Source organism: Salvelinus fontinalis, chromosome 30 (genome assembly GCF_029448725.1).
Source record: "Salvelinus fontinalis isolate EN_2023a chromosome 30, ASM2944872v1, whole genome shotgun sequence".
NCBI lineage: Eukaryota > Metazoa > Chordata > Actinopteri > Salmoniformes > Salmonidae > Salvelinus > Salvelinus fontinalis.
The window spans coordinates 31,185,333-31,246,280 of NC_074694.1; the positions used below are offsets into that span (position 1 = coordinate 31,185,333).

At 43.9% G+C, this 60,948-nt stretch overlaps 2 protein-coding genes and 1 non-coding gene across 7 annotated transcripts; 1 reads left to right on the forward strand and 2 right to left on the reverse strand.

Moving 5' to 3' along the window:
- Positions 1–32,041: 32,041 nt before the first annotated feature.
- LOC129829028 (forkhead box protein K2-like) lies at positions 32,042–43,039 on the forward strand. 2 transcript variants are annotated; one of them, XM_055890450.1, is made up of 9 exons: positions 32,042–32,504; positions 34,916–35,110; positions 37,335–37,485; positions 38,182–38,328; positions 38,664–38,857; positions 40,514–40,716; positions 40,809–41,069; positions 41,193–41,390; positions 41,545–43,039. In XM_055890450.1, the coding sequence occupies exons 1-9, from the start codon at positions 32,224–32,226 to the stop codon at positions 41,754–41,756; spliced, it is 1,842 nt and encodes a 613-aa protein (XP_055746425.1). In that variant the 5' UTR covers positions 32,042–32,223; the 3' UTR covers positions 41,757–43,039. The 2 variants fall into 2 exon arrangements, with proteins under 2 accessions (XP_055746425.1, XP_055746426.1); XM_055890451.1 differs by having other exon boundaries at positions 41,548–43,039.
- On the reverse strand, positions 35,953–36,029 carry trnaa-ugc (transfer RNA alanine (anticodon UGC)). Its single transcript has one exon. It is a non-coding gene; the product is annotated as a tRNA-Ala (tRNA).
- A 1,064-nt stretch (positions 43,040–44,103) lies between the features above and the next one.
- On the reverse strand, positions 44,104–60,721 carry LOC129829029 (WD repeat domain phosphoinositide-interacting protein 3). 4 transcript variants are annotated; one of them, XM_055890455.1, is made up of 11 exons: positions 60,646–60,721; positions 56,858–56,932; positions 56,593–56,622; positions 55,894–55,995; positions 55,563–55,650; positions 52,817–52,911; positions 52,252–52,442; positions 52,025–52,110; positions 50,394–50,495; positions 49,930–50,051; positions 44,104–48,052 (listed from the first exon to the last, which is right to left on the reverse strand). In XM_055890455.1, exons 2-11 carry the CDS (start codon positions 56,913–56,915, stop codon positions 47,946–47,948), a joined length of 981 nt encoding a protein of 326 aa, XP_055746430.1. In that variant the 5' UTR covers positions 56,916–56,932; positions 60,646–60,721; the 3' UTR covers positions 44,104–47,945. The 4 variants fall into 4 exon arrangements, with proteins under 4 accessions (XP_055746430.1, XP_055746428.1, XP_055746431.1 ...); XM_055890453.1 differs by lacking the exon at positions 60,646–60,721 and adding an exon at positions 59,398–59,601; XM_055890456.1 differs by lacking the exon at positions 56,593–56,622 and having other exon boundaries at positions 60,646–60,665.
- Between the last annotated feature and the right edge of the window lie 227 nt (positions 60,722–60,948).

A 60,948-nucleotide genomic window follows, 5' to 3' on the forward strand; every position in this document is an offset into this window, starting at 1 on the left:
TCAACTCACTCACCGAAAGAGAGCCGTTACAGAATCACCCACCAAACCCAGATCAAGCAGCGGGTTAACGGACAGCAACGACAGCAGCAGTGGGAAAAGGAGGATTGGACATGGGAAGAGATCCTGGACGGTAAAGGACCCTGGGCAGAGCCAGTGGAGTGTCGCCGCCCCAAAGCGGAGCTGGAGGCATCGAAAGCGGAGAGGCGACGTTATGAGGAGGCAGCACGGAAGCAAGGCTGGAAGCCCGCAAGTACTACCCTAAAATTTCTTGGGGGGAGGCTAAGAGGTAGTGGGCCGAGGGCAGGTAGGAGACCTGCGCCCACTTCCCAGGCTAACCGTGGAGAGCGGGAGTACGGGCAGATGCCGTGTTACGCAGTAGAGCGCACGGTGTCTCCTGTACGGGTGCATAGCCCAGTGCGGGTTATTCCACCTCCCCACACTGGTAGGGCTAGATTGGGCATTGAGCCAAATGTCATGAGGCCGGCCCTACATATCTGGCCACCAGTACGTCTCCTTGGGCCGGCTTACATGGCACCAGCCTTACGCATGGTGTCCCCGGTTCGCCAACACAGCCCAGTGCGGGTTATTCCACCTCCCCGCACTGGACGGGCTACGGGGAGCATGCAACCAGGTAAGGTTGGGCAGGCTCAGTGCTCAAGGGAGCCAATACGCCTGCACGGTCCGGTATTTCCGGCGCTACCTCCTCGCCCCAGCCCAGTACCACCAGTGCCTACACCACGCACTAAGCCATCTGTGCGTCTCCAGAGCCCTGTATGCACTGTTCCTTCTCCCCGCACTCGCCCTGAGGTGCGTGCCCTCAGCCCGGTACCTCCAGTTCCGGTACCACGCACCAGGCCTATAGTGCGCTTCGAGAGGTCAGTGTGCCCTGTTCCTGCTCCCCGCACTAGCCTTGAAGTGCGTGCCGTCATCCCGGTACCTCCAGTTCCGGCACCACGCACCAGGCCTACTGTGCGCCTCAGCAGGGCAGAGTCGGCCGTCTGCCCAACGCCTTCTGCACTGCCTGTCTGCCCAGCGCCGTCTGAGCCATCTGTCTGTCCAGCGCCGTCTGAGCCATCTGTCTGCCCAGCGCCGTCTGAGCCATCTGTCTGCCCAGCGCCGTCTGAGCCATCTGTCTGCCCAGCGCCGTCTGAGCCATCTGTCTGCCCAGCGCCGTCTGAGCCATCTGTCTGCCCAGCGCCGTCTGAGCCATCTGTCTGCCCAGCGCCGTCTGAGCCATCTGTCTGCCCAGCGCCGTCTGAGCCATCCGTCTGCACAGCGCCTTCTGAGCCATCCGTCTGCACAGCGCCTTCTGAGCCATCCGTCTGCACAGCGCCTTCTGAGCCATCCGTCTGCCACGAGCCATTAGAGCCGCCCGTCTGTCCCGAGCCATTAGAGCCGTCCGTCAGTCAGGAGCTGCCAGAGCCGCCAGCCAGTCAGGAGCTGCCAGAGCCGCCAGCCAGTCAGGAGCTGCCAGAGCCGCCAGCCAGTCAGGAGCTGCCAGAGCCGCCAGCCAGTCAGGAGCTGCCCTACAGTCAGGAGCTGCCCTACAGTCAGGAGCTGCCTTACAGTCATGAGCTGTCTTACAGTCATGAGCTGCCCTACAGTCATGAGCTGCCCTACAGTCATGAGCTGCCCTACAGTCATGAGCTGCCCTACAGTCATGAGCTGCCCTACAGTCATGAGCTGCCCCACAGTCATGAGCTGCCCCACAGTCATGAGCTGCCCCACAGTCATGAGCTGCCCCACAGTCATGAGCTGCCCCACAGTCAGGAGCTGTCCCTCAGCCCGGACCTGCCAGAGTCCCTCAGCCCGGACCTGCCAGAGTCCCTCAGCCCGGACCTGCCAGAGTCCCTCAGCCCGGACCTGCCAGAGTCCCTCAGCCCGGACCTGCCAGAGTCCCTCAGCCAGGACCTGCCGCCCCTTATCCCGGTGCTGCCCCTTATCCCGGTGCTGCCCCTTATCCCGGTGCTGCCCCTTCATTTAGGTGGTTTTAGTTGGAGGGTGGTCATTGGGAGGGGAATACAGAAGCGGGGAGTGACTATGGTGGTGTGGGGACAGCGTCCGGAGCCTGAGCCACCACCGTGGTCAGATGCCCACCCAGACCCTCCCCTGGACTTTGTGCTGGTGCGCCCGGCGTTCAAACCTTGAGGGGGGGGGGTTCTGTCACGTTCCTGACCTGTTTTCTGTTGTTTTGTATGTGTGTGATGGTCAGGGCGTGAGTTTTGGGTGGGCAGTCTATGTTTTCCGTTTCTATGTTGGTTTTGGGTTGCCTGGTATGGCTCTTAATTAGAGGCAGGTGTTTTGCGTTTTCCTCTAATTGAGAGTCATATTAAGGTAGGAGATTCTCACTGTTTGTTTGTGGGTGATTGTCGCTGTGTCTGTGTATTTTGCACCACACGGTACTGTCTCGTCTCATTCGTTCGGTCGTTCCTGTTTATTGTGTTCCTCGCTTCATGTAAGTTCAATAGTTTAGGTCTGTCTAGTTCGTTTTGTTATTTTGTAAATCATTCAAGTGTATTTTGTTTCGTGTTTTTCCGTCTTGTCATTAAAACATTATGTATTCATCACCCGCTGCGCCTTGGTCAACTCACTCACCGAAAGAGAGCCGTTACAAATCCTGACATCAGCCTTTGAGCTGTGGCCACATTCTGACAAACTGCATAACACATTTATTCTGTAACTTGTATCCATCATTCTATTATCTAATCAAAGAGTAACTTCAGAAAGTTAGCAAATCCCTCTGCACCTCTAAAAGGTGGCAGGCCAGAAATGAACTGAGCTGAATAGAAGAAGAGAAGAGACAGTGAAGTGGTGGAGTCTACGATGGGTCTACAAACACACATACGCACACACTTTTAAGGGTGGTCTGCCTGCTTAAGCGTTCTGGGACGTTCATGCGTGTCGAGACTGCTGAACCTCTGGGAAATCAGGGGCCGGGAAACCGCCAGCCTACCGGAAACATCCCGGACTTCTAACACTTCTAACATCTGACATCCTACTGAAATGTGAAGTTGCCAAACCACCTGCCGCATCCAAGCTTCATGTAACCCTGATGAGAGAGACAGGACAGAGAGTGCTGAAACGGGCCTCATTTGTTACGGTTTTAGATCTCAATTCTCTCTCTCGGCTCTCTTGCCAACTTTTTCATTGAGCTATAGCTCTGGATGTGTCCGAGGGTGGCTATAATGAGAACAAAACCCTAGATATTATTGATCTATGCCTTCAATTACCTTCCCACGCTCAATTATTTAATAAGACTTCTATCTATCGCTCCCTCTCTCTCTAGAAGTTGTTCAAAGAGAAAAGAAGAAGGTTAAACTCCAAACTCACTCACTCAGATTGATCTAAAGCGGAGTTTTGCAAGACAAAGTAGCTACGTGCCAAAGCACTTTAGGTTTGATTTGCATACTATATTCTATGAAATAATACACTTAAATAATTTTTTGAAAATGGTTAAGTGTTGCACTGCTGCGGCAGTCTTGTTACATAAAATCTGTAGATAATGGAATGGACAGCACTCCATAGGATAATCTGGAGTAATGAATGTATCGTCCCGCATTTGTGTACAGATATATGTTTATACTTTGGGAGTGATGTCCATTTCATTCTCCGCAATGCATACAATGTAATGTTTTGTAAATCACTCTATTGGGTTTAAGAGTATATCCTACCTATCCCAGCCATCATATCTCTGTGTTGAATAGGTTAACCAGTCGCTTTAACTATACATACCCACCACTTCAAAGACCACTAATAACACCAGTCTCTTCTAATATCCTCACATTCTAAACATAGTAGTCAATTCCAATTAAAAGTAGTAGCCGTAACAATCCGTTTCACAAATCCCTTGTCGCAGAGCTAGTTTATGGAAATGTGAAACCTTGTTATGCCTGAACACCGGAAATCTCCTCCTGCCTTATCTCCTAATGATAGGACAGAGTGTGAGTCGTCACTGGGCTTGAGCCTCTTGCCTCCCTTCGTCTCAGCCTCGCTGGGGGATAAGACTAATCTGTATTCAGTGGAAGATGGAGAGTCAGCCTGTTCACTCTGACTGCAGGTATCTACCAGGTAGTCTATAGAAAATCCTCTTTATAAGAGAATATACTGGGCAGGCAGGAACCCTGCAATGCAGTGTACCGTATGAATGCAGGGGCGTAACTTGGTGGGCAGTTTAGATATGTGTCCAGAAGCTGCCAACACTTTGGAGGGTATCAGGTATCACCCTCACTTTGAGTTGAGACTTGGGGTGAGCTTGTTGTCTTCCTAACCCCTTAATGTTTATGCAATGCAGTGTGTTGAAAGACAGAAATCTCAACCCAGATCACACCTCAAAGTGCATAATGGTCTGGCTCATGAACACAGTCTTTGTGAACACACTTCATCCCTAACACACAGTTTGAAAGGATGTTATCGCCCTCCTTCAAGCTTTGCTCTGAATAACACAAAACACACGCACGCACACACACACACACACACACACACACACACACGCCACTTACTTGACAACCCAGGCGTTATACATGCAGTGAGTGAGTTCCTGCAGCAGGGTTCGTGGCGTGGGCCTGTTGCAAAGGGGTTTGGTGCCCTCTAGCAGCCGAACGGAGAAACAACAGCTCAACGTTTCCATTCGGTAAAAATTCTAAATGTAAAGATAAAAAAGATTAATGATTATTGCTGCAGACCAATTACTCAGTATTAGCTTTGAACTTCCTAGCAGAAGCACATACACTATTTATATCAATTGGAGAAATGATGGTCCCCTTTTAAACAAACACTTGAATGAAGCCTTCATAAACCCTTTTTATTTTATTTTATTTAACCTTTATTTAACTAGACAAGTCAGTAAAGAACAAATTCTTATTTACAATGACGGCCTACACTGGCCAAACCTGGACAACGCTGGGCCAATTGTGCGCCGCCCTATGGGACTCCCAATCACGGCCGATTGTGATACAGCCTGGATTCCAACCAGGGTGTCTGTAGTGACGCCTCTAGCACTGAGATGAGGTCCTTAGACCACTGCGCCACTCGGGAGCCATATCCAGATTCGTGCTTTGGACTGCCAGATGGTGAAGCATCTTATAAGAACTTTATAGCGGCCATAAACCAGACTGGTCTCATAGACTAGACACTCAAATTAGTATGATATGTTAGGTTTTGTATTGCGTGACCGTCTAGCAACCCAAACGTTGCATCTTCCAATCTGATTACAACTTTAGCATTTTAGTTAATTAGCAACTTTGTAACTACTTACTACTTTTTAGCGACTTTGCAACTACTTAGCATGTTAGCTAACCCTTCCCCTAACCCTCCACCTAACTTCTAACATTAACTTCGAATGCATAACCTAGCTAGCGTTAGCCTGCTAGCTTGGAATTCGTAACATATCATAGGTTTAACAAATTTGAATCATATTGTACATTTAGCTACTTTGTAACATATTGTACAAATTTGCTAACATGTGTTGCTAACATGTGTATAAAATCAAGCACACCGCCATGTAATCTCCATAGACAAACATTGGCAGGAGAATGGCCTCACTGAAGAGCTCAGTGACTTTCAACGTTATACCGTCATAGGATGCCACCTTTCCAACAAGTCAGTTTGTCAAAATTTCTGCCCTGCTAGAGCTGCCCTGGTCAACTGTAAGTGCTGTTATTGTGAAGTGGAAACATCTAGAAGTAACAACGGCTCAGCCGCGAAGTGTTCGGCCACACAAGCTCACAGAATGGGACCACCGATTGCTGAAGTGCGTAGAGAGTAAAAATCATCTGTCCTCGGTTGCAACACTCACTACCAAGTTCCGAACTGCCTCTGGAAGCAACGTCAGTACAATAACTATTCCTTGGGAGCTTCATAAAATGGGTTTCCATGGCCGAGCAGACGCACACAAGCCTAAGATCACCATACGCAATGCCAAGAGCCGGCTGGAGGGGTGTAAAGCTGCTATTGGACTGGAGCAGTGGAAATGCGTTCTCTTGAGTGATGAATCATGCTTCACCATCTGGCAGTCTGACGGACTAATCTGGGTTTGGCAGATGCCAGGTGAACACTACCTGCTGGAATACATAGTGCCAACTGAAAAGTTTAGTGGAGGAGGAATAATGATCTGAGGTTGTTTTTCATGGTTCTGGCTAGGCCCAGTGAAGGGAAATCTTAACGCTACAGCATACAATGACATTCTAGACGATTCTATGCTTCTAACTTTGTGGCAACAGTTTGGGGAAGGTCCTTTCCTGTTTCAGCATGACAATGCCCCCATGCACAAAGTGAGGTCCATTGAGAAATGGTTTGTCGAGATCGGTGTGGAAGAACGTGACTGGTCTGCACAGCCCTGACCTCAACTCGACCGAACACCTTTGCGATGAATTGGAACGCTGACTGCGAGCCAGGCCTAAGCGCCCAATATAAGAACCCAACCTCACTAATGCTCTTGTGGCTGCACAGTAATGTTCCAACATCTAGTGGAAAGCCTTGCCAGAAGAGTGGAGGCTGTTATAGCAGCAAAGGGGAAGGGGGGGCAACTCCATATTAATGCCCATGATTTTGGAATGAGATGTTTAACGAGCAGGTGTCCACATACTTTTGGTCATGGAGTGTATCATACTAAATGGGGTGTCTCAAATTAACGCAAAGAATAAAATGAAATGCTCTGAGGCCACGTTGCATAAACGGGTGTTTCGCTATTGATGGTCGGGAATGGCTCAGGCTGAATAGTTTTGGCTCGATGTGGCCAGAAACTGGTGTCTTTGATGGGCGTCACAGAATATGTTTTGGGAGCAACTGCTCTATAGTTTCTTCTAAATTGGTGCTTGATGGTTCTCTCCAGAGAAATCTAGCCACTGCAGTAGTAGTACGGCTCTCCAGGAGGGTTGGTCAACCTTGCTTTTACCAATTAAAACAAGCAATCATAGCATTTAAAACATGAGAATCATATTCAACCTTTGATCAACCCACCCACCAAATACTGCCTGTGTGATGATAGCCTACAATGTGACTCTATGCTCTTGTTCAACATACTGTATGTCTGTTAATCTCAAAACAAAAAAGAAGCTGCAAGATAGATATTCCTCCCAAAGCCAGCATGGGTTTCTGAGACAATTCTCAGGTTCCAACCAACATAAACACTTGAAGTGTGACATGACCTGGGTGGGTGTGGAGGAATGCTAAAAATCCAGCGCATTTTGTAACACATCATATTTGTGTATTTATTTGTTTGTTTCATTACTCGCTGTTTTTACAAATGACACTGATCTAACATCAGTTTTGCGTTTCTCTCACAAATGATAAAGGCTATAAATGTGGTGTTCTGTAAAGTGGTCCCAGATCTGTGCATAAGGGAAAATTAACCTGAGCGGTATCTGAGTGGTATACCAAAGATAGGGGATGGCCTTAAAAGCCTCTAGTTTACATTGACGTCACAGGAAGACGGCTCTCTGAGCGCACAGGTGTTCTCCACAGGTGATGGCGAGGGAATTAAAATGGTGCTTCATGAAAAACAAGTTAAACTCTTCACTGAAGTCATTTGACCTCATCACAGCTTAGGCATGGCTCAAAACTGCCTGGGGAACTGTGCGCCGTTATTTTTCCTAGCCATCGCTTTTGACGTCGGCGGTTTGACATTGCTTTTAGTCGGTATTTTCGCGGATCTAAAGTTGGACGGTCATTTCTACGGTGATTTCCTCATCTACACGGGTACACTCATCATCTTCTTAAGTCTGGGTTGGTGGATTTTGTGGTACACGGGAAACATAAAGGTTTACTCCGAGGACTCTGAGAAAAGCACCCTGGAAAACTTTGCGCACTGGGCGACAAAGTTTTCGGAGCGGCTCTCGAAGAGCGGGATAAAAACTCTGGAAGCCGGGGAGAAGTGCATGGTGAATAGGAAGGAATCGGTCAACAGAAAAGTGCCTGTTCACGCTCCATCACGAATTACGTGGGAACACAGCATCAGCGTGACAGGACACGACAATGGAGGATACGACCAAAGTTTTGACAACCCGCCGACGGAGAAAACGGTCGAGTTGGGGATTCTGAAGAACAGTGAAGTGTTATTGCAAAGCATCGTGGATAGCAAAGCAGAGAGGCTTCTCTGACAGAGCTGGTAGGTGTTTCTCAAAAGCAATAACAACTAATTTACCAGTGGCTCTATTTAGGTGAACATCCGCTATAATTTTTGGCTCATTCTATTGTTAGATCAGATTTTCCCACCCGGCTCCATTTCCTCAACCTATAATCTCCTCCACGACATCTCAATCTGTTGTAGGTCATGCCTCAATTAGTGATTGACAAATATTGTCATAATATTTACTTTTATCACACTCATAATTTCTAACTAGCCAAAATCTGACACAAACAGTAGATAATCTTCCCTATTGGATCATGTCAATTGTTTTGGGACTTTAAAGCTGTCAATTTGGCTCTGGGTGGAAACTCTATCCTCCCAATAGTCCAGCAGATAGGTGAAATCATTGTTCCACTGTACGATACAAGGATCGAACTTGGTACACTAATTCCAGATGCCTTGAGGAACATTTTAAAGATTGGAGGAAGCCTGGGAAGCCTGCCTGTCAGTCAACCAGGGTGGACATTCTAATAAAATGGCTGCCAACCGGGTTTCCTTTCAGAAGAAAATAGGGTTAAGTCATTCCAAACAACATAAACATGACTAACATTATCTACCCACTAAATAAACCCCACAGATAATATAGATAAAAATTCTGATCGTAAAGTATTATTGAGACCTTTTTAATAGAGGTTGTATTGAGGTCATTTTGACCCTAGTCCAGTGGCTACGTGGGGGAAAGATTTGTTAATATATAGACACATCCAATTTGTTTTAATCAAATCAACTATATGCATTGAGCTTGTCTGACGGTTTATGCACACTGTTTGATCAAATCATTCAGACATACATGAGTAGAGGGAGTCCGATTGCAATTGATTTGATTGTGCCGGGCCGGCTCAAACTTGTGGCACTGTGTTTAAACATAAAATGGCAGCGAGTGACTGTGTGACTAGCATCCATTGGCTCTCTCTCCTCTCTGCTGCAGCGGCCACCACAGAACATCAGCAGTGTTTATCGCGCCGTCCCTGTTGCTGAAGCTGCAACATAATTACAGCCATTTCTGACTGAAAAGTTCTGTTACCGATATCCCTCATTTTGTTTAGGAAATTCTTCAAAGTAGCCACCCTTTGGCCTTCTCTCAACCACCTTCATGAGGTCGTCACCTGGCACCATCCCTACGGTGACGCATGTTGGTGGCAGCATCATGCTGTAGGGTAGTCAGGATCAAGGGGAAAATGTATGTAAATGTGATACTTATGTTATTTTATGTTGAATACATTTGCAAATATTTCCAAAAACCTGTTTTTGCTTTGTCATTATGGGGTATTGTGTGTAGATTGATGAGCGGGAAAAAAACAATCAATTTTATAATAAGGCTGTAACATAACACTTTGGGGGGAAAGTCAAGGGGTCTTTCCAAATGCACTGTAAATGTAACATAATAAAAATGAGGATGTATGTTCAGGAATCAGTAATTTTGGTAGATATTTCACAATTTTTCTACAAAATACACTGCTCAAAAAAATTAAGGGAACACTTAAACAACACAATGTAACTCCAAGTCAATCACACTTCTGTGAAATCAAACTGTCCACTTAGGAAGCAACACTGATTAACAATACATTTCACATGCTGTTGTGCAAATGGAATAGACAACAGGTGGAAATTATAGGCAATTAGCAAGACACCCCCAATAAAGGAGTGCTTCTGCAGGTGGTGACCACAGACCACTTCTCAGTTCCTATGCTTCCTGGCTGATGTTTTGGTCACTTTTGAATGCTGGCGGTGCTTTCACTCTAGTGGTAGCATGAGACTGAGTCTACAACCCACACAAGTGGCTCAGGTAGTGCAGCTCATCCAGGATGGGTCATCAATGCGAGCTGTGGCAAGAAGGTTTGCTGTGTCTGTCAGCGTAGTGTCCAGAGCATGGAGGCACTACCAGGAGACAGGCCAGTACATCAGGAGACGTGGAGGGGGCCGTAGGAGGGAAACAACTCAGCAGCAGGACCGCTACCTCCGCCTTTGTGCAAGGAGGAGCACTGCCAGAGCCCTGCAAAATGACCTCCAGCAGGCCACAAATGTGCATGTGTCAGCATATGGTCTCACAAGGGCTCTGAGGATCTCATCTCGGTACCTAATGGCAGTCAGGCTACCTCTGGCGAGCACATGGAGGGCTGTGCGGCCCCACAAAGAAATGCCACCCCACACCATGACTGACCCACCGCCAAACCGGTCATGCTGGAGGATGTTGCAGGCAGCAGAACGTTCTCCACGGCGTCTCCAGACTCTGTCACGTCTGTCACATGTGCTCATGTGCTCAGTGTGAACCTGCTTTCATCTGTGAAGAGCACAGGGCGCCAGTGGCGAACTTGCCAATCTTGGTGTTCTCTGGCAAATGCCAAACGTCCTGCACGGTGTTGGGCTGTAAGCACAACCCCCACCTGTGGACGTAGGGCCCTCATTCCACCCTCATGGAGTCTGTTTCTGACCGTTTGAGCAGACACATGCACATTTGTGGCCTGCTGGAGGTCATTTTGCAGGGCTCTGGCAGTGCTCCTCCTTGCACAAAGGCGGAGGTAGCGGTCCTGCTGCTGGGTTGTTGCCCTCCTACAGCCTCCTCCACGTCTCCTGATGTACTGGCCTGTCTCCTGGTAGTGCCTCCATGCTCTGGACACTACGCTGACAGACACAGCAAACCTTCTTGCCACAGCTCGCATTGATGTGCAATCCTGGATGAGCTGCACTACCTGAGCCACTTGTGTGAGTTGTAGACTCCGTCTCATGCTACCACTAGAGTGAGAGCACCGCCAGCATTCAAAAGTGACCAAAACATCAGCCGGGAAGTATAGGAACTGAGAAGTGGTCTGTGGTCACCACCTGCAGAATCACTCCTTTATTGGGGGTGTCTTGCTAATTGCCTATAATTTTTACCTTTTGTCTATTCCATTTGCACAACAGCATGGGAAATTTATTGTCAATCAGTGTTGCTTCCTAAGTGGACAGTTTGATTTCACAGAAGTGTGATTGACTTGGAGTTACATTGTATTGTTTAAGTGTTCCCTTTTATTTTTTTGAGCAGTGTATTTTTAAAGGATACATACAGTATATATGGCTTACTGGGCCATTTATATTGTGTTCTCCAGACCACCTCAAACATGTTTGGGCTGTATGTACCAATTATTTATGGAGATATGTCCAAGTGAATCTAGTCCAATTATGGACCCATGCAGCTGGTCGGTGGCCATATTGGAAATGACTTCCAGTGGGGGTAATGGGCAAAATAAATATATATATATCCAGAACTACTTATTTAGACATGCCCCAGCTGTGTGAAATGTGGTTGCTCTATCACAAAGTCCACAATTGTTCCCATAGCCACTGGACTATGGTCAAAATGACCTTAATATGACCCCCAATCAATCAAATGTAAGAAGGGCTTTAGAAATACATCAGCTGATGTCGCAAAGTGCTGTACAGAAACCCAGCCTAAAACCCCAAACAGCAAGCGATGCAGGTGTAGAAGCACGGCTTGGGTGCACATACAGTATGTGACGTAGTACGCCATTTTCGGGGACCACCATTGGCTCGTGAGCGCTACTTTCAGAACTACTGGCTAAAAGTATACAAATGTACCAGGGAATCTCTTTTAATGGAAATGTTCTTTCTGCCCTCTTGCCTTGAAGGGATTATGAAACCTCATTATGCCACATTTTAATGATCAGTTGGGAAAGCCTATAGTGGGTATGAGGTTAATTAACCCTGCTACAACATCATTGTCAACAACACTGACCCATTCTGCTGTCTCCCACTCCAATAGTGTACAGATGCATGTTTCCATGAAACAGCTCATATGACAACAATCTTCTCTTTTTGAGAAGACTATGAAACGTCACATCTATTCGATGCAATACAACTAGTGTAAAGTCCAGTCCTTTAGAATAGATGCCCCTCACAGAACCCTCCATCATGCCCCAGGGCCTGATTGCACACTTCACTTTGCTAAGGAATGTAATAATGAATTATCTTTCTATACTGGCTGCTACAATATAAAGAGCTTCAGTGGCCTTTGGCCATTCCTATTCAGCTTCACAACCTCACATTTGATAGGCTTTTTTTACCTGGTAGTTTAAAGCAGTGCTTCTAACAGGGATGGCGGGTGGGTCAGGTTTCAGTCTACTCTAGACACCCTTGGGGCGCAGCCTGCAATGCGTCTTAATGGGCTTCAGAGCATCAGCAGCAGTGCTTATTGATTATGTTGGATGGAGTTGGGTAGTCCTTAAATCACCTCTACATCAAATCAAATTTTATTTGTCACATGCGCCGACTACAACAGGTGTAGTAGACCTTACAGTGAAATGTTTATTTTACAAGCCTTTAACCAACAGTGCAGTTTGAAGAAAATGCCCCCCAAAAAGAGAAGAATAACTCAATTAAAGAGCAGCAGTAAATAACAATAGCGGGGCTATATATGGGGGTACAGAGTCAATGTTGCTGGGTCACTGGTGTCGGGGGTAATTTAGGTAATGTGTACATGTAGGTAGCGTTATTAAAGTGACTGCATAGATAATAACAGAGAGTAGCAGCAATATTCCAGAGGGGGGGGGGGGGGGGGGCAATGCAAGTAGTTTGTGTAGCCATTTTGATAGGCCATTTTGATAGGTTTTGTTGTGCCCTCTTCACAACTGTCTTGGTGTGCTTGGACCATGTTAGTTTGTTGGTGATGTGGACTCAAGGGAACTTGAAGCTCTCAAACTGCTCCACTGCAGCCCCGTCAATGAGAATGGGGGTGTGCTCTGTCCTCCTTTTCCTGTAGTCCACAATCATCTACTTTGTCTTGATCACATTGAGGGAGAGGTTGTTCTCCTGGCACCACACGGTCAGGTCTCTGACCTCCCTATAGGCTGTCTCATCGTTGCCGGTGATCAGGCCTACCACTGTGTCATCAGCAAACTTATTGATGCCATTTGGGTCATGCCTGGCCGTGCAGTCATGAGTGAACCGGGAGTACAGGAGGGGGCTAAGCATGCACCCCTGAGGGGCCCCCGTGTTGAGGATCAGCGTGGCGGATGTGTTGTTACCTACCCTTACCACCTGGAGGCGGCCCGTCAGGAAGTCCAGGATCCAGTTGCAGAGGGAGGTGTTTAGTCTGAGCTGTAGTTAATGAATATCATTCTCACATAGGTGTTCCTTTTGTCCAGGTGGGAAAGGGCAGTGTGGAGTGCAATAGAGATTGCATTATCTGCAGATCTTTTGGTGCAGTATGCAAATTGGAGTGGGTCTAGGGTGTCTGGGATAATGGTGTTGATGTGAGCCATGACCAGCCTTTTAAAGCATTTCATGGCTACAGATGTGAGTCCTATGGGTCAGTAGTAATTTAGGCAGATTACCTTAGTGTTCTTGGGCACAGGGACTATGGTGGTCTGCTTGAAACATGTTGGTATTACAGACTCAGACAGGGAGAGGTTACAAATGTCAGTGAAAGACACTTGCCAGTTGGTCAGCGCACGCTCGGAGTACACATCCTGGTAACCGTCTGGCCCTGCGGCCTTGTGAATGTTGACCTGTTTGAAGGTCTTACTCACATCGGCTGCGGAGAGCGTGGTCACACAGTCGTCCGGAACAGCTGATGCTCTCATGCATGTTTCAGTGTTACTTGCCTCGAATCGAGCATAGAAGTTATTTTGCTCGTCTGGTAGGCTCGTGTCACTGGGCAGCTCTCGGCTGTGCATCCCCTTTGTAGTCTAACAGTTTGCAAGCCCTGCCACATATGACGAGCGTCGGAGCCGGTGTAGTACGATTCGATCTTGGTCCTGTATTAACGCTTTGCCTGTTTGATGGTTCGTCGGAGGCTATAGTGGGATTTCTTATAAGCTCCTTGAAAGCGGCAGCTCTACCCTTTAGCTCAGTGCGAATGTTGCCTGTAATCCATGGCTTCTAGTTGGGGTATGTATGTACAGTCACTGTGGGGACGACGTCCTCAATGCACTTATTGATAAAGCCAGTGACTGAGGTGGTGTACTCCTCAATGCCATCGGAAGAATCCCGTAACATATTCCAGTCTGTGCTAGCAAAACAGTCCTGTAGTTTAGCATCTGCTTCATCTGACCACTTTTTTCTATCGAGTCACTGGTGCTTCCTGCTTTACTTTTTGCTTTTAAGCAGGAATCAGGAGGACAGAATTATGGTCAGATTTGCCAAATGGAGGGCAAGGGAGAGCTTTGTATGCGTCTCTGTATGTGGATTGCACATTTAACATGTTGATAGAAATTGTGTAAAAACTGATTTAAGTTTCCCTGCATTAAAGTCCCCGGCCACTATGTGCGTTTTCCTGTTTGCTTATGGCGTTATACAGCTCATTGAGCGCGGTTTTAGTGCCAGCATCGGTCTGTGATGATAAACTCTCTAAGTAGATAGTGTGGTCTACAGCTTATCATGAGATACTCTACCTCAAGCGAGCAAAACCTTGAGACTTCCTTAGATATCGTGCACCAGCTGTTGTTCACATATATGCATAGACCCCCGCTCCGTGTCTTACCAGAGGCTGCTGTTCTGTCCTGCCGATGGAGTGTATAACCCTCCAGCTGTATGTTCTTAATGACGTCGGTTAGCCATGACTCTGTGAAACATAAGATTTTACAGTTTTTTTTATGTCCCGTTGGTAGGATATGTGCTTTCAGCTCGTCCCATTTCTTTTCCAGCGATTGAACATTAGCTAGCAGGACGGAAGGTAAGGGCAGATTAGCCACTCGCCACCTGATCTTCACAAGGCACCCTGATCTTCACAAGGCACCGTGATCTTTTTCTGCAAAATCTCTGTTTCTTTCTCCAGCGAATCACGGGGATCTGGGCCTGGTTGGGTGTCTGTAGTAGTATATCCCTCCCGTCCGACTCATTGAAGGAGAACTCTTCGTCCAGTCCGAGGTGAGCAATCACAGTTCTGATGTCCAGAAGCTCTTTTCGGTCATAAGAGACGGTAGCAGCAACATTATTAACAAAACAAGTTACGAACATCGTGAAAAAACTAACAAAATAGCATGGTTGGTTAAGAGCCGATAAGACTTCCCCTCCGGTGCCATCGTAGTACATTCACCCTACATGATGCAGATTATACGGTATAACTCCTTAAAATGGTTGTAGGAGTTATCTCAATGGGTCTAATAGGGGATTGATTTTAGAATAAAAGTGACAATAAACCATAGGACTTTTTGAGATGGATTCAGAAGTCTATCGTCATCTTTCTGGGCAATTCAACTGCATTGCACTGAACAGACAACAGAGAAAACATTAATGTAGAAGTCGTACTCTCATACAGACCATGAACTGGTCACATGATTCCTTACAAATGACAATTGTTCATATAAACTTTAAGGATATGAACATTAATGCCTAGTCGATGTCTGTGCTCACACTGAAATCGAATTTGCATAATAAAAAATCCCAATAAAAATGTGTCTGTTTTTGAGCTAGAGATACAGTATCGGCGTCTCAATCCACCACGTCCACCATCTGTGGTGGAAGGTGGCCGAGCTACAGGGGTGTTTGTCAGACCAGGAGACATCCCGAAAATCGGTCTTCTCACGAAAACGTTCTTGACACAAACCGGTGCCCCTGGCACCTACTACAATACCCTGTTCAAAGGCACTTCAATCTTTTGTCTTGCCCATTCACCCTCTGAATGGCACACATACACAATCTCAGGGTTTAAAAATCCTTCTTTAACATGTCTCCTCCCCTTCATCTGCACTGATTTGAAGTGGATTTAACAAGTGACATCAATAAGGGATCCTAGCTTCCCCCTGGATTCACCTGGTCAGTCTGTCACGGAAAGAGCAGAGTTCTTAATGTTTTGTGTACTCAGTGTACTGTATATGGAAGTAGTTTAGTGCCAAAAAAAGGGGGTTAAATATTAGTACACAATTATAATGATTTCCTGTTCTTATATTTCTCAGATATAGGACAGACACTTTTTAAACTTCCTTTTGATACATTTTGACTGTTATTCCATATATTAACTTGTTATCCAATGTGTTTTAATGGCCTAATGGCACTAAGGCCAAATTCAATGTTTCATGCACTACTTTTTTTACATAATTTTTTTGATACCTAAAGGTGTTCTAAAATTCCAAATCAAATGGCTAAATGATCTTTGGTATGACCATCTATGACCCCATCCCATTTAGACTTAAGGATGATCTGTTTTTCTCAATGTATACATTCCTCCAATGAACATTCAGGCCACCACCAAGGGACAACACGGCTATTGTACAAGCCACCTGTTGCACACCAATTATGACCAACAGTTTGACTTTTATTGATAATGTTTGGCAGCAAATGACGAGTGTAACGGATGTGAAATGGCTAGCTAGTTAGCGGGTACGCGCTAGTAGCATTTCAATCAGTTACGTCACTTGCTTTGAGACTTTAAGTAGGGTTGCCCCTTGCTTTGCAAGGGCCGCGGCCTTTGTGGGGCGATGGGTAACGACCGTGCTTCGTGGGCGACCGTTGTTGATGTGTGCAGAGGGTCCCAGGTTCGCGCCCGTGTTGGGGCGAGGGGACGACGTAAAGTTATACTGTTACACGAACACATATTGGCTGTGGATAACGTAACAGCGCTGATATTGTAAACAAACAACATTTTCTCCGTGTACGTTCAGTGATTCCAGGCAGTATTGAGCAATAGAAACCAATTTTAGGTTTATGATTATGGGATGTTTGCCAATGGGCCTATTACTGCACAGTATGTCTCATTCATTGTCCTGCCAACAGTGTATGTATCCAGTGACGTTGGCTTGATTTTATTGAAATGTTCTCATGCAATCCTCCTAGCGGAACAGAGAGTCTAGGCCTGTTACCTTATCACTGAGGCACACTGCCATTCTATAGTGTTTAATATAGTAGCTTTAGGAAACCGGTCATGTAGGTGGATACAGGTGCATACTATCGTTAATAAAACTAGTATACTTTGATTCTTGTGTCCATGACATCAACTCCCTCCTACCCACTGTTCTGGCCACCTACTCTAATCTTGACACCATCACTCACGTAGGTTTTAACAACCTTCGTTTTAGGCGAACTGAAGGACCACAAAACAATGTAAGATCCTCGCTAGCACAGGGAAGAGAATAATTATCTCTGGCCTCCTCCCGTGCTACAGAAGGGGTTGGGACAGTTTTGGCTAACTCGTTGCCCTGAATGAGTACCTAAAATACACTTATTAAACGGCAGGAATGTCTCCTTTTGTGACAACTTTGATTTGCTGTGATTCCTTTTGTGACAACTTTGATTTGCTGTGAGCAACCAGCACTTTTTAAAAGAGGCTGGATTCACCCTAACCGCAGGGTTCCAGGATTATTTCCAGCAACATCAAACTGTTTTACAGACTGACAGACGGGGTCTGGCAGTGCTCCAGTTCTCCCTGTCAGAATAAGCAACAGAGGACTTGGAAAGGATATCAACTCCTGTACAAATGGCACGATGGTTATTGTGAGTAACCTAATTTATGTTTCTTTAACTCTGCCTTCTAGTGAGTTTATACAAACCGCCATCTACCAATCTGTTAGATTGGAGACTGTCAGAAAACGTGGTTGTAACATTAATAATTTGGTTGTTCCATTGGTTACCTCGAGGCAGATGCCCCAGGGACAGAGTAGCCCACACTCATTGAATATGGCGCTTTTTAAATGTTAAAGCAATCACTAGGAAAACCTTTCTCGTGAATTACCTCATTACTGAGCTCAAAGTTGAGAGCTATATTTCCGTGAGAAACATGCAGTCATCAGACTGTGGTGCAGCTCTTTATAAAAACCCCCCCCCCCCCCCCCCCCCCCCCAGGACTACAGCTTTTTATAATCTATCAGAAAAGGGGGTCTTTTGAGCATCATACTGTTTAAATGTCAGCCACCAGTGCTGGCCATAACCCTGTATAGGCCACCAAAGCACTGCCTCGCTTCCTTTACTGATTTCACTGTTGTCTATTGTCCTTGAGAACTATGATAAAATCATTGTGTTGGATCATTTTTATATTCATGTTGACAAAGTGACTGACACCAAGGCCATTGAATTGAATATTATCCAACATGTTACTGGGCCACCCATAACCGCGGCCATACTCTGGACCTGGTAATTACCAAGGGGCTTTCTACTGGGCCCACCCATAACCGCGGCCATACTCTGGATCTGGTTATTACCAAGGGGCTTTCTACTGGGCCCACCCATAACAGCGGCCATACTCTGGACCTGGTTATTACCAAGGGGCTTTCTACTGGGCCCACCCATAACCGCGGCCATACTCTGGATCTGGTTATTACCAAGGGGCTTTCTACTGGGCCCACCCATAACCGCGGCCATACTCTGGACCTGTTTATTACCAAGGGGCTTTCTACTGGGCCTACCCATAACCGCGGCCATACTCTGGACCGGGTTATTACCAAGGGGCTTTCAACTGGGCCCAGCCATACTCTGGACCTGGTTATTACCAAGGGGCTTTCTACTGGGCCCACCCATAACCGCGGCCATACTCTGGACCTGGTAATTACCAAGGGGCTTTCTACTGGGCCCACCCATAACCGAGGCCATACTCTGGACCTGGTTATTACCAAGGGGCTTTCTATTGGGCCCACCCATAACCGAGGCCATACTCTGGACCTGGTTATTACCAAGGGGCTTTCTACTGGGCCCACCCATAACCGCGGCCATACTCTGGACCTGGTTATTACCAAGGGGCTTTCTACTGGGCCCACCCATAACCGCGGCCATACTCTGGACCTGGTTATTACCAAGGGGCTTTCTACTGGGCCCACCCATAACCGCGGCCATACTCTGGACCTGGTTATTACCAAGGGGCTTTCTACTGGGCCCACCCATAACCGCGGCCATACTCTGGACCGGGTTATTACCAAGGGGCTTTCAACTGGGCCCACCCATAATCTGGACCTGGTTATTATCAAGGGACTTTCTACTGGGCCCACCCATAACCGCGGCCATACTCTGGACCTGGTTATTACCAAGGGGCTTTCTACTGGGCCCACCCATAACCGCGGCCATACTCTGGACCGGGTTATTACCAAGGGGCTTTCAACTGGGCCCACCCATAATCTGGACCTGGTTATTATCAAGGGACTTTCTACTGGGCCCACCCATAACCGCGGCCATACTCTGGACCTGGTTATTACCAAGGGGCTTTCTACTGGGCCCACCCATAACCGCGGCCATACTCTGGACCTGGTTATTACCAAGGGGCTTTCTACTGGGCCCACCCATAACCGCGGCCATACTCTGGACCGGGTTATTACCAAGGGGCTTTCAACTGGGCCCACCCATACTCTGGACCTGGTTATTACCAAGGGACTTTCTACTGGGCCCACCCATAACCGCGGCCATACTCTGGACCTGGTTATTACCAAGGGGCTTTCTACTGGGCCCACCCATAACCGCAACCATACTCTGGACCTGGTTATTACCAAGGGGCTTTCTATTGGCATATCCTCTCTTGTTGATGTTGCTTTATCTGATCAACACTGTGTATTTTTTACTACCTTGTTGCACAAGGTAATACTGAATGCATTATTAAAAAACACTATCTTACCTCTGAAGTTGCTACAGATTTTGTGTATGAACAATACTCCATCACCTATTCTACCTTCCTCTTGTGGTGATTTAGTTGATGTGTTTTAATAGCAAATTAAGGGCAACCATTGATGCCATAGCTCCAATAAAGTTGAAAAAGGCCACCTCAAAACGGAATGCCCCTTGGATGAGTGAGAACTAATCAATTAAAGAGAAATTGCTGAAAGGCAAAGCGGAAGTGGAGAAAGTTGCAGGTCCATTATGATACAGTGCATTCAAAGTATTCAGACCCAGTGACTTTTCCCCCCAGTGTTATGTTACAGCCTTATTCTAAAATGGATTACATTTTTTCCACTCATCAATCTACACACAATACCCCTAAATAACAAAGCAAAAACAGGTTTTTAGAAATATTTGCAAATTTATTACAAAATAAAAAACGGGAATATCACATTACATAAGTATTCAGACCCTTTACTCAATACTTTGTTGAAGCACCTTTGGCAGCGATTACAGCCTTGAGTCTTATTGGGTATGACGCTACAAGCTTGGCACACCTGTATTTGGGGAGTTTCTCCCATTTCTTCTCTGCAGATCCTCATAAGCTCTGTCAGGTTGAATGGAGAGAGTCGCTGCACAGATATCTTTTTAGGCCTCTTCACAGATGTTCGATCTGGTTCAAGTCCGGGCTCTGGCTGGACCACTCAAGGACATTGAGACTTGTCCCGAAGCATTGGCTGTGTGCTTAGGGTCGTTGTCCTGTTGGAAGGTGAACCTTCGCCCCATTCTGAGGTCCTGAGCGCTCTAGAGCAGGTTTTCATCAAGGATCTCTCTGTACTTAGGTGCCTTTTGGTAAACTCCAAGCAAGCTATCATGTGCCTTTTACTGAGGTGTGGCTTCTGTCTGGCCACTCTAACACAGGCCTGATTGGTGGAGTGCTGCAGAGATGATTGTCCTTCTATCTCCATAGAGGAACTCTGGAGCTCTATCAGATTGACCATTGGGTTCTTGGTCACCTCCCTGACCAATACCCTTCTCCCCTGATTGCTCAGTTTAGCCGGGCAGCCAGCTCTAGGAAGAGTCTTGGTGGTTCCAATCTTCGTCCATTTAAGAATGATGGATGCCACTGTGTTCTTGGGGACCTTATATGCTGCAGAAATGTTTTGGTACCCTTCCCCAGATCTGTGCCTTGACCTCATGGCATGGTATAGACAGGTTGTGTGTGTGCCTTTCCAAATTATGTCCAATCAATTGAATTTACCACAGGTGGACAAGTTGTAGAAACATCTCAAGGATGATCAATGGAAACAGGATGCACCTGAGCTCAATTTCGAGTCTCATAGCAAAGAGTCTGAATACTTATGTAAATAAGGTATTTCTGTTTATTTTTAATACGTTTGCCAACATTTCTAAAAACCTGTTTTTTCTTTGTAATTATGGGGTATTGTGTGTAGATTGAGGTAAAAATGTATTTAATCAATTTTAGAATAAGGCTGTAACATAATAAAATGTGGAGAAGGGGTCTGAATACTTTCCGAATGCACTGTATTCTGAGAGAGGAACTTGGCATATATAAGAAGGCAATTGGAAATTCCAAACAGGCTTATTTTTATAACTTGATAACTTTTATACTATTAATCAGAATAATTTGAGTGCTCTTCTTGACCATTGATGGCCTGATAAATCCTACCCCCTCAAACATACAGTATGTGAACTTTCCTCCACATTTAAGGGATATGGTTATCAGTCATGTAAGACCTGATAAGTTAGATTTGTGTCCTAGCTTACCACGCAAAGTTAATATGGATTTATTTTCCCTGGTTGACACCGACATCCTCAGGAAAGTGATATCACAACTTCACAACTACCTGCCTTCTCGATCCTATCCCTACCTTCTTCAAAACAGTTTTAATTGCATATCTGAAGAAGTGCAAGCTATTGTTAGTCCCTCCCTGTTCACAGGCACTTTCCCCACCGCACTAAAAACTGTAATGGTGAAACCCCTTCTGAAGAAAAGTCATCTAGATTCTTCAGCTCTTGGCAATTTTCGGCCAATCTCCAACCTTCCATTAAGCAAAATTCTGGAGAAATTAGTTTTCAAACATCTAAATGATTTTTTTTTAAGTGCCAACTGTATTTTGGAAAAATTCCAATCTGTTTTTTTGTGCCCACCACTGCACAGAGACCGCCTTACTTAAAGTGGTAAATGATCTTCGATGCCAAACAGCTCTCTGTCCTTGTACTCTTATTGAAGTGCAGCGTTTGACACTTAACCATGATGTCCTTCTGGACAGACTGGAGAGGTGGGTTGGCCTCTCCGCTCCACTTCTAAATTGGTTTAGGACCTATTTAACTGGTCAAGTTTTTTTTGTCACCCTTGGTGAACATAACTCAGAACTTATCACATGTGGTGTCCCACAAGGTTTGATGTTTGGGTCCGGTACCGGTCAGTACTGAACAAAAAATGTTACGCAAAATGCAACGAGTTCGAGTTGCAGTTCATATCAGGAAATCAGTTTCTAATCAGTTTCAATTTCTAATCGCACATTAGGAATGTGACCAAAATAGCTTATACCCACCTGAGGAACATTGCCAAGGTGTGGCTGTTTTTCTCTCAGGCAGATAGAGACTCATCCATGCTTTTACTACAAGCAGGCTTGACTACTGTAATGCTCTCCTGCCTGGTCTACCCAAGAAAGCCATTGGTCCTCTGAAAACATACAGAATGCTGCAGCACGGGTACTGACCAAGACCAGACAGAGAGCACACGACACCGGTTTTAAGGTCTCTGCACTGACTGCCTGTTTTTTTTAAATTTTTATTAATTTTAAGATTATTTTATTGGTTTATAAATTAATCCACGATTGTGCACACCAATACATGTCAGACATACTTTTAAGTTATGTACCCAGTAGGTCCCTCAGGTCCTCTGGCACTGGTCTTTTAACTATCCCAAAGCCTAGGACAAAGAGGCATGGAGGCAGTCTTTAGCTACTATGCCCCCAGCCTCTGGAATAGCCTGCCAGAGAATATGAGGGGGGCCCAAACTGTGGGCATCTTTTTAGCTTTGCTTTTCCTTAGGCTGCTTTTTACTCATTCAGTTTGTCATTATTTCATTTTTGTTTCTTATGTATGTTGTGTAGTAAATATTTCAGTTTTTTATTTTCATTGTTTTTATTCTGTTTTTTTTTCATGTGAAGAACATTGTGTTGCATTCCATGTCTGAAATGTGCTGTATAAATAAAGCTTGATTTGATGGTTTGCTGTGATTCTCTCTCTGCAAAAGACCAGATGAATCAAATAATCATGTGGTTTTCCTTGCTATAGCAGGCTCATTAATACAAATGCCCTCCGCCCATGTGGTAGAACGTCGTGTTCTAGGGACTAAAACATTTGAATGAATAAAACGTTATTGTCTCAGAAGGGAAATTAGTTTGCAGCACATTGCATAACACAGGATGTTGTGGAAGTAACACAATACTAGGAAATAAAGAGAATGTGTCAAACATTTTCTCACATATGTTTTTGTCATCTTGGTGTTCTCATTCTCACTCATTTTTCCTCTGTTGCAGGTGATCTCGGATTCGCCAGTTTGAAAAACGTATGCCTACCCCAAGCGCTGCTTTTCAAATCCCAACCGACTGAATACCTTTTTAGCCTATATGAACCAAAGACACTTTCAATAGAGAATACTATTTTTGTTCAGGAAGAGGCCGTCTGACACAATGTCCGCGCCCTGCACTGAGGATAGAAATGGCAGAATTTTACTTGTAATTAGCTAAATAACTACATTTTTTTTTTATGTCCTGAATTTTACATGGTTCATTTTGAAGATATTTTCTTTAAATAAAGTTTCTTATTTTTTTTCTAACGTCATATCTCTGAGTTGTTAATCAGACATCATTGACTGGATAGCTCACAGTTAGACATCTCCAACAACAAAAACATTATACTTCAAAATCCATGAGGGACATAAACAAATCTTCCAAAGCTCAGATCCTATGATTTATGAATGTATAGTGTATGTTTGTATCTGGTTAGGTAGGTAGTATTGATATGCTATCTGACTGCTCTGTTTGGGGTGTGTAAGAGCAGGTGTGTTGATAGCAATATGCTGGCTGTCTACCACTGGTTATACTGATAGATCCCTATATATACACACATGGTAGAGAATGTATCGTGTAGACCTATATTTTTTATCTGGAACATTCTGAACCTTGCGGAATACACACATAACCAGTGGTAGACAGCCAGCATAGTACTATCAACACACCTGCTCAAGGGCTGCATCTCCCGGAATACCTTGCAGCCCTAATTTAACCTTCATTTAACTAGGCAAGTCAGCGAAGAATTTCTTATTTACAATGACGGCCTAGGAACAGTGGGTTAACTGCCTTGTTCAGGGGCAGAACGACAGATTTTTACCTTGTCAGTTTGGGGATTCGATCTAGCAACCTTTCGGTTACTGGCTTGTTACCTGTAAAAAAAAAATAATAATAATAAAAAATGAACACTCCGTTAGTTATTGGAATGTTAGTTTGCAAAGATGTTTCTCATGTCTATCAAACATTAATATTCCCCAACCTTTGAAGCCAACTGTAGGGCATACGATAAGCGCCCAACCAACCCCTAGTGTTGGAATGTGGTATGTTTTATGAACTGGAAATGTGTCCAAAACCCCCACAACAGAGATGGAGGAAGAAGAAGAACATTGAACCTTTTTGTCATCATTAGTGAGACTAACGCACATTCCCCCTGGCAGCAGTCCCGCTATGGGAACTATGTGAGATGTGAAGTGTGATAGATCAAGCTCACTGGAATGTAGCCTACCCGGGCCTTTTTAAAACAACTCTTCCTTGCTTCCTCATTATTCAGTCAGATGCACTGTAGGGTAGATTACCTGAACAATGCAGAGAAAGTACAGAGATATATATGAGTAGTTATCCTCGTGTAAACATTGAAATAGTCTTGTTACAGTGAATGCAAGGGAAAATAGCTAGCAGCCATAGAATCATTAGAAGTGGCATTTACATAGTGGTAGGAGGAGGAGAAATACCTTCACGACAGACACTCTCTCCACCATGGGCTACACTCAGTACCTGGGCCGCTGCCTTCTCTTCTTCTTCATCGCCATCTTCCTGGATGTTGTGGGCCTCATCCTGTTCTTCCTGGGCATCTTTGCACCCTTCAGCTTCTGGGACTTTTTGGTCTTCTCTGGGCCCATCATCATCTTCCTCAGCCTGTTCTTCTGGATCTTCTGGTACGTAGGCAACCTGGAGGTTGCTGTGGATGACTTTCTGCCCAAGTGACTTACTTCTGGGGATTGGAGAGAGATGGTGGTGGGGGTGTGGACTGGTGATGATTCTAGCCAGTGGGGCAGAAATGGACATGGAGTGAAAATGTAGTATTTACAACAGAGAACTTTTTGAAGACAGAGGATCCACCCTGGACATCAATTACTCAATCTCTGCTAGAGCTAGGTGTGTTATTCTGACATTGTCGCTCCATAAAGAGAGAATTATAGATTTGCTAACAGTTTCCTTCTGCTCAGGTCGGTCTTATATATCATCTCGATAGGACTTCTTGGTTTAAATGAAGTCTACAATGTCAAAAATCTTAGTGTATAAACCTTTGTTTTGGAGTAAGTACTTCAATATTTTATTGTATTATGTTCTCTTTCACGTGATCATTCTTTGCTGGAACTGCAGTACTGAATAATGGATCATTAGGTGCCGTTTACACCGACTCAACAAGGTGAAGACTTTCACCTAAACGTGAGATTAGCTTGCGTTTTGGTTTCCTGGGACTCCTCGCTTTGTATAATGTCGATATGGTTTTGTTTTTGAGGCTGTGCATTTTGTTTGTTTATCAACTGTTAAAAAGATAACACTGAATTAAATTGTACAATCGCATTTGACTTTGTAGATAAATGTTTTTTTTTTTTAAAGCACTTACTTTACATTTTTAAATTAGTTGTTCTTGTGATTTATTCTATTGTTAAATCTGAGAGTTCAGTTATTCTGTCCAATATAAACCAACTGGGTATGTCCAGTTTGTCAGGAGGGTAGCAGGTAGCCTAGCAGTTAAGAGCGTTGGGCCAGTAACCAACAGGTCGCTGGTTCCAATCTCTGAGCCAATTAGGTGAAAAATGTGACAATGTGCCCTTGAGCAAGGCACGTAACCATAATTGTAAATCGCTCTGGATAAGAGCTTCTGCTAAATTACTGAAATGTAACGTTGCCTGGACTGGGGCAGTGAATGCTCCCTATAAGAATGGGTCTGTGTAATGGAAAAAAGGATGAATTGTTTCCTTATTCCCTTTAAACAACTAAGGAGTTTCCCACCAAGAAAAGTCACAATGACAAGGAAGTTCTTCTGCCTTGGTCTGATCAAATATTTACTAGATTTTATGGACATAAATGTTGATAGCCATGTACCAAAGTAAACCTTCCGTGTACGTGACACAACTGGTTTAGGGTGGCAAACACAGACACACCCATGTGCTGGGTGATAATCTCTCTCTGTACATGAACAATGGAGGCTGGAGAAATAACCATGATCACTGCCAACAACTCAGAAATTGTTTAAGATGACTAATAAAGGGGGAAATAATGTAGGCCTAGTCGTTTTTAGTTCAGTTTCCTTCAGCTATTTTATATGATTGAAAATGTTACTTTGGTGATATTAAGCAGACCATTTCTAATCACCCACAATTTTTGGGGGCATTTGGGATTGTCATCTGAAAGAGAGAAGAAAAAAAATGACAAAAGTGGATGGATTTTGATGGTAAATACCAATGGCCATGTTATAAAAAGTATTTAACTTCAGCCTAACCGTGTGCCAAAGACAACATACCTCTTATAATGGCCATAGGACACTTAGGCATTGTGTTTAGCTGAACCGCAATTTGTAAATGTGGCAGGCATGCATTACTAATTCATCTCTGGAGGCTAGTTACACAGAATCAAGGCTGCAGTTGACATGTCACTCAGGTGTTGAAATGCCCCTATTGTTCCCCGGGGGTTAAGTTTCCAGTTCACACCAAGCATGTGTATACCGCCGAGTCTTTCCAATATCCGGTGCCAACAACCACTGAATAAAGTGCTAAACCACTGCAGCAAGAGAACTTAACACCGTGTTGCACGTCCGTGTTAACAAGGAGAGCTGGGATTCAGTTCTACCGGACTACAGTAAGCCCACCACTCTGCCAACAGTTGACACTTCTGTGGCCCTCTGGTGTCCCCTGTGGTGATGCCACTTCATTGATCCATGCCAAAACCTCAGACCTTGCCAAGCACCTGGCTTATGCTTTACTGCATTATAAACACAAGTGATGGTTCTGAATAATATTAACAAATAAGAGGTTAATTATTCCACACTATAAAATACTTTGTTCAGTCTTTTTCCATGTCTGGCCCTTAGATAAAGTAGACTTTAGTGACACCACATGCACTACTATATACACTAGATGGCAGTGTTGTCTCTAAAACAGACTGAAGTTGCTGCAATGTACAACATCTAGCTGCTTGCTTGCACCTGATGACCCCTCATTCACTTGCGCAGATCTGAAAGAGCATCAAATGTTCTGCTTTCACTCCTTTGTTTTCAAATCAGTGCAAAGGAAGTAGGAGATTATAAACAGCACCTACTTTAGTAGACTATTGAGATGCATGCACCCCCAAGCTATCTAGTCTTGATCACAGCAGTGCAGAGATAATTATGGATGAATGTGAACAGTGAGTTGTCATTATTCATGAACAAGTACCCGTCTCTGCGCACACACATACACGTGTACAAATATTTTCAGTGACATAAAAAGGGCAAACTGACTCAACTCCACATCATGTTTATCTAGAGATTTCTAACGGTGAAATTCAAAAGAAGGTAGTCAGCTGGTTTTCCCAACTTGTACATTTCAGTAAAACGTTTAGAGACAGATTTGATCTTGAATGCAACGCCACTATGTGATGATGTCATCGATAAACGAAAGCGCATGCATGCCACATGGAATGTTCTCTATGCGCCACGCTTGTTCATAAAGAGTTAAGCACCAGGCATTCAACTATGACACCTTGTCAAGTCGGCCATTTACACGTCTTGTGAATTAATAGGCTAATAAATATGGACTATGGAAGCTAATTTCTAATATCCACACCTTTGTATTTGACCTCCATAACATTTCGAGTCGCCTGAAGCATTGTGGGTACTACGATTTGTAAACTAAAAGGCTGCTCGGCTGCATAGAAGACACGGCAGGATCGACTGTCGGCAGGATCGATTATTTGAATTTGAATCATGTGACCCAACAACAGATTAGCAAAAAGTACTACTAGAGGATGTCAATTCATTATGTTTAAAATGTCCAAGAAGAAATCATCCGTCCCAAGAAGGAGCACTTTGATCAGGACCTACCTCACCCCATATAACTTTACCAAACCCAAACTGGGAAAAACGGGGAAGGGTTGAGTTGTGTGTTCAAAATCCACAGCTGTCCATTAAATATGTCACTAGTCACTTCAAGCCACATCACGGCACACCCACTGAACGGAGTTCTACAGCTGCATCATTGAGAGTATCTTAACTGGCTGCATCACCGCTTGGTATGGCAACTGCTTGGCATCTGACCGCAAGGCGCTACAGAGGGTAGTGCGTGCGGCCCAGTACATCACTGGGGCCAAGCTTCCTGCCATCTAGGACCTCTATACCAGGCAGTGTCAGAGGAAGGCCCTAAAGATTGTCAAAGACTCCAGTCACCCAAGTCAGAAACTGTTCGCCCTGCTACCGCATGGCAAGCGGTACTGATGCACCAAGTCTGAAACCATCAGGACCCTGAACAGCTTCTACCACCAAGCTATAAGACTGCTAAATAGTTATTTAAATAGTTAACCAATAGGCTAGGCTGAAACACCTGCATTTTGGAGCTGACTTACCCAAGAAAACAAAACAGAGACCAAGTGTGTATGCAGCTTTGATTTGTATATATTTTTTTACATAGTTTCAAAAATATATGTTATTGTTTTGGGGTTTTTTAGCTAAAAAGATGGGGGGGTCGCCACTGGGAAGTACAAAAGCCATTGATGGAGCACATGGTCTGAACAGACTAAGATTAAGATAGGAGTCACACCAGAGGAAATAGCTGTCACTCCGGGGGACATAATCCATTAATACACTATTAGAATGTCCTTTTACGGCTTATTTATCGTCAAATAACACTCATTGGTATGATACCTATTTATATTATTTAGCAATTTTCCAATAACCCTGGCTGACCTCACTCCGAGTGAGACGCAGTCGACCCGTCCTCCGATGGTAATTCTGTGCGGGGCATGGTGTCAGAGACATGTTGTGTTTGTCAAACCTAGTCATTGTCTCCATAGTGTGGTATACTGCTTTACCAACTCTCAAACAGAACACCTCTTGCAGGGCGTCTCGGCTCCTGCAGCTTCAACTGGAGGTAGGTCGGAGCCGCCCACTGGGGGGCTGTGCCCCTGCGCCTCGCTGTGCAGCCAGGTTAACCGCAATGTTGTGGGGGGCTACCTGGTTGATCCTCCTAGTAGTATATGCCTGACTCAAAGATTAGGCCATGCAAGTCTAAGTACACTTGACTAGTACAGTGAAACTGTGAATGGCTCATCAGTTATGGTTCCTTGATCGCTCCAATGTTACTTGAATAACTGGCAATTCTAGAGCTAATACATGTCAATGAGCATTGACCTTTGGGGATGGGTGCATTTATCAAACCCAAAACCCATGTGGGGTACTATCGGGTGTCGCTTTTGGTGAGTCTAGATGACCTTGAGCCATTTGTGCGCCCTTTGTGGCAGTGATGTCTCATTCGAATGTATGCCCTATCAACTTTCGACGGTACTTTCTGTGTCTACCATGGTGACCACGGGTAATAGGGAATCAGGGTTTGATCCTGGAGAGGGAGCCTAAGAAACAGCTACCGTACCCAAGGATTAAGGCAGCAGGCGCACAAATTACCCACTGCTGACTCTGGGAGGTATACCAAAAATAACAAAACAGGACTCTCTCGAGGCCCTGTAATTGGAATGAGTACACATTAAATTATTTTACAAGGATCCATTGCTAATGTTTAAAAGTTGCGTTTTACAGTGGTCAGAAACCTCTGAAAGAGTAATTCATGTTTTAACCATAACATTTGACTGCCTATGTATTGTCCCAAGGTGTGACATAATGTCCTATGGGGTGATGCTCATAAATGAAAGGAAAAAATGTGTTGTCTTGGACAAAATGTAAAAATAATTGTTAAGCATGAGGCAGGTAACATGATCATAATACACAAGTAAATTTAAAAATTGGTTATCATCAACATACAAGGGAATTATGTGTTTTTCAATTGAAATTACAAATCAAATCAAATTTTATTGGTCACATACACATGGTTAGCAGTGCAGAAATATCTAACAAGTAATCTAACAATTCCACAACTACCTAATACACACATCTAAGTAAAGGGATGGAATAAGAATATATACATATAAATATATGGATGAGCAATGACCGAGAGGCATAGGCTAGATGAAATAGATGGTATAAAATTTGGGGTCACTTAGACATGTCCATTGTTTTTGAAAGAAAAGCAAATGTTTTTGTCCATTACAGACGCCTCACAAGTCCTCCACTGGTAGCTTCATTAAATAGTACCCGCAAAACACCAGTCTCAATGTCAACAGTGAAGAGGCGACTCCGGGATGCTGGCCTTCTAGGCAGAGTTCCTCTGTCCAGTGTCTGTGTTCTTTTGCCCATCTTAATCTTTTATTTATATTGGCCAGTCTGAGATATGGCTTTTTCTTTGCAACTCTGCCTAGAAAGCCAGCATCCCGGAGTCGCCTCTTCACTGTTGACGTTGAGACTGGTGTTTTCCGGGTACTATTTAATGAAGCTGCCAGTTGAGGACTTGTGAGTGTTTTCTCAAACTAGACACTCTAATGTACTTGTCCTCTTTCTCAGTTGTGCACTGGGGCCTCCCACTCCTCTTTCTATTCTGGTTAGTGCCAGTTTGCGCTGTTCTGTGAAGGGAGCAGTACACAGCGTTGTACGAGATCTTCAGTTTCTTGACAATTTCTCGCATGGAATATCCGTCATTTCTCAGAACAAGAATAGACTGAGCCTGTAATCGAACCCAAAGGCTGATGCTCCAGATACTCAACTAGTCTAAAGAAGGTCAGTTTTATTGCTTATTAAATCAGCACAACAGTTTTCAGCTGTGCTAACATAATTGCAAACGGGTTTTCTAATGACCAATTAGCCTTATAAAATGATAAACTTGGATTAGCTAACACAAAGTGCCATTGGAACACAGGAGTGATGGTTGCTGATAATGGGCCTCTGTACGCCTATGTAGATATTCCATTAAAAATCAGCCATTTCCAGCTACAATAGTCGTTTACAACATTAACAATGTCGACACTGTATTTCTGATCAATTTGATGTTATTTTAATGGACAAAAAAAAGGACATTTCTAAGTGACCCCAAACTTTTGAACGGTAGTGTACATATGGGATGAGTAATGTAAGATATGTAAACATTATTAAAGTGGCATTATTAGAGTGACTAGTGATTAATTTATTCAAGTGGCCAACGATTTCAAGTCTTTATGTAGGCAGCAGCCTCTCTGTGTTAGTGATGGCTGTTTAACAGTCTGATGGCCTTGAGATAGAAGTTATTTTTCAGTCTCTCGGTCCCAGCTTTGATGCACCTGTACTGACCTCACCTTCTGAGTGGTAGCATGGTGAACAGGCAGTGTCTTGAGTAGTTCTTGTCCTTGGTGATCTTTTAGGCCTTCCTGTGACATTGGGTGCTGTAGGTGTCCAGGAGGGCAGGTGAGACCGATTTTAAATACAGAATTAACTAATAATGAGTGAAAATATTTTCTATTTTCTATTTGGGAATAATTAAACCTTTATATTAACATTTATAGTGATGCTATAGTCACACCAGAGGACAAATTCAAAGCACCGACATGAAATGGTTCGTTAAATTGTATATACATTTCAAATCCACGGTGGCCACAATATTTTGAGTTAATAATAATTTATTGCATAATTTATTGCAACTATGTGTTTTTTAATTCAATTTTAGAAGTGTATTTATTTATTATAACTTTTGTTTTAGCAATACTGTATATCAACTACCCATTTACAAAACTTCAGTCCATTCCGTAATTTTCGGATACCATAGTTTACATTCAGCCATCGATTTGCGTGTCAGCCTACAGTGCAATCAACCTTGTTTTTTACCATGTATTTATATGTGATTGTCATTGGTAAGCACAGTTATTCGCTTACCCAATCTTTGAAGTGATTGGATCGTTGAGCCTTCAGTAATCTCCTTTCCGCCCATTTGGCCTCCTTTGGTTGGCTGTTGTCCCTTCTCTTTCTCTCTGTCGCGGCGGTGGGTTGGAGCCGCTGTGTCCCCGATCTGGCACGTTCCTGTCCAAATTATTCTCGGTTTAAAATTGGATTCCCTTTTACGAAATCTCTGAAATTCTCAACTCTGCCAAATTTAAAGTCCTCTCCAATTCAATTTTTCCGCACACAGCCTCAACATTAGAATCATCAAGAAGATGGCGATGGGGTCGGCAGTCGCCCGGCTTGAGGGCCGAGAATTCGAATACCTGATGAAGAAGAGGTCGGCGACCATCGGACGGAACTCATCGCAGGGCTCGGTGGACGTTAGCATGGGCCACTCCAGTTTCATCTCTCGCCGGCACCTCGAAATTTTCACTGCTGGTGAAGACGGCACCGGCAGCGGGGAATTCTACCTCCGATGCCTCGGCAAAAACGGGGTGTTTGTGGATGGGGTGTTCCAGAGACGAGGGGCTCCACCTCTGCAACTCCCACGAATGTAAGATGGGTAGTATTTTACATTTTATGTCGAGGTAGAACTGCTAGCTTACATAAATGTGACTATATTCTGACCTCCGCTTTGTTATTGTTTTGTTCCCCCGCCGCGGCACGTGTTGTGTCAAGCAACACACAGCGCCTGTCCCCACCAAACGTTAGTGAGCCGCTAGCTAATGTTAACTGGCAACGCTTGTTTTCTTTGCATAGAATGGTTTCGCGAAACAACCTGAAAATGGTGTAATTTAACATTAATACAATTGGTAAGCGTGCATATCTTTGTGTGAATATCTCTTACTGGGCCGTGCATTACTAGCACAGTGTTTGGGGGACTATGTACCGTGCCTTCAGAACGTATCTGTACCCCTTGATTTATCCTACATTGTTGTTACATCCTGAATTAAATTAGATACCCGATAATGACAAAGTGAAAATGTTTTCAAATGTATTGAAAGTGAAATATCTCGTGTACATAAGTATTCACACCCCCGAGTCAATGCTTTGTGGAAGCACCTTTGGTGGTGATTATATCATTCATCTTGGGTATGTCTATCAGCTTTGCACCTCTGGATTTGGGGATTCCCTCCCATTCTTTCTTGCAGACGTTCTCAAGCTCTGTTAAATTACATGTGGAGTGGTGTTGAACAGCAATCTTCAAGTCTTTCAACATATATAATGGGATTAAAGTCTGGGCTTTGGCTGGGCCACTCAAGGACTTTCACATTCTTGCTCTGAAGCCATTCCAGCGTTGCTTTGAGGTCACTGTCCTGTTGGAACGTAAATCTTCACCCCAGTCAAATGTCATTTGCACTGATGCAGGTTCTCATCAAGGATATGCATTTGTTTGGCTCCATTCATTGTTCCTTCTATCCTTACCAGTCTCCCAGTCCATGCCACTGAAAAGCATCCCCATAGCACGATGCCGCCCCCACCATGCTTCATGGGAGGGATGGTGATGAGCTGTGCCTGTTTTTTTTTTCCAGATGTAGAGCTTTGCATTCAGACCAAAGCGTTACATTTGTCTCATTAGACCACTGAATCTTTTGCTTTATGCTCTGAGTTTTTCACGTGCCTTTTTGCAAACCCATCACATGCGGTCATGTGCCTTTTTCTCAGCTCGGGAGTGGCCACTCTCCCGTAAAGCCCAGATTGGTAAAGTGCTGTAGAGACTTGTCCTTCTGGCAGGTTCTCCCATTTCAGCCAGGAACTCTACAGGAACTCTGTAGTAATGTCAGAGGGATCATTGAGTTCTTGGTCACCTCCCTGACCAAGGTCCTTCTTGCCTGGTTACTCAGTTTGGTCGGCCAGACAGCCAGCTCTAGGCAGAGTCTGAGTAGTAACATATTTTTTCCATTTCCCAATGATGGAGACCACTGTGCTCTTGGTAACTTTCAACACTCAATAAATAGTTTTATACCCTTCCCCAAATATATGCCACATCACAAATCTTTCTACGGCCAGTTCCTTGGACTTAGTGCATGTCAGAGCAGAAAATATACCATTATCAACTGTGGGACCTTACATTGACAGGTGTGTTGTTTTCTAAATCGTGTCTAAACAATTGAATTGGCCACAGGTGGACTTGAACCTGAGCTCAAGTTAGTGTCATAGCAAAGGGGTGTGAATACTTATGTAAATTTGATATCTGTGTTTAATTTTCAAAAATGTCTAAAAACATGTTTTCACTTTGCCATTATGGGGTATTGTGTGTGGATAGATAATTATCCATCTTGAATTCAAGCTGTAACACAACAACATGTGGAATAAGTCAAGGGGTTTGAGTACTTTCTGAAGGCACTCCAGCTAGTTATCTGTACTTTTGCGATGGGCCGTGCTTTGACTCAATCTCAGCATTATTTCAAGTCGGGTGTGTTGCAATGTTTGCGCAGCATCGTGTAGAAACAAACTATGCCTACCCCATGCTTTTATCTTCAGCATGGTTTGTAGATCAAGCTGAATTGCTAACTTTTCCAAATGTTACCTGTAGGAAATGGCCAATAGAAGTAGGGGGTTGGAAATAATAGTCTTGATTAGTAGACCTGTTTACAACTCTGATTCTATGAGGTCTGAAATATCAAATAGGCCTATGTCACAGCAGGCCAGTCAGCTGGTCCCAGAGCAGATGATATGGTCCAAATATACCCCCATGTAATAATAAGACCTGTTATGTAAGTGTCATGATGGCCATCCATTTATAAACCCAGTTTAATGGCTAACTCTTCTGGCCCGTACTGGTTTATTAGAGCTGCTCTGCTTGTTTTGAATATGTGCAAAGATGCCAATAGCAACACTGCTGGTGTGTAGCAGTCAATATGCATAATTAAAGAGACATTCTCACAATTGAGTGAGTCTGGATGGCCTGCACTTGTCATGTCCTAATATTATCTGACTCTCCTCCCTCTCTTTGTTCTCTAGGTGCTGTTTCCGGTTCCCCAGCACCAACATCAAGATCACGTTCACAGCCCTGTCCAGCGATAAGAAGGAGCGTAGGAACGTGTCGGAGTCACCGGTCAAGCCCGTCCAGCACCAGATGGCGCCGCTGACCATCAACATTCCAGACAACATCGCCCACCTCATAAGCCCGCTGCCCTCACCCACTGGCACCATCAGGTGAGACGAGTGAAGTTGGAGCCATGAAATGGTCAGAGCAGATAGCATGGTTATTCAAATCTGGACCTCGAAGCGAGTTCCAATGCTGATTTTTATTCTTCCCCTCTAATCAGGGATGGATTTAGACCTTTCTCACTTGGTGGGTGCAATTAATTATCCGGTAGAACAGAACCAGCACTACCGGACCCCCAGGCTTAGATTTGAACACTCCTGGTGTGTGTGTGTATGTATGTATTAGAGGTCGACCGATTTAATCGGAATGAACGATTAATTGGGGCCGATTTCAAGTTTTCATAACAATCGGTAATCAGCATTTTTGGACACCGATCATGGCCGATTACATTGCACTCCACGAGGAAACTGCGTGGCAGGCTGACTCCCTGTCATGCGAGTGCAGCTAGAAGCCAAGGTAAGGTGCTAGCTAGCATTAATCGTATCTTATAAAAAAAAATCACTCTTAACATAATCACTAGTTAACTACACATGGTTGATGATATTACTAGCTTATCTAGCTTGTCCTGCATTGCATATAATAGATGCGGTGCCTGTTAATTTATCATTGAATCATAGCCTACTTCGCCAAACGGGTGATTTAACGAGCGCATTCGCAAAAAAAGCACTGTCGTTGCACCAATGTACCTAACCATAAACATCAACGCTTTTCTTAAAATCAATACATAAGTATATATTTTTAAACCTGCATATTTAGCTAATATTGCCTGCTAACATGATTTTTTTTTAAATAGGGAAATTGTTGCACTTGTGTTTTTTTACATTTACATTTAAGTCATTTAGCAGACGCTCTTATCCAGAGCGACTTACAAGTACATACATTCATACCATGGCCCCCCCGTGGGAATCGAACCCACAACCCTGGCGTTGCAAGCGCCATGCTCTACCAACTGAGCCACACGGGGCCCTGTTCTGTGCAACAGAGTCAGGGTATATGCAGCAGTTTGGGCCGCCTGGCTCGTTGCGAACTGTGTGAAGACTATTTCTTCCTAACAAAGACAGCCAACTTCGCCAAACGGGGGATGATTTAACAAAAGCGCATTTGCGGGGGAAAAAACACAATCGTTGCACGAATGTACCTAACCATAAACGTCAATGCCTTTCTTAAAATCAATACACAGAAGTATATATATTTTTAAACCTGCATATTTAGTTAAAAGAAATCCAGGTTAGCAGACAATATTAAACTAGGGAAATTGTGTCACTTCTCTTGCGTTCATTGCATGCAGAGTCAGGTTATATGCAATAGTTTGGGACGCCTGGCTCGTTGCGAACTAATTTGCCATAATTTTACGTAATAATGACATAACATTGAAGGTTGTGCAATGTAACAGCAATATTTACACTTATGGATGCCACCCATTAGATAAAATACGGAACGGTTCCGTATTTCACTGAAATAATAAACGTTTTGTTTTCAAAATTATAGTTTCCGGATTTGACCATATTAATGACCTAAGGCTCGTATTTCTGTGTGTTATAATTAAGTCTATGATTTGATAGAGCAGTCTGACTGAGCTGTGGTAGGCAGCAGCAGGCTCGTAAGCATTCATTCAAACAGCATGCTTTCATGCGTTTGCCAGCAGCTCTTCACTTTCATGCGTTTGCCAGCAGCTCTTCGCGGTGCTTCAAGCATTGAGCTGTTTATGACTTCAAGCCTATCAACTCCCGAGATTAGGCTGGTGTAACCGATGTGAAATGGCTAGCTAGTTAGCAGGGTGCGCTCTAATTGCGTTTCAATTGGTGACGTCACTCGCTCTGAGACCTTGAAGTAGTTGTTCCCCTTGCTCTGCAAGGGCCACGGCTTTTGTGGAGCGATGGGTAACGATGCTTCGAGGGTGGATGTTGTCTATGTGTTCCTGGTTCGAGCCTAGGTAGGGGCAAGGAGAGAGACGGAAGCGATACTGTTACACTGGCAATACTAAAGTGCCTATAATAACTACAACCTAAAACTTCTTACCTGGGAATATTGAAGACTCATGTTAAAAGGAACCACCAGCTTTCATATGTTTTCATGTTCTGAGCAAGGAACTTAAACGTTAGAGTTTTTACATGGCACATATTGCACTTTTACTTTCTTCTCCAACACTTTTGTTTTTGCATTATTTAAACATGCTTCATTATTTATTAGATATTTCATTTTTTTGCCATCACAGGATTACCATGCTCTCTCCCACTATCTCACTGTTAAATTGTTTCTCGTCCCCCACAGTGCCGCCAACTCCTGTCCAAACTCCTGTCCGTCAAGTCCCCGAGGGGCGGGGCTGTCTGGCTATAGGATGGGCCGCGTGCTGACCGCTGACCTCGTCAACGAGAACTCCCAAACAGACGACAAGGACGGCTCGGGAGGAGACAGCCCCAAGGTGAGACACCAGCAACCCAGGGATGCATCTGAAGTGGCTTCCTCTCCTTGTCTCCTTTCCTTTACACTGTTATGAAAAAGAGAAGATCAGTCAAGGCAGTATAATAGAAGCTAAATGAGAGACCAGGCCACGTCTGACAGACCAGTACTGATGAAGGAAAGTATATGAGAAGAGGATTCCTCAGTAGACTGTTGAAATGCACTCCTAGTCCTGAGGTGAGTCGGCAAAGTGAAGCGTTCAGAACGGTGCAAATAGAAATGAGACTAAAAGAGCTAAACTATTCCCTGTTCTACCTGACAGACAGTGGTATCTGTTCTACACAATACGTTTCTGTCTCAGCGTTCTGTTGCACCCTCTTGAATACATCCCTGAGCCCAGGGTGACGGAACACATTGGATTTGTTTTGGTTCTCTGGGGTGTGTTACTCATTGAAATCCGTTGAAACGTTCGGGAAAATATAAACTTGAGTGAGGAACCCTGGTGAACGCTAGTAAAATAGGGGGAGGGTGGGGCTCTACTTGTTTTCCAACATGTTTTCAGTTTCATGTTCCTCACACAAGTTCCCACAAAAGCAAACCCTTTTCTTTCTTTCTTTTTTTTTACCCAGATAAGCACATGCAATTATAGTAAAAGTCTAAATGCTGCCATATCTGTAGCATGAAATAAAGCTCATTTCTCCATTTGTTCTGTCCTCAGGATGACTCGAAGCCCCCGTATTCCTATGCCCAACTAATAGTCCAGGCCATCACCATGGCCCCCGACAAGCAGCTGACTCTGAATGGGATTTACACACACATCACCAAGAACTACCCCTACTACAGGACCGCAGACAAAGGCTGGCAGGTTGGTGAATCCACCCTGTATTTCATGCTGCTGTGGTATTTCTCTTAGAATGAGAGACAAACTGACATGTAAGTACACAGCTTCTTTTTAAGTTATCCTGTCTCAATTTATCCATCGCAATCTTTTGTTCATGTGTTTTTGAACTGAACTCTATTGCTTACATCTTCCTCCCTTGTGTTCTAGAAACTGATCCATTGTTTCTCCCGCTCCCCTCCCTTCTGTCTCTCTCCCTGGTGTTCTACAATTCCATCACTCACTTCTGTCTTGTTCCAGAATCTCAATTCGCCATAACCTTTCCATAGTAATGAATACTGTCTCTCTCTTTTGTGTTCTAGAACTCGATCCGTCACAACTTGTCTCTGAACCGCTACTTCATCAAAGTGGCTCGTTCTCAGGAGGAACCGGGTAAGGGATCGTTCTGGAGGATCGACCCCTCATCAGAGGGCAAGTTGTGTGAACAGGCGTTCAGGAAACGCAGGGCCAGGGGGGTACCCTGCTTCAGGACCCCGCTAGGGCCCCTCTCATCTAGGTAATACTCACTATAACTCAGATACTCCTATATTTCCATGTACACTGAGTGTACAAAACATTAGGAACACCTGCTCTTTCCATGACATAGACTGACCAGGTGAAGGCTATGACCCCTTGTTGATTGTCAACTGTTAAATCCACGTCAGGCAGTGTAGATGAAGGGAAGGAGACAAGTTAAAGAATATTTTTTAAGCCTTGAGACATGGATAGTGCATATGTGCCATTCAGAGGGTGAATGGGCAAGACAAAATATTTAAGTGCCTTTGAATGGGGTATGGTAGTAGGTGCCAGGCACACCATTTTGAGTGTGAACTGCAACGCATTTGGGTTTTTCACACTCAACAGTTTCCCATGTGTATCAAGAATGGCCCACCACCCAAAGGACATCCAGCCAACTGGACACAGCTGTGGAAAGCATTGGAGTCAACATGGGCCAGCATCCCTGTGGAATGCTTTCAACACCTTGTAGAGTTCATGCCCTGACAAATTGAGGCTGTTCTGAGGGCAAAAGGGGGTGCAACTCAATATTAGGGAGGTTTTCCTAATGTTTTATACACTCAGTGTATATTTCCCTCATATAAGCGCTGCCTCTGGATGAGTGTTTTCCTGTTTGCTTATTGAGTGCGGTTTTAATTCCAGCATCGGTCTGTGGTGGTATGTAGACAGCTACGAAAAATACAGATTAACTCTAGGTAGATAGTGTGGTCTACAGCTTATCATGAGATACTCTACCTCAGGCGAGCAAAACCTCGAGACTTCCTTAGATATCATGCACAAGCTGTTGTTTACAAATATACATAGGCCCCCGCCCCGTTTATTACCAGAGGCTGCTGTTCTGTCCTGCCGATGGAGTGTATAACCCTCCAGCTGTATGTTCTTAATGACGTCGTTCAGCAACGACTCTGTGAAACATAAGATTTACAGTTGATGTCCCGTTGGTAGGATATACGTGCTTTCAGTTCGTCCCATTTATTTTCCAGCGATTGAATGTTAGCTGACAGTACGGATGGAAAAGGCAGGTTAGCCACTCATTGCCTGATCCTCACAAGGTACCCCGATCTCTTTCCGCAAAATCTGTTTCTTTCTCCAGCGACTGACGGGGATGAGGGCCTGTTCGGGTGTTTGGAGCATATCCTTCCCGTTCGACTCATTAAAGAATTGTGTGTAGATTGAGGGAGGGGAAACTGTTTAATCCATTTTAGAGTAAGGCTGTAACGTACCAAAATGTGGGAAAAGTCAAGGGGTCTGAATACTTTACAAATGCACTGTGTATATATACTGTAGTTTGAAATGGCATGCCCCCTGTGGGCTCAGTTAGGCACTGCAGGTAGATTTGTCTGTCTGGGACACTGAGCTCTTAACCTAACGTACCAGGTGTAAAATAAACATTTGAAACCAGATCCCCTAGATGCTTGTCTTTACGAAAACTGAAAAAAAGATGTGTCGCCTTGTTAACTCTAAAAGCGGAAGGCTCTTTCCATTTCCTCTGAAAACCGGAACATCAGGTTTTTTGGGAATCTGCAAAGGCTACTGAGCTCTAAATGAGTCAATGGGCTCTGGGGACGATGTTTCTTATTGGTATGCGCACACAGATGACAGCACACACTTTCACGTTTGCATCATTCTAATAGTCTTCCTGCTGTCTTCCCTTCAGGAGTGCCCCGGCCTCTCCTAGCCACACAGGGGGGCTGTCGGCCCACTCCAGTGGTGTGCAGACCCCAGAAAGCCTATCCAGGGAGGGCTCCCCTGTCCCCATGGACCCAGAGCCAGCTCGGGCCACAGCTCCCACCACGGCCACTGCCCTACAGCCCAAACTAGCTGTCATCCAGGAGGCCCAATTCGCTAAGAGTGCTACTGGTGAGTTTGTTGGAAGTTGTTTTTTTCAACTCTGGTGGTGGGTGGTAAACCACTCCATTTCCTGTCTGACCTCTGACACTTGTTTCTGACAGGCTCCCCTCTGAACAGCCAGCCGGTGCTGATCGCCATGCAGCGACAGTTGCCTCAGACGACAATGAAGCCTGTTACCTACACCATGGCAACGCCTGTCATGACAACAGCTGTAAGCTCTGCCCCCATCATGCAGACGGTGCACGTACTTCAACAGATTCCGATGGTCACCATGGCTACCGTCGCTGCCACACAGAATTCAGTTGTTACGCTGAAAACAGAACCGCAGGAGAACGGAGGGGGAGACCGCAATGGGGTCAAAGGTGGGGAGACTGAGTTTGGCGTATAGATTTACAGTACATTTTTCCATTCTTTGCTGTAACAGTCCCTTTTATAAATGAAGAATTGTAGTCTTATATTGCAAAGTGTTTGTCGCTCTTTCTCAGTCAAAGTGGAGTCGGTCCCAGCCATCACTACTTCCTCTATAGGCGGGGCCAATCGCATAATCCAGACCACCCAGGCCACACCCCTAACAACAGTTACCATCGTGCAACAACCTCCCCTGGGTCAGCATCGGCTTCCTATCAAGACCATCACACAGAACGGGACTCACCTGGTCCCCATCACTACTGCTGCTAACACAGGTGAGACATTTTCAAAATGGCACCCAACACTCATGAAGCTTTAAAAATGGCAGATGATTAAAATTACTTTACCAGCCTTTTCACTCCGTAGTGCTTGTTTATGTCAGGCCTGCCAGGAATCCAGTAGTGAAAATCCCTCTATCCCCTCTCTCAGCAGTGGTGAACCCCCTCCACCTGTTGGCAGCCCATGCCTCGGCCTCTGCATCGCTGCCCACCAAGAGGCAAAACGGGGAGCTGGCCGACCACCCCGAACCCAAGAGGGTCAAAACTGAGGAGGGGGGCAAGAGCATAGCCACCGCTGTAACCAACTCGTGCACAAGCGGAGACGGGGACACTGGGGTTAGTGAAAAGGCCGGCGATAAGTAGAGGTCCTGACCCCTCTCCTCAATGAGCTCTACTGTCCCGCCCCCTCTGTTCTCACCCCCACGACCTGACTCCCACTCGAAACCACGTTTATCCTCTACTCCAAGGTGCCAAAAGAAAACGAGGTATGGATCCACCTCCGGACTACAGTATGTGTGAGCAGTAGACAGACCACCACCCACCCATTGGTATAAAAAGCAGAAAATAATATGATGCAAAAACTAAAAGACCAAAACAAGGACAAGCAACAAAAAAGAAAATTAGAAGTTGTTAGAGGTGACCCTGTTTTGGAGATACAAACGACAACTAAACCTTAAGTGAAGCACAGTAAGTCTTGATAAAGTTAAAATGTAAATGAGATCAAAACAGACCTCTGGACTTTGACCACCAGAATCACCAAGCCTTCCACTGCTGATTGGAAAGTTCCTCTTTTTTTATTGTTTTTTATTTTATTTTTTACACAGGACACAACCCCAAGAGAGGGAAGTAGCCAATGGCAGCATTATAGGCAAGCACTTAATTTTTGGGAAGAAATTACTTATGACAGTTAACAGTAGTGTATTCTGTAAAGGAAACTGTGTGGGGAACCATTCCCTATATTTCTGGCAGCTAGCCTTCATGTCAACCTATCTAATGCAGTCGTGAGTAGATGTACACGTGAATCCTAGGATCTTCTTTGAGTGTACCACCCGTTTCCCAAGGCACACACTTATTTAGTAATAACCATTCTAAAAACTAGAAGTGGGGTCAAACATCTTACGTCACCTGATTGTGGAATCCTGTATTTTTTGGGGGGAGGGCGTGGACTCTTTGTTCAGTGAAATGAATGTAGTCACCTTTTCCTTCAAGAAAACACTATGGAGTGAATTGTTTTTCTGTTGTCAAACTCTTAAGTTTCTTGATCGCTGTACATCTAGATTTTTCATATTTTAACAAAATATCCTATAAGATAAAAGTATATTTCCATGCGTGTTTGACTGTATGCTTCATCAATGCTTGCATGTTACCGAATTTAGAGAATGTACATGAGCAGATAACTGAAGAAAATAAGCCTGACTCAATGCTATACTGTATGATTCTGAACAGTGCTGCACTTACCCTCTTCATTTGAGTTATTTCTTTCCCTCCTTTCTTCTGTTTTCCTTGTCATAAATGGCTGTTTCTGTTCTGTTCAGATGGTATTCTATGTTTCCATGAGGAAAAACAAGTGATAGATGTTTGTTTTGGCTTCAGTAAAATGCTTATTTCTTTCTTTTTTATATATATATAAATTAATTTAAACCTTCGTCCTGTGTCGTACCGCTTCTGTCTGTATTTTCGGCTCTGCTAGACTGGTAAAGGCTCATTCCCAGAGACAGATACGGAATGTTTGTTGCCTTGTCAAGCAGTCAAAGAACATTGTTTTCAACCTGAGATGCTTTGAAGAGGGGGCGACGTTAGTTTCAGCAGCCAGCCACAGTGAGATCAACCATCCTTTTGCAAGGCATCTCTGGGTGACAATGCTGGAAACATCACCATGTAACATTGGTGAATCTTATTTCCTCAACTCCTAATGCAGTGGTCCTTTAGGGGCCCACGGTATGTTCTGTAACACTGGAGAGAAACAGCTGCTACGCAGATAGTTGACATCTCTGCCTGGTGTTGAGATTAGGGAATACTAATCTAGTTCTAGGGAAGTAGGGAGGACAGTGCTGTTGATTGAGTCACCATGACACTGCAAGCTGCATTCCTGGGAGTTTAGTGTTCCAGGAAGTTACTACGGGCCAGATGTGTGGGAAACGGGGAGAACACTTTCTCTATGAAACAAGGCTGCATCTGAAAGGGCACCCTATTCATTATATAGTGCACTACTTTTGACCAGAGTCTATGGCCTTGGTTTAGAGTAGTGCACCGTATAGGGAGCCATTTGGATCTGGCAACAAACTTCCCCCACATGGAGCTCTCATGTAATGGATAACAGAACCAACTGGATCACTTATGTCCATATGCTGACATTTTAACTGCCTGAAAACCGTATCCTTTACCATAGTACTACTACTACTTTAGAGCTGCAAACACGGGGTGGCAGGTAGCCTAGTGGTTAGTGTTGGACTAGTAACAGAAAGGTTGCAAGATCGAATCCCCGAGGTAAGGTACACTCTCTTGTTCTGCCCCTGAACAAGGCAGTTAACCCACTGTTCCTAGGCCGTCACTGAAAATAAGAATTTGTTCTGAACTGACTTGCCTAGTTAAATAAAAGGTCAAATAAAAAAAACACTAAAAGGGATAAGAGCTGTCTTGGAGTTTATGGAGCAAGCATGTTTCCTTCTAAAGTAACTTTCACACACAAACAGATCACACTACCCCAAACTAAGTCACCTACACTAACTGATGTTTTATTCACACATTTAAATGCAGGATTTTACAATCATGTAGTGAGTGAATTCCACTTGCACAATCAGAGCAGAAAGCAACACATGAAATGCATTCAGAGTGGTTCCCATTGAACACAGAGGAAATGTACATTGGTACAAAGTTAAGATTTAACGGAACAAATGACAAATACACTAAACAATACATTGTAAGGTCATGCACATGTCCCAATAAGCTTGAGCCGGTGCTGTGACAAACATAAGATGGCTTCTAAAGTTAATACTGCTTGTAGATCCACACATTAAGTCATATGTAGATTAGAATTTATGCTAGAAATTTGCTTAAGCTGATCATGGTGAACAAGCAGAAGAGTTCTCTTCATGGCCAAACTACACCAGCCAACTAAACCTCACCAGAAAAGAATGGGTGTACATTGTCACACAAAGAGAAGGTGGATTTTGGTTTAATTCAGATTGAAATTTAGACCTAGATTCAATCAGATCAAGCGTCAACCTGCGATAGCAGACACCCGCACAGCGGATGTTTTGACGGTGGAGCTGAGTCGGAGCCGTCAAAACTTTGAGCAGCTGCTCTTACGATCATTGTCACGAAGCCCCACCGCTCCATTCACGTTAGAAGTTCAGAACAGGAAAGTGTAGGCTATACACGCTCAAATTGAAAACTAAATCATGAGGATTTCTATCATCCTAATCAAGGCGTATTTCACATTCCACCGTTAGAACTTTTAAACCATGCAGCCAATGTTCATGCCCGCTTTAAGTATAATGGCAGGAGACGCTTGTGGATTTTACAGCTCTATCGCAGTCCCACCCCCAAAACAACCACTATGCAGATGTCGACTAAAGCGGATCTGATTGAATCGAGCCCTTAATCTTGAAAGCATATATTTGTATGTAAGCAAAGGGGGTGGAAACTGTATTTTCTATTCGCTGTGACCATAGCAGAACAGTCAATCAGTTCACACAATGACTTGGGAAGGCTTGGCTCTGGGAAAACGGTTGTATTAATTCATGAACGGATGTATGATAAACCTGAACGAAATTAAGCTTGTCTGTGAGTATCCGTTAAGAAGATGTACGTTATTCAAAATCTCATCGGAGACTGATCAAGTTTCTGAGTTTGAGCTTTACATTGAGTTTTCATCCTAATCAAAGTACTTGGGCCTAGATTCAATCCGGACCACGGAAGAGCTGCATTATAGCGTGATTGACATTCATTTCCGATTGAGCCGACATATGTAGCGTTTACCGTGAATGCAGTCTCTGCGAACACGGAAATCTTGCTTTTAAAAGGTTCATAGCCGAATAGGGGCAATCGGATTGAATCTAGCCCAAAATCAGTGTTTTTGGTTCGGCTTATAGGTACTAATTAGGAGTTGTAACTAATTCACCTCATCCTCATGTAGAGACTCGTACTGTAAAGAATATTGCACATACATACACACAGCAACATGAAAATGGCAGGAAGAGTGAAACAACACTTGTTAATCAGAAAATGTCTTCTATTCTGTACAGTCTATGCAGTAAGTTACATATGTTCAGTCTGGCGTATTCATTGTGTTTATACAGTGAGTAAAAGCTAAACCTAGCTCTACCAGGGTGGTGTTTCACCATGAGGTTACTGAGGTTACCCAGATAACCACCGGAAATACTCTGAAAGCCTTTTAATATCAAGTTCATATAAAAATAGGAACTTTTAAACTGACTCAATTCTTCATCTGTATGAAGATTGAAATAAATATTTATTTCAAACTTTTCTTACCAACTCAATGGCCTTACCTTGTGAAACCCCACCCATGCAATTTGTATATATACACACAGTGCATTTGAAAAGTATTCAGACCCCTCGACTTTTTCCACATTTTGTTACATTACAGCTTTATTCCAAAATAGATTAAATCATTCCCCCTCAATCTACACACAATTTGCAAATGTATTAAAAATAAAACAAAATATCACATTTACATAAGTGTTCAGACCCTTTACTCAGTACTTTGTTGGCAGAGATTACAGCCTCAAGTCTTCTTGGATATGATGCTACAAGCTTGGCACACCTGTATTTGGGGAGTTTCTCCCATTCTTCTCTGCAGATCCTCTCAAGCTCTGTCAGGTTGGATGGGGAGCGTCGCTGCACAGCTATTTTCAGGTCTCTCCAGAGATGTTCGATCAGGTTCAAGTCCGGGCTCTGGCTGGGCCACTCAAAGATATTCAGAGACTTGTCCCGAAGCCAATTCTGCGTTGTCTTGGCTGTGTGCTTAGGGTCGTTGTCCTGTTGGAAGGTGAACCTTCTCCCCAGTCTGAGGTCTGGTGCAGGTTTTCATCAAGGATCTCTCTGTACTTTGCTCCGTTCATCTTTCCTTCGATCCTAACTAGTCTCCCTGTCCCTGCCACTGAAAAAACATCCCCACAGCATGATGCTGCCACCACCATGCTTCACCATTGGGATGGTGCCTGGTTTTATCCAGATGTGACACTTGCCATTCAGACCAAAGAGTTCAATCTTGGTTTCATCAGACCAGAAAATCTTGTGCCTTTAGGCAAACTCCAAGCGGGCTGTCATGTGCCTTTTTCTGAAGAGTGGCTTCCGTCTGGCCACTCTACCATAAAGACCTGATTGGTGGAGTGCTGCAGAGATGGGAAAACCTTCCAGAAGACAACCATCTCCACAGAGTGACCATCAGGTTCTTGGTCACCTCCCTGACCAAGGCCCTTTTCACCCGATTGCTCAGTCTGTCCGGGCGACCAGCTCTAGGAAGAGTCTTGGTGGTTCCAAACTTCTTCTATTTAAGAATGATGGAGGCTACTGTGTTCTTGGGACCTTCAATGCAGCAGAAATGTGTTGGTACTCTTCCTCAGATCTGTGCCTCGACACAATCCTGTCTCAGAGCTCTACAAACAATTCCATCGACCTCATGGCTTGGTTTTTGCTGACATGCACCCTCAACTGTGGGACAATATATAAAACAGGTGTGTGCCTTTCCAAATCATGTCCAATCATTTGAATTTACCACAGGTGGACTCCAATAAAGTTGTAGAAACAGCTCAAGGATGATCAATGGAACCAGCATGCACCTGAGCTTGATTGAGTCTCATAGCAAAGGGTCTGAATACTTATGTAAATAAGGTATTTCTAAAAACCTGTTTTCACTTTGTCATTATAGGGTATTGTGTGTAGATTATAATATGGGAAAAAATTATTTAATACATTTTAGAATAAGGCTGTAACGTAACAAAATATAGAAAAAGTGAAGGGGTCTGAAAACTTTCTGAATGCACTCTGTATATATGTGAGTACACACACTCCACTCTCGATTCAGCTCAGAGGCACTCCCTATAGTTAGATTAGGTGGTGTTAGTTGACAAGATTTGTTTTCTATGCATCTACCTATTAGAATCAACGCTATACACCTTTAAAAAATAACAGCCTGATCATCGTACATTTCACGGAAGACATCTTTAAAAAGAAAGTCTCCCTCTTTCGTCCTCGGACTAGCAGGACAAGGAGGCCCAGGTGACATCCGTTAGAGTGTTCTCGTCCCCCTGTCTTTCTGTAGTTGTACAGTGAGTCTTTAAGTAGGTTGTCAGAGGGCACTCAGTCCTGATTTCTCTCAGTCCATCTTTCATTCCTCTGTTGTTTCTGAGATGGTGTCTCTCTCACCTTCCCTCTGACGCTCCTCCATGTAGAGTCCATCAGCACTGGGTGAGCAGAGACATCATCTCCTCCTCCTTCTGTCCACCCCCCTCGTCCTCCTGCTCCAGAAAATAAAGCCATCCGCCATGTACACGTCTGTCCGTTTGCAGGAGGTGTTAGGGTGAAAGGTCAGATCTTCTCGTCTGTCATCTCCAGGAACTGTGCGTAGACGTCTCGGGAACACTCCCCCTTCTGATTGAACAGGAACTTGTAGTAGCTGCCATCAGCACAAATGGCTGAGGAGAGAGAGAGGTCACAGTAAGAGACCAAAATAAACTTTTTTTTGTAGAAAAGTATCCATAAATTTAACACAATTTCCCGCTCAGTTGAAAATGAGTCAATGGTGTCAACAATAAAACAATCAAATAAGTGGTGTCAAGTCAACAATAATATACACTACCAGTCAAAAGTTTGTACACACCTACTCATTCAAGGGCTTTTCTTTATTTTGACTAATTTTCTACATTGTAGAATAATAGTGAAGACGTCAAAACTATGAAATAACACATAACTCATGTTGTAACTCATGTTGTAACCAAAAAAAGTGGAAAAACAAAAAGATATATTTTTGATACTTCAAAATAGCCACCCTTTGCCTTGATGACAGCTTTGCACAGTCTTGGCATTCTCTCAACCAGCTTCACCTGGAATGCTTTTCCAATAGTCTTGAAGGAGTTTCCACATTTGCTGAGCAATTGTTGGCTGCTTTTCCTTCACTCTGCGATCCAACTCATCCCAAACCATCTCAATTGGGTTGAGGTTGGGTGATTGTGGAGGCAAGGTCATCTGATGCAGCACTCCATCACTCTCCTTCTTGGTCAAATAGCCCTTACACAGCCTGAAGGTGTGTTGGGTCATTGTCCTGTCGAAAATCAGTTGAAAGTACAACTAAGTGCAAACCAGATGGGATGGCGTATCGCTGCAGAATGCTGTGGTAGCCATGCTGGTTAAGTGTGCCTTGAATTCTAAATAAATCACTGACAGTGTCACCAGCAAAGAACTCCCACACCTCCTCCTCCATACTTCATGGTGGGAACCACACATGCAGAGATCATCTGTTCACCTACTCTGCATCTCACAAAAGACACGGCGGTTGGAATCAAAAATCAAAAATTTGGACTCAACGGACCAAAGGACAGATTTCCACTGGTCTAATGTCCATTGCTCGTGTTTCTTGGCCCAAGCAAGTCTCTTCTTATTATTGGTGTCCTTTAGTAGTGGTTTCTTTGCAGCAATATGACCATGAAGGCCTGATTCACACAGTCTCCTCTGAACAGTTGATGTTGAGATGTGTCTGTTACTTGAACTCTGAAGCATTTACTTGGGCTGCAATCTGAGGTGCAGGTAACTCTAATGAACTTATCCTCTGCAGCAGAGGTAACTCTGGGTCTTCCTTTCCTGTGGCGGTCCTCATGAGAGCCAGTTTCATCATAGCTCTTGATGGTTTTTGCGACTGTACTTGAAGAAACTTTCAAAGTTCTTGACATTTTCTGGATTGACTGACCTTCATGTCTTTTCTCTTTGCTTATTTGAGCTGTTCTTGCCATAATATGGACTTGGTCTTTTACCAAATAGGGCCATCATCTGTATACCACCACACTCTTGTCACAACAGAACTGATTGTCTGAAACGCATTAAGAAATTCCACAAATCAACGCACACCTGTTAATTAAAATGCATTCCAGGTGACTGCCTCATGAAGCTGGTTGAGAGAATGCAAAGAGTGTGCAAAACTGTCAAGGCAAAGGGTGGCTACTTTGAAGAATCTCAAACGTAAAAAATATTTTGATTTGTTTAACACTTTTTGGGGGGTACTACATGATTCCATATATGTTATTTCATAGTTTTGATGTCTTCACTACTATTCTACAATGTAGAAAATAGTCAAAATCAAGCAAAACCCTGAATGAGTAGGTGTGTCCAAACTTTTGACTGGTACTGTATGTGTCAATATGGAAGAAATGTCACTCTGAATCTGTCTATAAACACTTGGCAGGAAGTAGCTGGAGTATGTATAGCACATGACTGCACTGGGCTCTGTTCCAGAGGTCTGCCAACACAAACAAGTACTCAGAGAGAGATACTACCTCGCATACACACACGCATTACTCACCTATGACAGAGTTGGGTTCTGTTCCGAAGGCACACACACACGGCGAGTTTGATGGAACCTGGAACTTGGAGAAGCTCCACTTGGAGCTGAAGTACTTAGGAAGGAAACTGGCCGAGGCTAAACTAAGAATAAAAGGAAACAACAGATGATTCAGGGATGGGTTTGGAATTACAGGAAGCACTGGTAAGGATTCGAGAATGGGTTTGGAATGGTGGCTGGTTTAAAGATTAACATTGAAAAACAATGTGCTCACTGAAGACATTCCTCCAAACAGGGTGTATATCCTAGAACAGTCAATAAGACAGCTCTCTCAATAAGAGCTTCATGACCACTGCCACTCATCTCTGACCACATGTGCAACAAGGCACGACATACACTTTTGATCAATGTTGCAGAATTTGGACTTCGGTTAAGAGATCAAGGTGACAGTGCAGAGAAAGGTGAAATGTTTGGCTCAGACCGACCTGGACTGTTTGTTTCTCTTGGGGTCCTCTGCAGCGAATATGTGGACTGTACCGTGGTCACTAGACACACAGATGAGGGACGCGTCCTGGTTGAAATTGATGCTGGGGAGGGGAAATAAGTTACCAAACAGGACTATCACAGCAACTTACTTACTTAATGTAGTTATCGTACCTAGCAACCTTAAAACAGGTACACTAACTGTCAGTCACTCTGGATCAGAGCGTCTGCTAAATGACTAAAATGTAAACATTAAGCCGGGTGTACCCTACACGATTTTGGCTACGATTTAGCTGTCCCAGACAAGTTTGAGATCGGGGAGACAAAATCTCCATGTCGTTGCCTACTCGGGACACGCGACCGTCATCGATGCTTGTTTAATGTGAGCGGGTCAAAGACGCAATCTGAAGGCTACCGACCTCGTCTCTGAACAGTTTCAGACGTCCTTATATTTTCAGACATGTCGTAATCAAATTTTACACGTGATTAGCAGATGTTATTGCGGGTGTAGCGAATTGCTTGTGCTTCTAGCTCCAACAGTGCAGTAATATCTAAAAAAAATTACACAACATATACCCAATACACACAACTCTAAGTAGGAATGAATTAAGACCATATACATATGGACGAGCGATGTCAGAGCGGAATGGACTAAGATGCAGTAGAATAGTATATAATACAGTATATACATATGAGATGAGTAATGCCAGATATGTAAACATTATTAAAGTGACTAGTGTTCCATTCCTTAAAGTGGCCAGTGATTTCTAGTCTATGCCTATAGGCAGCAGCCTCTGTGTTAGTGATGGTTTAACAGTCTGATGGCCTTAAGATAGAAGCTGTTTTTCAGTCTCTCGGTCCCCGCTTTGATGCACCTGTGCTGACCTCGCCTTCTGGATAATAGTGGGATGAACAGGCAGTGGCTCGGGTGGTTGTTGTCCTTGATGATCTTTTTGGCCTTCCTGTGACATCAGGTGCTGTAGGTGTCCTGGAGGGCGGGCAGTTTGCCCCCGGTAATGCGTTGGGCGGTGGGCAGATGTTTGATTTTATCTACACAAAATCTCCATTGCTGTTGTAGTGTGAGATGTGCAACAACGCGTTTTGAGAGCGGTATTTAGCAATAGCCAATGAAAGCTCACCAGAGAAGTAGCCAGTGAGATGATGACGTTGTTTTGCATCACCCAGAATGTGTACGTACTCTCAAGCAGAACGATGACTACTACTAGTATACATTTGTACTCGCCTTTACTAAAAACCAAAGTGTCAAATCGTTACAGCTCTGAAGTTCACAAGCAATGTTATTCAATTCAAAGTGTTAGCTAGATATTTCAACTCTGTATGGCAAGCGTGAATGTCTGACTGAACGTTTTTGAGGCTGCTTTGAGCCACAGTTCGTAGCTACGTTAAATCTAACCACATCATTGTTTTCGAGAGACAGCGCGGGAGCGAGAAACCTCAAGACCAAGCCACATGGTTTAGTGTGCCCACCACTATGTTGGCAACACAAAAAAACTAAAGGAATAACAGTTGTTTAATGCCAGGGTTTAGAAAGTCGTGTAGCGTCCACCCGGCTTTAGAGCATTTCTCACATCTAACTCCAGATGAAGAAAAGACCCAGATTGGTTGTTCTCACCAGTAGATGTTAGCAGCCTGTGACCCTCGCCTCAACTCCTGAATCAGGTGGCCTGCCATGGTGTCAAATATTCTGATCAGGGTCCCCTGGAGAGAAATAAACAAAGGCACCGAGACACAGCGTTGGGAGTTGGTCACCCCTAATCTACAAGCAACAAGGACGACCAATGCTAGATCTAAAAAGCTTAAGGCACTGTCTAAGCCCAGGAGTAGTGTTAAAAGGGTTACTTTCTCGGAGGCAGTGGCTATCCTGGTTCCCTGCAGGTTGAGGGCGATGCAGCACAGTGCCCCCTCGTGGGCGGGGATGTCCACTGGAGGCTTCTCTGTGTTGGCAAGGTCTACGATCTGCACGTGCCCAGAGTGGGTCCCCGGGAACGCCAGCAGAGAGTTGTTACTATTGGGACAGAGCACACACAGACCTGGGGGAGGAGGGAGAGAAGTTATGGATACAGTCATGGAGAGAGAAAGAGAGAGACAGAGAGAGCAAGAGAGAGAGAGAGGAAAGAAAAGAGGAGAGCAAGAGAGAGAGACAGAGCGAATGTGTCGATGGCTACACATTACAACCATGTAACACTCTTGTGAGGGTTGTGTGTTGACATCAATTATGAGTGTGTCCAATATATTTAGCAGAGAGAAAGGGAGAGAAGCTAGGACACATTACAACCATTTAACATTCTTGTGAAAATGGTTTGTTTACTTAAATGATGGGTGTGTCTAATGCATCTAGCAGGCTGGATAGGAATCTGAGAGCTGCAGTAGACAGTAGCTGGACTGTCTGTGTAGTAGTACTGACCTTTGGGGTTATAGCAGGTCTCAAACACATGCAGCTGATGAGGGTTGTGGGTGAACGTGAACACTTTGATCATAGAGTCCAGGACCACCACGATCCTGAGGACATCAGAGAGATGCAGACATTAGGCTCAAGACTGAGAAAAGGGAGAGATCTGGCCCACTAACATACAGCAAACTAATGGGGAAACATTGGTAAGAAAACATTTCACTACTCCTGACACGAACATATTACCTTCTGACATTCCCTTTAATGTTACCTAAAAGGTGAACATCTTAACAGTCATTACTGTTCAGGCAATTCCTGAGTAGTCCGATAATTCAGCCATCTCAATGCACCAAGGAGCTATAATGTATACCATTACTGGATTATGACATAGTAACTGGTTGGAAACGATACAGTACTATGCAATTACTGCCAGTCTAACAGGTTCTGTGCCTAACATGCTGACCACACCGCTCACGTTAAATGCGCGAGCGTTGCAAAATAAATGTACACATACAGGTCATCCAATCATTTCATCCAAACTGCTCGCTCGCGCCAACGAGCGTCTGCGTAGCTAGGCTCTAAAATAGAACTTGATTCTATTTTTGACGCTTGACGCACTGCAAGTCCCGCCTCCTCTTTGGTTTTTAGGAGCATGTACCCACGTGGGTGATTGAAAGATGAACTGAGGGCCACACTCAGTCCAGTTGGTGGTGGTAATGCACCTTAAAGTTGGTTGTCAACCACCATTTTAACTCCAGAGAAGAATCCTGAAGGAGGAGAGATTACTAGAAACTAACTCGGTTTACCCTTTATCTGTGGATTAATTGTCGGAGGACCTTGTGCATTTCAGGTAAAATAACAACCCAATGTTTATATCCCAGGCCAAATTAGCTAGCAACAGCAAGCTAGCTAGCTAAATTACGTTTTGACCTGTCCCCAAATTAATATAGTGCGTGTCCTGATCGCGTCTGGTGTGGACGGACAACATCAACATGGTGTGGACGGACAACATCAACATGGTGTGGACGGACAACATCAACATGGTGTGGACGGACAACATCAACATGGTGTGGACGGACAACATCAACATGGTGTGGACGGACAACATCAACATGGTGTGGACGGACAACATCAACATGGTGTGGACGGACAACATCAACATGGTGTGGACGGACAACATCAACATGGTGTGGACGGACAACATCAACATGGTGTGGACGGACAACATCAACATGGTGTGGACGGACAACATCAACATGGTGTGGATGGACAACATCCACATGGTGTTGATGGACAACATCCACATGGTGTGGACGGACAACATCAACATGGTGTGGATGGACAACATCCACATGGTGTGGACGGACAACATCAACATGGTGTGGACGGACAACATCAACATGGTGTGGACGGACAACATCAACATGGTGTGGACGGACAACATCAACATGGTGTGGATGGACAACATCCACATGGTGTTGATGGACAACATCAACATGGTGTGGCGGCGCAGCCGTATTCCCGGTCTCGTCAGCTTTAAGAAGAGGGAGTGCAACCCCAGACAGTTATTACTGTACTCGTACCATCTCCACCCTCTCTGTGATGTAACTTAAGCTAAATATCATATGATATCCTATTCCCTATCAGTTGTAGAAAAAGTACCAAATTGTCATACTTCAGTAAAAGTAAGGATGAACCAGACTTGTGGAGGTCTACAATTTTTCTTCTGAGGTCTTGGCTGATTTCTTTTGATTTTCCCATGATGTCAAGCAAAGAGGCACTGAGTTTGAAGGTAGGCCTTGAAATACATCCACAGGTACACCTCCAATTGACTCAAATTATGTCAATTAGCCTATCAGAAGCTTCTAAAGCCATGACATCATTTTCTGGAATTTTCCAAGCTGTTTAAAGGCACAGTCAACTTAGTGTATCTAAACTTCTGACCCACTGGAATTGTGATACAGTGAATTATAAGTGTAATAATCTGTCTGTAAACAATTGTTGGAAAAATTACTTGTGACATGTACAAAGTAGATGTCCTAACCGACTTGCCAAAACTATAGTTTGTTAAAACAAGAAATTTGTGGAGTGGTTGAAAAACGAGTTTTAATGACTCCAACCTAAGTGTATGCAAACTTCGACTTCAAATGTAAGTATCAAAAGTAAATGTAATCGCTGAAATATACTTTATTAAAAGTAAAAGTATAAATAATTTCACATTCCTTATATTGTGTTTAGTGAGTCTGCCAGATCAGAGGCAGTAGGGATGACCAGGGATGTTCTCTTGATAAATGTGTGAATTAGACTATTTCCTGTCCTGCTAAGCATTCAAAATGTAAGTTGTACTTTTGGAAGTCAGGGAAAATGTAAGGAGTAAAAAGCACATTATTTTCCTTAGGAATGTAGTGGAGTAAAAGTAGACAAAAATATAAATAGTAAAGTAGATACCCCAAAAAACTACATAAGTAGTACTTTAAAGTATTTTTACTTAAGTACTTTACACCACTGTTCCCTATACTGTGCATTACAATACTTCCAACCAGATTGCTGTGTCATTGTGTCAAAATTCTCCTGAAGGAGCAGCCCTTGATGATGAAATCAATCCCGGCAGTGTGAAACACAAAGATTGCATTCCTGGTTGGTCGTAAATGCTTCAAGAGGGAGTTAAAGTGGTACTAACTTCTTACTTCATTTGTACTGGCACGCAACACCGCTGATAGAACCACATTAAGGGAAGAAAAAGAGTGGGAAGTGTTCGTACCTGTCCCTTCGAAGCTTCACTGCTTTGACTTCAGTGGAGAACTCAATTTCTATAACCGTCTTTTTCTTCAGGTCATCCCAGATCATCACTAGAGGAAAGCATCAGAGGACATGGTGGGAATTACAACCGACAAGACCAACATGACATGATGGCGTTTGTCTCTAGTGCCAGACCAATGTAAAGAAATAACTAGATAAGGTCACTGTGATGGAAAAGTCTATCACTAGGAGATCATTTTGGGGGTTCCAAAATATATTATTTCTAATGCTCATATTACATATGTGACGGAAAGTTCAACACAAGAACCACACACACACAGTAAAAACCATACCTTTGTTAGGTGGGTATTTTGGCTTTTTCCCTCCTCCAACCAGCGCTAGGTAGTTACACCTGAACAGCATCTCCACATGCCCGACCCCGCCCTCCATGAACTCTGGAAGACACATACAATCACCTCATTGGCCATTACGCTGTCAATCTGGTGGGTGGCGAGTAAACTGAGCCAATGAGAATCAAGGGTGTCGCCACAAAAACCACCACAATTATCCAAACCACTATTCCAATAAGATCTATAAATGTTACTAGAAAGATCCGTCCCTGATAAGAATTTAAATAGTTTTAATATCTCAAAGTTTTACTAAATAGCAAACAACTCCTCACTCCATCTGCATATTAAAGCAAACCTTTCCAGCATGCATGATGCATCACTGTAATAAAAATGACTGTAGTCCTGGTGTTATTTAGACCCATATCAACAAAAGCCTGCACATCCTGCAGCAACCCTCCAGAACCAGGTTAGGCCATCCCTGGCCTATACTATAGGCTAATCCTTTCCCTACAGTACTAAAGACAGTGAGTAATTTCCTATTGTGACTTTGGACAGGTCATGTGAGGAGTCACATGTGCAGGGCTCAGTGGCGGAATGATTAACTTCCTCATATAGCCCTCCTCATCCAACCAGAGCACCAACCCAGCCACAGACAGACAGATCCATCTCATCTCACACACAGCAGGAGCAGGAAGGAAGTACCTTGGCTCTCGCTGTCACAATGCTGTGTCCCTGTGTGCAGCAGAATGGCCTCGATTTACTGCAAGCAATGCTAGTGACCCATTGAGTTTATTTACATATCAACAAAATGGCTACACAATAACTTTTGATTAACGGTAAACCGTGGAAAAAAAGCACATTATGATGAATCATGATTATCAAAAAGGATATGTTTGATACACTTCTAATTATGATGTTATGTTTCATATTTGCTGTACAGTCATTATTTTTTTAAACATATATTTACCTTGTTTTTCTTTCTCTTTGAGTGGATCTGTGTTGTACACTCTAAACCCATTCTCCATTCCGCAAGCAAAGCATCCTGAAAGGAGCAGACAGACAATACCAGTGGTTAAAACAACCCCGATCAAAGCTAGGTCCAAATTCACAGTGAATGAATAACCACAATATTTATCCATCTTCAAAGACATCATGATTATGAGGGAGATAAACTAAGGACAGTCTATGCTTCCAGTCAGGTTCTCTCTTTCCTATCAGATTTGGAGCATGCCCTACTACTCCAGTAACCTGAAGTTGCCTGCGAGGAATGCGCACACAGTGAACATTGAGCAGTGTTTGTATATTATCTAACAGTCATTGCTTTGTTTGGAGGGAGACCCATTCATTCACTGCTCAGTGAAGATAAGCTGACTAGGGCCACCCACCCACTCCTACACCCGACCCACACACACTGGCACCAAGCTTGTACCTGTCACATGTCTGTCTGCCTAGACTGTTATGAAATTGTACTATCTGATTCTGCATCTAAATCCCAAAAATTATTTTTTAAATGATTTATATGTTATGAGTTTAAAAAGGAAGGTATGTGGTGCACTTGACCAAGTTTGATGTGTAAAACATAATTAGTCTTTCCCCTGCCAAGTCTAGGACTACACTCACTAACTAAACAATGGATCATCATACTCACAGCTTGAGCTAGCTTTTGATGTACAGTAATCTACTTAGTAGTATTTTAGCAGTTGTCAAACTAAAGTTCTAACCACAGATAAAGGGGGCAGGTCTAGATTTGTTATAACCATGATTTGTTCCATATAACGTTAAATATGTAGCTAAATTAGCTAGCTAGCTAACCATAGAGATAAAAATTATAAAATGTTACAACCCTGCAAGGATATGGCTACTGTAACTGTAAATGAATAGATGTTTATTTGACGTTAGCCACAACATTATCGCTATCTTGTGGAACAGTAGAACCCCCCACAGCTGTATTTCCGGCTAGCTAACGTTTCGTTGTTAGCTGATGCTAGCGTATTATTAAAATCTAAACGTGAGAGCCCAACATTTCCATGATATTTAGCTCTTAATATGATTACAGATCAGAGTTACATGTAATACCATTTAGTTTGCTCAAATGATAATCCAATCACTTGTATTTCACAACAACTGAATACTGCTAACGTTAGATAGACATAACTAACTAGCAAACTAGCTTAGGCTAGGTGTAATGCTGCGTTCATAACCAAGTGGGAAGGTGGTATTTATCACACGACTGACAACACAAATTGAACTACCCTCCTACTGGTAATTACTAGTGGGAAACTCGTCTATCATCCCTGAGCTCCACATGCTGACTTTACCTAGTCAGGAAATTACATTGAGAACAGAATTTTTGGCAGGTTAAATAAAACATTATTTATAAAAAGCAATATATTAATACATTTTTTGAACATATAATATGTTTACAAGCATGACAGCTGTACTTTTAGTTTATGGTTGACTCAGATTGTTGGCCATTAGCAAATCTGAGTTTATTAACGAGTCAATGCACGTGAATGCATCCAACAGAGGGTTATCCAAGAAGCAGGTTTGAGGAGCTGGCGAGGTAACTTTGGTCACTGAGTTCAACTCGGGATAACCGGCCATACGAAAGTGGATCACCTCTTAGCCAGGTAAACAAACCTGCTCCAGGGCAGGCTAACTCATTGCTAACTCCACTTACCCTGAATGAAATGACTGAGCTGTGAGTTGAGGAGCAATTAAATCAGATTCCCTCCCTCTTGCAAAGATTGCATCATCATTAAATATAGTTTTTGCCTTGGCAGCAACTAATGGGGATCATAATAAATACAAAGATGGCACCAGCGATAAGTAATAAAATAAAGACAGTGCTTCTAAATGTCTATTATACACCATAGCCTGCTGAACTTGCAAGATAACTTTTATTTCATTTGTATTTAGGCACAAATTAAAATGTGGCACTGACTCACCCAATAATTGATATTTTAGCATTGTCTCAATGAAGAGTTCGGCATTCGACTAGCCATGTGCGACATGTACAGGCAGTTACAAGCCTGCTAGAGTTAGCGGCAGGCGGAGATGCAATATCCACCGTCGTAGTATGGATGAATCCTGAGCTGGAATGTGAAGCTAAATTAAATTAGTTAGCTTTAGGAAACTCTGAATGGCGCATATTAGTGCTAGAGGCACCACTACAGACCCTGGTTCGATTCCAGGCTGTATCACAACCGGCCGTGATTCAGAGTCCCATAGGGCGGCGCACAATTGGCCCAGTGTCGTTAGGATTTGGCCGAGGTAGGGCGTCATTGTAAATAATAATTTGTTCTTAACTGACTTGCCTAGTTAAATAAAGGTTCAAAAATGTTTAAAGTAGCTCTAGCTTGCTTTACAACGTCACAACTGGTAATAACCACCTTCCCACTTGGTTATGAATGCAGCATTACAGCCCAGCCTCAAAACGTCGTTAGCATGGCATCGACGACAGAACTGGCAACCAAAGAAGATTTCGATGAAGAAACAATTTCTCACCGTGATCCTGGTTGAATCCCGCGTACAGTAATCCGTTCCCATGTGCGTTTGATGGTAGTAAATTCATTATTTCGATCAGATAATCACAGTCGTACGTTAGACAATTTTTCACAGAATGCTAGCTAGCTACCATTTCTCCTGTGCCAGACAGCCAGTTAGGAAAAACAACACAGCTCTTGGTTCACCCAGGACGCCCAAAAGAGCACCGAGTGATCGAGTGTGAGTTTCATCAAAGATGGTGGATAAATGAAGATAGTTCAATCAGGCCGTTTACCGTTGTCTGCTTAAGGGGATGGCACTCCCATAGACACCAATGCGATAGCAGTCAGCTTTCAGAGGTTCTCAAAGTTGGGAGAGGTCCGTGGAGGTACTGCAGGGGGTCCGCGGCCATATCTCAAAATATGTTTTACATGTATTTTTTTTAATTAATAATACTAACAACAGATTAAACTACTTTTGGCCAAGGGATCCATGGAATAAATTTAACGTGTGTAATAGAGACCCACAGTGGAGGTGTCATAATTCCCATAAAATCTAGCGGTCAAACAGGAAATTGGTTTCAATTGTTTTTCCACCATTCATTTTTCCCATAGGGGATTTTAGAAACACTTAAAATAAGGGCTGTGTTTTGTGTAGGCTTACCCTGGCGTGACGTTTTGATAACTGAGCAAATTTCTTTTGGACAAGGTAACTTTTATCAATATATTTGCCTGTAATTACCCACAAAAATGAAATGCTAATGTGGCTATCATACAGAAAGAAAGTACTACACACTCAAAGCCCAAGGTGGGAAAATCCTCCACACAGAGGCTTTGCTGGAGCTGTGGGATATGGTAAGCCCTGTTTGCTAGCTCCTAACAAGCTATGTTGGTTAGGTTAAAGATCTGTGGTTAACTAGATGCTTTTAAAAATTGTCTAGACATCCCCTGACTAGTTACGTGTACAACACACGTTACTATCCTTACAAGTAAAAAGAAAATCAGCATAGGCTAGCATAATGGCCTCTTTAATTTTGACAAGTCCTTTGTGAGTTAGCCAGCTAGTTAATGTTAGTTCGCGGTTTGTGTAGTCATGATGTCAAATCAAATAAAGTTTGTCACATGCAACGAATACAACAGGTGTAAACCTTACAGTGAAATGCTTACGTACAGGCTCTAACCAATAGTGCAAAAAAGGTATTAGGTGAACAATAGATAAGTATTGTTAGGGGGCACACAATGCAAATAGTCCGGGTAGTTATTTGATTACCTGTTCAGGAGTCTTATGGCTTGGGGGTTAAAATTGTTGAGAAGCCTTTTTGTCCTAGACTTGGCACTCTGGTACCGCTTGCCAGGATATAGCCAACGTGGTGTTGTTGGACTTCCCTGACAGGCGGCGACATGCTAGCGAATGTGCCTAACGTTAGTGATTAGCGCTAACTAGCTAATGTTAAATATTCACTAGCTATCATGTGGGGTCTGGGGAAAAGTCTGACCACACGAACAGTGAGCTAAGGTTAACTAGCTGGCTAGCTAGCTCACAAAGGACTTGTGGGCTCAATATTTTGACATA

Coding starts and splice junctions, on each gene's coding strand:
- LOC129829028 (XM_055890450.1), top strand. CDS start 32,224: ATGGCGATGGGGTCGGCAGTCGCCCGGCTTGAGGGCCGAGAATTCGAA. Junction 35,111..37,334: donor TCACCCACTGGCACCATCAG/GTGAGACGAGTG, acceptor CGTCCCCCACAG/TGCCGCCAACTCCTGTCCAA. Junction 41,070..41,192: donor AGACCGCAATGGGGTCAAAG/GTGGGGAGACTG, acceptor GCTCTTTCTCAG/TCAAAGTGGAGTCGGTCCCA.
- LOC129829029 (XM_055890453.1), bottom strand. CDS start 59,464: ATGAATTTACTACCATCAAACGCACATGGGAACGGATTACTGTACGCG. Junction 55,651..55,893: donor AAAATACCCACCTAACAAAG/GTATGGTTTTTA, acceptor GCTTTCCTCTAG/TGATGATCTGGGATGACCTG. Junction 50,496..52,024: donor CAGGCTGCTAACATCTACTG/GTGAGAACAACC, acceptor TCCCCTCCCCAG/CATCAATTTCAACCAGGACG.